At 37.1% G+C, this 72089-nt stretch overlaps 2 protein-coding genes and 1 non-coding gene across 4 annotated transcripts in view; 1 reads left to right on the top strand and 2 right to left on the bottom strand.

Annotated features, from left to right (window-relative positions):
- WDR7 (WD repeat domain 7) overlaps positions 1-270 on the bottom strand; it is a 345210-nt gene extending 344940 nt beyond the window's left edge. The window contains exon 1 of the mRNA XM_021686377.1: positions 239-270. The gene's annotated coding sequence lies outside the window, so the exon portion shown is untranslated. The remainder of the gene's footprint in view (positions 1-238) is intronic.
- An 11970-nt stretch (positions 271-12240) lies between these two features.
- On the top strand, positions 12241-47501 carry TXNL1 (thioredoxin like 1). Of its 2 annotated transcripts, XR_006541217.1 has the most exons (9): positions 12241-12558; positions 23152-23248; positions 25427-25600; positions 31379-31501; positions 33941-34010; positions 35731-35903; positions 39221-39325; positions 45830-45981; positions 46617-47501. XR_006541217.1 is itself a non-coding variant. In XM_021686376.2 (8 exons), the coding sequence occupies exons 1-8, from the start codon at positions 12461-12463 to the stop codon at positions 45857-45859; spliced, it is 870 nt and encodes a 289-aa protein (XP_021542051.1). In that variant the 5' UTR covers positions 12241-12460; the 3' UTR covers positions 45860-46716. The 2 variants fall into 2 exon arrangements, 1 of the variants encoding a protein (XP_021542051.1); XM_021686376.2 differs by having other exon boundaries at positions 45830-46716.
- On the bottom strand, positions 14969-15073 carry LOC123326657. The gene has a single exon (XR_006541232.1). It is a non-coding gene; the product is annotated as a U6 spliceosomal RNA (small nuclear RNA).
- Positions 47502-72089: the final 24588 nt, after the last annotated feature.

Consider the following 72089-nt stretch of genomic DNA (forward strand, 5'->3'; position numbering starts at 1 on the left):
ACCAGGCCAAGGAACCCCAAAGACCCCTGGCCGAATCCCCGCTCCAGGCAAAGCCGCCTAGCTGTGGGCCTGAACCTGCAGGCTCGGTCAAGAACAGAACTTCCATCAGCAGCGCTCGAACAGCTGGCACCGCCCCCGGCCAGAACGGACTGCGACCCTTGACCCCCGGCCCCTGACCTTCACGGCAAGCACGTCCCATGCTGGGGTTCCCCCTGGATTAGCTCGAAAGCCTCCTCACCTGTCACAGCTTCATCTCATGCCGCGATGTTGTCCGTCCCACCACCCATGGGCGCCCGTCAAAGGTGGACAAGGCGAGGACGTTATGTGAGGAAGATGTGGGGTGCTCAATCCGGGTAGGCAAACCACAACCCGAGCCCAGCCGGCGTCTCCCCAGCGAGGTTGCAAGCTGCCGTTGCCGCCGCTGCAGTAAATCAGCTGACACCCAACTGCCGTGACTTTCGCTGCAACTGTCGCAAAAATGAGGGGGAGGGAAATGATGATCATTTGCATACTTGCCTGGCCGAGGCTGGAGCCAGAGAAGCCGGCCACGTTACCAAGGAGACGGAACGGAGGCTAGGGTGTCGACTGTGGGCAAAGAGTGCACGGCCGCCATTTTTATTATGGGAAGTTTGGTCTAGGCTCTCGTCTCGCTTCCAATGCCCATCCTAGGAGGACCAAGATGGAGGGAAGAATGAAATGGCAAGTCTAGGTGTTCCCAGGATGTTGCAAGTTTACTCTTCTGCCCTGCGACTCTGTCCAGACACTTGGAAAGTGTTAGCTCTGGAATTCAGTTACTGTTTCCTTCTGACCTCGAACTTAAATGTTGCCCACGACAGAGAGAGCCAGAGGAGGAACTCTGCTTCTGGACTAAAGGAAGTCTGACCTTGTGCAACATTCCTGTAGAGAAGAGGGAATGAGGGTACACTCTCTGTGTGGGCGGTAGAGCCTGGTGTAGCGGGAGATCTGTTACTGTCATCTGGGGCATGATACTTCTCTTCATTGTCCTCAAGTCCCCATATAAAAAATAGGCATAATAACTTCATGGGTATCTAGGAGGCTAAACGAGCTCAATAAATGTTAATTACTTATTATGATTGCCCATCTGCCTCCCAAATATTTATTGAATGAATGAATAGTAGCCAAGGGAAAAACTGGTGCGATGCTGGTAGCCAATGAATGGTCAGTTTGTCCTTCATAATCTCACTAATGGATTTATAGGACAAGAATTCTATTGCAGTCCCCAAAAGTAAGTTCTGTAAACGAATCACCTGGGGAGGCTGTCAAAATGAAGTTTCTGATTCAGTAGGTCTAAAGTGGGTTTCTGAGAGCCTCCATTTCTAAGGAGTTCCCAGGTTCCCTTTGCTGCTGGTCCTTGGACTGAGTCCTGGGTAGCAAAATCCTATTGGATGGGTCTGAAGCAGGGGGTTGACTAGGGGATTAGAACGGGGCAGAAACAACTCCTTGAGACAGGATCATTTCCTGTCAAAAGAGACCTAAGTGTTGGTTTAGTCAAAAGGCTTCCTGTCAATTTATTATTCCTGCAAGTGACGAACTCTTTCCTCCCCTTCTTTCCAGCATAGACAGTCCTCCTTCCTGCAACACATTGCAGACCTATCAGTGTTCTGGGGGGCACAACCCCTTTTCCCTCACTAGGCCATTTAGCCTCCTTTATGTCTAAGGTGTTGTTTCCTATATGCTGTTTATTTGTAGAGACCAGCTCTGCTGCCATCTTGAGAAAAACTAAATCATAATGTTGACCAAGGAATCAATAGAACACTTGAAAATCAGCAATTCTGAAATTGTCTTATACTGCAAATTGGGATTCTACGATTTTCTTCAACTTTTGACTAACTGCCTTGCAATCACATGGGGGCAGAGGAAGAGCAGGGAAATTATGTTAAATAGAAGAAATTAATTCTTTGGACAGCTGGGTTCAATATACTCATTCACTCTGTTGTAATGATGAATACATTTAAACCATTAAGTTCATAATCCCCTTTACAATTTACAAGAACTTTTTGGAAATACAGGAAGCAGAGTGGTTACCAGGGGATAATCTTAGGCTTCATTAAAGCTTGTTTGGTTTGTAAAGGAAATCTATAAAATATCCCTCCTAGATAAAGTTGACTTTTATTCAACAAATATTAATTGAACTTACATGTTTCAAATACCTTCCCAGGAATACAAAGGTTAATAAGAAGATTAATGAGAAACCTTCAGACTACAAACACTCCGGCCCCTCTCTACCAAGTTTACAAAACGTATTGCCAAAGTCTATATATAAATGCGTGCAATCTCCTGAGCCACATGACTAAAATAAAGATTCAAATATTAATGAATAACATGCTTCTGTTTCAGAAAAATTCACACATTTTTATATGCACATATATATTTTACATGTGTAACCTTCCTGAAAATTAAGACTTGGACCTTCAGTAGTTGATCCTGAGTATATTTTTTGAGTAAATTATTTATTTATTCCTGTCATCTAGAGGAATTATACAAAAATCTTAAAAGATTTACACAACCAAAAATTCAGTTCAACATCTATTTATTGAACCTTAACTGAAAGCAAAGCCAAGAAAGGAAGAATTTGGCACATTCAGTTCTATATAAGCTTTGCTTCCCATCAAGGCTCACAAAATGAGGAATTCTCTAAACATTGGAAAGTGTTTGGGCAACTAAAAAGAATGGCAAATTTCCCCCAAGACGTATGGCTACAATATAGCACAGTATGAGAAATAAGGAGTACATAAGGAGTAGTGGAGAAGAGATGAGTTACTTCTAGGCTGAGATGAGGAAGGATAATCACATTAGATTTCATGGAGGTCTACAAAAATGAATTGGATTTGGAATAGGAAGAACTGGGAAAGGAAAACAATTTTGTTGCTAGTTTTGAAATGTCTACAAGTGTGTGTATACATATAACATATGAAATGTAAAACATGAATATATATAGACACATATATAATAAACAGAGAGTTAAATTGGAAGTGAAGTACAGGGGACATAAAGCAGATATAGGGGAAACTGTGGTATTAAGACTTAGTTATTTCTGCCCCATGAGGGACTCCTTCAATGGGCAATCTTTGCCCTGGAACTCTCTCTTTGGTTGATACAGTCTTTCTCAGACTGGGCCTAAGCCCAGTAATAAAAAAATAACAAGGGGAAAATAGAATAAGTTCAGATAAGGAGAGGCCTTGAATGCCCTTAGAAGCCTTCAGGACTTTATTCTAAAGGAAGTGAAAAGCCACTGAACACTTTGACCAATATATAGGGTGGTCCTTTTCCTAATAACATTACATTTGTTTTTATTGCTATATAACAAATTACCACAAGTTTAGTACTGCCTCGAAGTTTCCATGGGAAAGGAGTTCAGGCACAATTTAACTGGGTCCTCTGCTTGTGATCACACAAGGCGACAATTGAGATGTCAGTCAGACTGCAATCTCATCTGGAGGCTCAACTAGGGAAGAATCTGAATCTGATTCCTGTCCTTGTGGGTAAATGACTAAGGACCCTCATGTCCTACAGGACACCTACAGTTCCTTGTCACCTGAGCCTTACCAAAGACCTTTCATGTGGCAGCTTACTTTTTCAAGGCCAGCAAAGAGCATCTCTCTAGTGGGTGCAAGGAAAATGGAGTTATGTAGCTATAGATATAGATAAAGATAGATAAATCTGTAGATAGTAACTTAATGAAGGGAGTGACAGCCCATCACCGTTTGCCATATTCTACTGGTTAGAAGCAAGTGACAGGTATCATGTGCACTCAAGGAGGGAGGATTGGACAGAGTGTGGCTCACTGGGGAATCCCTGGAGGGTGTGTCAGCCACAAAAATCAGTCCAGCAGCAATGCATCATGTACACTAGGTGGAGGAGACAGAGAGGCATGGAGACAAAGGAGAAGTTGTCATCATTGTTTTAACCAATAATGTATAGTTGTTACCAGAAAAGAACCATAAACAGAACCCATGGGGTAAGGGTCAAAAATTTTAACATGCTATGGTTTAATGATATGGGCATTAAAAAAATAAAACTTTTTTTTGTTTTACTACAAGGGTTGTAGTTTGTCCTACTAATCTCTCTCTTCTTTCTCCTGTCAGGATGAGAGAACCACCAGAGCCCGAGGAGAGTTGTTCTTCAATCCCCTGCCAAGAAGAAGATCCATATGTCACAAAGTGGACCATGGAAGACACAGATTCTTTAGAATTTAGTAGCAATTACCCTACAATACACTAGTACTTCCTGGACTTTCTAAGTTCCAAGTTGATTCTCCAAAAGGCAAGGAGATTTGCTCCTGCATTTTACAAATTTCTGCCTGGTGATCCAACTAGCCTCATTATTACTGTCATTTCCAGATTGTTTCATGTGTGCTATTATTTTTTTCCTGTAGGTTGTAAATCTGTGATTTGGTGCTCCCCACAGGGCCTAATACTTTGCTAATTCTGTCCCTTCTTTAGTGGACCCATTCGCCTAGAAGTCATGTCACAGTTGGGAGCTTCATGTTAGTACTAGGGGTCTTCACACTTTATCATATTGCAGCAGAGTAGATTAGTAAGTGCTCTTTGCATGGTTTTGTGTAATTATAATTCTTTAAGAGCTTCCCTTTGTACTCTCTCACGTGACATGAAAGTCAACTGGTGAGACTTCTTTTTTCCTATCTCATGACTTCTGCTAAATCAAACAATTTCTTCTAAGTAACAGGATGTCTTTCTCTAGAAATATCTCTATTTGGTCCATACTTACACTTTCTAGGAAAGTGTGAAGGTGTTAAAGTTGGGAGTGCTTGAGCTCCTCACAAACAAGGGTTTGGGGTCCCTCATCAAGCTACCAAGATCAATGAGGGGAAATTAGGATAGTAAAGAAGGACTTGAGGGGTTCTGGGGTAGTGCAGTTGGTTGAACAGCTGACTCTTGGTTTTAGCTCAGGTTGTGATCTCAGGGTCCTGGGACTGAGCCCCACATCGGGCTCTGTGCTCAGCACAGAGTCTCTTGAAACTCTTTCTCCCTCTCACTCTGTGCCTCCCCCATGCTCTCTCTCTCTCTCAAATAAATAAATAAAATCTTAAAAAAAAAAAAAGAAGGGCATGATGCACTGTCATAGGCTGTAGCAACAAGGGTTGTAGTTTGTCCTACTAATCTCTCTCTTCTTTCTCCTGTCAGGATGAGAGAACCACCAGAGCCTGGGGAGAGTTGTTCTTCAATCCCCTGCCAAGTAGAGGATCCATGTGTCACAAAGTGGACCATGGAAGACACAAAGATGCACTGCCCAGATTTTCCTTCCAGGAAATTCCACTTTCCAGCCTCATGGAGAGGGTTTGCTTACTGCTCCTGCTACAAGCTTCTTCAGGGTCTCCTCAGCTTTCCAGCTGGGATTACCTATTCTTGGGGCAGCCCTGGCAAAAATCTGAGCACAGCAAAGTTAGTCATGAGCACACTCTTCTTGGGGAGTCCCCAGTGGCTAGCAAGAAAGTGCACCCTCCTTCTCACTGTGCCACCTTCCTCTCCCTCTTCCTCCACTTCTGCTACTGCTATTTCTGTTGCTGCTGCAACTTTTCTGTCCATTTGAATCATTTCAAATAAAAATTCAGAAAAAAGAAATAAAGTTTTAATAAAAACGGGATAAAACAGGGGCACCTGGGTGGCTCAGTCGGTTAAGTGTCTGCCTTTGGCTCAGGTCATAATCCCAGAGTCCCAGGATCGAGCCCCACATTGGGCTCCCTGCTCAGCAGGGAGTCTGCTTCATCCTCTGCCCCTCATGCAGCTCATTCTTTCTCTCTCTCAAAGAAATAAATAAAATCTTAAAAAAAAACAAAACCGAGATGAGACATATCAACCAATGCAATGTATATACCTTATTTTGATACTGATTCAAATAAGTCATAAAATAAATTAGGAGAAAATGGAGAATTCTAACATTAAGTGAATATTTGATATTAAGGAAGCATTGTCAACATTTTAGGTGTGATAATGGGATTTTGGTTATGAAGGTTATTTTTAAAGGAATCCTTATCTTCTAGACATGCAGGCTAAAATACTACAGATGAAATTATATGATGCTTGGCATTTGCTCCACAATAATCTGGGTTGGGTGGGGCCGGGGGCAGTGTCTATGAGTACTTTAACTTTATTTCTATTTTCATGAAACAGTACTTTCTTTTACTTTTCCTAAATATAATTTGGCAAGGTGGAAAGCATCATTTATTCAACATCCAGTGGTATTGGGTGCTACGCTGAGCTGGACATTCAGATAGTGCAAAAACCTGGTTCTGTGGTCAAATTGTTCATAGTCTAGCAGGGAGAGAGATACATCTACAATTAGTGCAAAGCAGTGTGAGAAGTGGTGTGCTTTGGTACTTTCTACCAGTTGGGTCTGATCCCCCTTATTTTCTTCTGATTCTAATATTCTGAATTTTGGTGGAAAATACTGTTTTTAACATTGTGTAAATAACCACTTCCTTACTGGATAGAAGCTAACATACATTTTATTTTTATTAAATGTCTGCAGTGCCTGGCCCTCAGAGGTACTAAGAGTATGCACATACTGCCCCTCAGGAATGGGCTGACTGATGAGGTTGTGTATGCTTGGTGTATGTGTTTGCTCAAGGGCATGCCTGAGAGAGGGTTCTGGACACAGCAAAAGTCTTTATTGGGAGGCATTTCTTCTCTAAGTGTACATTCTAATCAGACAATCTCTACTACACTACCTTAAGCCAAAAAATAACTCTCTTTACGAGTGATTAAGTGAAAACACAGTTATATGAAGGCATGTGTAGTTTTTCAGGTTCAAAGAGTTAATTCGAACTCCCAACACACTCTTTAAAAAATTAAAATATGGAGCCTTATCTCAAAGGCTGAAGTGATAGAAATATTTATCTATCTGGCCTTCTTAATAGCAACTCTAGGCAGCTTAATGACTTCTGAACCTCAGATATAAATTTCAGAATAAAAAAGCTGTTTTACATTCCTGGGAAACATCCAAAACTGACTCAGAATTGCTAGCAAGTTTCTTCAGTATGTTCTAGGACGATGAGATTTATGACGGTGATGGGTCACTCCATGATTTCGTAGAAAACTCTCTCCTCCAAGACCCTGCCTAGCATCCAAAACTAAGGAATATGGTGTTAGTGGGGCAAATGGTCCGTCTGGGGACTTGACAGCATTATTTAAAGAAGCATTTGTGGCGGGGGGTGGGAGGGATGGGGTGGCTGGGTGATAGACATTGGGGAGGGTATATGCTATGGTGAGCGCTCTGAATTGTGTAAGACTGTTGAATCACAGACCTGTACCTCTGAAACAAATAATACATTATATGTTAAAAAAAAAAAAAAAGATAGTAGGAAGGGAAAAATGAAGGGGGGGAGATCGGAGGGGAAGACGAACCATGAGAGACTATGGGCTCTGAGAAACAAACTGAGGGTTCTAGAAGGGAGGGGGGTGGGGGAATGGGTTAGCCTGCTGATGGGTATTAAAGAGGGCACGTATTGCATATTGCATGGAGCACTGGGTGTTATACACAAACAATGAATCATGGAACACTACATCAAAAACTAATGATGTAATGTATGGTGATTAACATAACATAATAAAATAAAATTAAAAAAAAAAGCATTTGATATCCAAGGGGAAATCATACCCCTTTGACTGAAAGACACTGCGCCACCTAGGGACAGCCATGAGAAATAGTATTCAATTTTCAAATTTAAAAGCCTACGACTAGAAAAGGTTTGGAAATTATGAAGCCGATGTCCTTTCACCTTAATACTTATATTACATAAATTACATATTTTTCCCTCAAGACTTTAAGAATAAATCAAAGTTTATCTAAAATTGTTTTTTAAATAAATTACCAGGTTGATTAAAGAATTAAACAGATATATGTTTTCTACTTCTTCAGGAATAAGGTAATAATAAGCTATTAAGCAGAAGTTATTTTCTTAAGATTTATTTATTTGAGAGAGAGAGCATGAGCAGGGGAGGGACAGAGGAGGAGATAGAAGGAGAGAAGCAGATTCCTCCCTGAGCCCAGAGCCCTGTACGGGGCTTGATCTCACAACCCTGAGACCATGACCTGAGCCGAAACCAAGAGTCAGACGCTTAATCGACCAAGCCACCCAGGCACCCCAGGCATTTTGGGGTAGTTGTAATTTTGATAAGTTAGTGGGGGGGATTTCATATGGTTTATGGAATTCATCAATAAATCTATGTACTTGGGCTTCTGCAAATACAAATTCAGTTATTTAAAGAGGTATATCTCAGAGGAATTTATGAAGACTTTTTTTGTAGAATAAAAGTTCTCTCTACATTATATTCTTGCAATCGCTCTTCAAAAAATCAGAAAGTGGCATTTCTTCCACTTTTTACAGGAGGACTACATTTAAAAAAAAACTCGTATCAGAGATTTTATGGTTATTGCATACTGCCTCCCCAACAAACACACAAATATATATGAAACTGTAAAATTGTGCCTTTCTTTCCTATCATGAGAATACTTTTAAATGATTAGAATCAAATTGGCTCAAAAAGGTGGATGGTGGATCAAATAAACTTAAAAGATGAAACTATAAAACTCTTGATGAAAACGAGGGAAAATCTTTATGGAGGGGAGAAGGGACGAAGTGAACACCCTGGAAGAAATGGCAGACTGGTGCATCTAGGCAGATGGGTCTACAGGCAGCTTCAAACAAAGGGTCCCAATCCCTGAGGTAGTCACATGAAGCAGAAAGATGGTGTGTAGAAAGAGACAGTGCTCCTAGACATCTACACTCCAAAGCCCCACTTCCACTCTAAATCCAGAAATTTGGTACAATTTCTGAAGCAGGCAGAGGAGGAGATAAGGTTGTTTTTGTTCTAGTTGACTACAGGAGGAGGGTGAGGATTCAGAGTCAAAGTGAAATTGAGTTATACATCAAAGTAATATTTCTTGTATCCCTGCATTTTGTGGACTGACAGTAATACTTATTATGCTTCCTAGCCATTCATTTATCCAACCAATACTTATTTTGTACCTACCATGGGCAAAGGGCTGTGGGAGAGATAAAGGCATGGATGATGTATCTCCGACATATCTATATGTAAAGTCAGCAAAGTGAACCCATGGCAGCTACAAGTCATGGTAGAAAAGCTTCCCCTAGTGACCGGCTGAGCTTGATAAAAATGGGTGAGTCTAAAGTGAACTATATTCTTGATGAGTTAAGAGGAAAGTCAGGAGTCATTTCTGTGAATGAAGAAGTTTATGCATTTCTTATTTTTATCCAGGCCTGAATATTAGAACATATTACTTCATGGGGCGCCTGGGTGGCTCAGTCGTTAAGCGTCTGCCTTCGGCTCAGGTTGTGATCCCTGGATCCTGGGATCGAGCCCCGCATTGGGCTCCCTGCTCGGCGGGAAGCCTTCTTCTCCTTCTCCCTCTCCCACTCCTCCTGCTTGTGTTCCTGCTCTCACTCTCTCTCTCTCTGTCAAATAAATAAATAAAATCTTAAAAAAAAAAAAAAAGAACATATTACTTCATAAAGCATTCTTTGCTCATTCCACCTGGAAATGTTCTCTTCTTTTTCTCAACCACTATGGTATGTTATCTATAGTTCTACTATGGCACTTACCACATTTTACCTTGTATTATTAGCTTTTGTAGAAGTGTCTTATCTCCCTTTTGATGTCCTTGGAAGAAAGGTGTTTCAAAGCATTATCACAGTACCTTGTACATATTAAATGCATTCTAAATGCTATGTGACAGTAGACAAGTAGGAGCAAATAATGGTTCTCAAAATATGGACTCCTTGCATCAGCTACTCTGGATGCCTGTTAAAATTCAGATTCTTGGGCCATGCATTAGGACTACTGAATCAGAATTTCTGGGTGTGACACCGGAAACCCACATTTTAATGAGCTCACTGCAGTTCGAGATCTATGGATTTCAGGACGTAACAGTTATAGTAAGACGTGAGATGGCAAATAGGTTTCATCCTGACTGCTGATTCTGGTAGTGGGTGGAGCTGAATAGAATTCCGAGGCTGAGGCTAAATAGACCCTGGGAAACCGTGTCCTCTAAGAGTGATGCCCACCAAGTGAGGGACGGGGTGGAGGGACTTAATGTGCAGTGTATTCTGCATTTCTGAATATGTTCATCTCAGGAATGGAGGAAGTGTATCATCCTTTTAAAAATAATCACAAGTCATCCTTGCAGAAGTTTAATGGTAAGTTTTTCTAAAATTTTCATGAAAATTCTAGTAAATGGGGTTTTCAGGGTGGTATAAACAAATTAAAAAAATAACATTTGGGGGGAAAATTTCATCTACCAAAAGCTTATTTTACTTAATGATATTAAACATTACCTAAATTTCATAGGAGACCAATTAACTGTGAATATTATTGTTTTAGTTACTACTAATAGGGTAAGGAAGAAACTTGGGCCTTTGTAGAATTTTTGTATAGCACTTTTCCCCCCAGCTGCACCTTCTTTCTTTCTTCTTATTATACATACTATTTATAATTATTGAAGAGATTTGTAAACTATAGAGGAAAAAACACTCAGTAGAGAATCACCTTGCAATAACACCTGCTAAAAATTTCTGTGCACATATATAAAGTCTGTTTCAATATAATGTTGGGTACAATGTTGAGGGCTAAGCAGCTGTACAATTGTATAACTGAATGAGTTACACACTTCTTGAAAGTGAGCCTCATCATCAGTAGAATGGGGACAACAATTGCCATGGGGCCTCCAAATTGTGTTCCTGGGCTTCAATTTTCACCCTTAAAACTAATGACTCTCAAATCTGCAACTTTAGCCTACTCCTTTTTCTTTTGTTCCAGACTCAACCTTCCTACTATCGCTATACTCCTTACCTAGATGTCCTACTGGCATTTTAACTCAGTACAAAAAGCCATGAGATTGAAATATTTCACTATCCTAGACTCCTTCATCTGTCATTGCTCTAAATTGGTCCAATTGGTCACTAAATCCTGTGATTTTTAGCTGCTAATTGTTTCTCAAATAATCATGTCCTCTTCATTTCCACTTCAGCTGCTCCCATAACTCACTTTCTGGATTACTACAGTAACCTAAACTTGTCTTATTGCCTTCCAGCCTCCTCACTGCTACCTCAGGGCTTTCTCTAAAGACACTTTCTTGTAATTAAAAAAAAAAAAAATTTGCCCTACAGTGATTACTCCATTGCATTCATGTTAAAATACAAATTTCTTAAGCTAGTCCTGATCAGACCTCTATCTTCCTCTTCAGTTTCATCACCCCAGCTAAATCCAAAAGCAAATCATTTGTCACATAGCCTGACTTTTTAAAAAGAACACACTGGTGTTAGACTACCTCAACTTGAGGTTGATTTCTTACTAGGTGTGTGAACTAGGGAAAATTCGTCTAACCGTGAAATAACAGGACCTACTTCACAGGGTTGTTGTGAGGATTGAACGAGCTAATATACACAAAGAGCATGTATCTTGTCTATCGCATAATTTATTAACTATTGTTATTATTATTATCATCAGCCCTCCCCAACCACGAATCGGTACTGCTGGTTCTTCTGCCTGTAATACTCCTGTCACCTCTCACCATTTGGCTCTCTTCTTCTGTCAAGATCCAGCTCAGGGGCCACAATTTCTAGCAAGTTTACCCTGCCCCATCCTCCTGTCTCATTTGTCTCCACCGTTTCCTTTGCATACTTGTTATTCTATTGCTGACGTCTATCACTAGACTGTGTTTCTTAAGAAGGATGGTGCTTTCATTTTTTTTTCAGGCACAACTTAAAAACAGGTGCATGATATTTTGTGGATGAATGCACAGATAGAGCACCCTTTTATCAAGAGATCCGTAAATCAATGTACCTAAAGTCTCTTTTTGTCTAGCGTGGCGATCTGCCCCGAATACGAAACAAAGTAATTCTTCCAGCACTGGGGTAAAAACCTTAGCCACAAGCCTCGGGGAAAAAGGGATCTCCTTTTTACTTTCCCACCCCAGAAAACTCGCTAGAAGCCGCGAATTTTGGAACGGCGGAGGAACACACGAACTTCTGAAACGCACTCACGCCTGAGCTTGTGACTGCTACTCTTCCGCGCCTGCGCCGCTCCAGCCTGAGTGGGGGGGCTCCTCAGTCGAGGGTGGAGCCAGGGGTCGCGTTTTAGGATTGGGTGGTGGGAGCCAAAACGGACGACGCGGAAATGACGCTAACGTGCGCAAGCGCTGGCGGCCCTGTCGCGCGGTGGCTGCTGGGTGCCGCACGCCTTTCCTTCCCTCGCCTCTCCCTTCCCCTCCCCCCTCCCGTCCCCACCCCCTCGGCCGCTCGGCTCCCTGGCGTGACTCGGCACTGAGAGTCCCGGAGAAGACGCTGCGGTCGGTACCTCCTGTGTTCAGGCCTTGGCCTTTCCGAGCCTCTCCCCTTCCTCTCCCGAGTCTTCTTCAGTTTTGAAGCCGGTGGCGTCGCGGCCGCCCTGCCGGGCTGAGAATGGTGGGAGTGAAGCCGGTCGGGAGCGACCCAGATTTCCAGCCAGAGCTGAGCGGCGCGGGCTCCAGACTCGCCGTGGTCAAGTTCACCATGCGAGGGTGAGGCCGGGCGCGAGCCCTGCGGGCGCTGTCTGTCCGTCTCTGCTTTCCCTTCACTTTTTCCGGGTCCCGACTCCCTTGGGATCTCTTGCTGCGGAATGTCCGGCACTGGCCGCAGCCCCAGGCCCCTGCCCAGTTAGGCCTCCGCTCTTGGGTGTGAGCCCCCGGTGGTGCACAAGGGAGTCTCTGGAGGGCACGAAGGCCTGGCCATCCGCGTTCCCTAGCCTAGGAGATCGCTTCCCGTCCCTTCTGCATCCTCGGACGAGCTCTGGACTTGGGGGTGGCCCACTTCTCTTCCTTCTAGTCTGTTGGAGTCTTCCTACAGGCGCCCCTGCTTTCACCCGCCCCATCGTTTCGGGGAGCCAGCTGTCACTTGCATTTTAGAAACCCTGAAATCTTAATTTACCGAACACTTTGGCTTTCTTCACCACCTGCATTTCTGTAAGACCTTTAGGAAATTCAGTTGGGACTATTCAACTAATCCACGTAGTGCTTAGTCCCGAGGCTCATTTAATGCATTTTAAATTAATGTTGGGTCCGAGTGCTTTTTAATTTTCTTAATGGTTTTGTTATTCGTTTGGTTAGTAACTTTGTAACTTAGGCTCCGTTATGTGTGCGACTGCATCTGGTCACAGAAATGAAGAGTGAGTATATATACAATATAGATATCCAAACATCTGGGTTTGGCCAAATAGACTCCATTTTTGACTTGATGGTTTAAGAGGACAGAGATCTTGAACGATGCTTAACTGACTTTGGTAAATCTCAACATAATTTATTGGTCGCAGAGCTGGTGGATTTTCTATTTTGAGTGTGCAGTGTACCTCTGTAAGAGTGACATGTTGGAACTAGGCCTTCAGAACCAAGATTTCAGCGACTGTGTGTATTTATTGACCTTCCCTTGTGTATGTCAGTATCTTCTAACTTAGAAGGATTAAAGGTCTCCATTTGATTTATCTTGACCCCCGGAGTTATTTACGTTTAAACTAACCTGGAGAAATCTACTACAGGTATCACTATTTATGTAACACATTTAATTGTCCAGGTAACTATATAAACATAAGGCAGTATTTTTAATCAGGGTAAAAAGTGATTAATGGCTCCTGAATGTGATTCAATAAATGTTGAGTGTATAAGTGGTGGCATTAGGATTAGATAGTTTTAGTGCTTGGGGGATGCAGATAAGATAAAAACAAGGACTTAATCCTGCACCAACCTCTTTTATACAGAATTGAAAAGGGACAGTATATTGGATTTTCTAGGGTGGCACAGAGTACCCATTTGACATGTGGACTTTCATATTTACTAAATTGAAGAAGATAAAAATTTCATTATAAGGATATGTCTAAAACGAATGTCAAAATTCTATAAATGTGCCCTCCCACATTTAGCAGTTTTGTGATGTCGATATTTTTAATATGGAGGGATACCTGTACATTTGTTAAGTACCTAGGCCAAAGTTGGAAAAGAGATGATTTTAACAATGAATCTCATTTTTAATTCACTTTTCTAATTCTAATTTGTAGGAGTGTATAGACTTTCATCCCCCAATAAAATACTCTTTTCCCTTACCATAGCAGCACAGATGACAGTGATAAATCATTTATTAATTGAAGTGAGAAAAGTAGGGAAGCTTTACTATTAAGGAAACACTTCCATTAACAATGAGGCAACATTTAACCATAAACAACTGCAGACATTGATTGGTAAAGCACTGTGTTGTTTACTTTTAAAAAGGTATTTTGATGCAATGAAAATTTAATTTTTTTTGGAAAAACAGCATAAAGAAAATGAATTTAGAGAACTTTTAAGTTCAAAAGTATATTTATAGCTAACATTTATTTCTATTATTATTTTTTTAAATTTATTTATTTGAGACAGAGAGATAGAGAGCACGAGAGGGAGGAGGGTCAGAGGGAGAAGCAGACTCCTCACCGAGCAGGGAGTCTGCTTCTCCCTCTGACCCTCCCCGCTCTCATGTGCTCTCTGTCTCTCTCATTCTCTCTGTCTCAAATAAATAAATAAATAAATAAAAAATCTTTAAAAAAAAATAAAAGATTATATTTACCTTGAAGTTCTTTAACATTTTGGCCGTTAGTATTCCTACACAAACTATGTCAGTGTGACCCCTCTGGGGTAACTGGGTATCAGCATTAGACCCTCAAACAACTATATCCAGAAGACCATGTAGGAAACCTCTTAGATCAAAGTTAATGTCCCATTTTAGGCCAAGAACATGATTTTCTCCGGCAGCTGTTTCCTTTCCAACCCTACTTTGAGTCTTACTCCTTTTTTTCCACTTCAATGTTATACCTAACCTGTCTATTAATTTTAATAAAATGTTATGCAGATTGTCACTGTTTAAGGATCTTCAGTGGCTCTCCAATATTTTCAGGTTTTTTTTTTCTTTTTAAATATGGAACGCTTCATGAATTTGCATGTCATCCTTGCACTGGGGCCATGCTCATCTCTGTATCGTTCCAATTTTAGTAATATGTGCTGCCAAAGCCAGCACTCAGTTTTTTAATTGTAGTAAAATATATGTAACATGAAATTTATCATTTTAGCCATTTTTAAATGTATAATTCAGTGGCATTAAGTATATTCACAACATCACCACCATTTCCTAGAATTTTTTCATTATCTCAGGTAAAAGCATTAACCAGTAACTACCCATTAAACAAGAACTCCCAGTACCCCCCAACCTCCCACCCCTGGTAACTTCTTTTTGTCTTTATGAATTAATTTGCCTAATCTTGGTACCTCATTTAAGTGGAATTATGTAATATTTGTCCTTTGGTTTCTGGCTTATTTCACTTAGCATAATGTTTTCAAGGTTCATCCATGTTGCAGCATGTGTCAGAATTTCCTTTTTCAAGCTAAATGATATTTCATTGTATGTATACACCATATATTGCTTATTCATCTGTTGATGGACATTTGAGTTGTTTCCACCTTTTAGCTATTTTGAGTAATACTGCTATCAGCATTGGTGTGCAAGGATTTCTTTGAGTCCCTGCTTTCAGTTCTTTCGGGTATATACCTGGGAGTGGAATGTGGTTGCACCATTTTGCATTCCCACTAGCAGTGCAGGAGAGTTCTAATTTTCCACATACCTGCCAACATTTTTTATATTTTAATAGCCATCCTAAATGGGTCTGAAGTGGTCTGGTGGTTTTGGTTTGCATTTCCTTAATGACTAATGAAGTTGGGCATATTTTCTTGTGCTTATTGGTCATTTATCTTCCTTGGAGAAATGTCTGTTCAAGTCCTTTGCTCATTTTGAATGACTTGTTTTTTGTTACTGAATTGTAGGAGTTCTTTATATATTTTGGGTATTCCTTATCTGATACATGATTTATATTTTCTCCCATTGGTTGCCTTTCACTTCCTCGATAGTGTTCTTTGATGCTCAAGTCTTTAAATTTTGGTGAAGTCCAATTTATCTTTTGTTGTTTGTGCTTTAAGTGTCATTTCCCAGAAATTGTTGTCAAATCCAGTGTCATGAAGAGTTAACCCCTATGTTTTCATCAAATAATTTTATAATTTTAACTTTCAAATTTAGGTCTTTTACCCATTTGAGTTAATTTTTGTATATGGTGTAAAGGTCCACCTTCATTCTTTTGTATGTTGATACCCAGTTTTCCCAGCACCATTTGTTGAAAAAACTGTCTTTTCCCCAGTGAATGGTCTTGGCACCCTTCTCTGGTATTTAATTTTTTTTAACAATTGAAACAGTCAACATTTACATATTACTTACTTTTGTAAGAGACTTGTTTAAATATTTATATTGACTTATTCAATCCTCAAAATAATCTTTGAAATTATCCCCATTTTACAAATGACGATGTTGAATCACAGGTTAAATAACTTAAGGTCCCATTGCTGAATGCAGTTTGGATTATAAAGTGCTGTTCTTGTTCTTCCCAGCCTAAGTAGAAAGGAAATGCAGGTTCATCTCTATATTGCATAGAGCCTGACATTTTTAAATAAGTATCTAACTAAAAAGTTAGTTAGAGCTGCTTGCAAACTAATCTTATAACTTAGGACAGTTCAGTTCACTCTCTGATATTCTTTTCTCTACCTGTAAAATGGAAATAGTAACATGTAACCTAACTATTGTTCAGAGAATGAAATTATATATGTGAATTATATACTGTGGTAACATGTTTTTGTAACTGTTATTTCCAAACTGTTACTCATTTTAAGTAAACTCAGATACATTTAGTGATTGATTAATAAGCAATGCCAGTTTTGTTGTTATCACTGGTGGGTACGCCCCAATGCTGAAAGAATATACATTTTCTTCCCCATAAAACTTAGTATGAATGATTGTTTTTTAATTGAAGTATACTTGGCATACAGTATTTTGTTACAGGGTACAACATAGTGATTTAAGTTATATAGTTTACGAAATGCTCAGCATAAGTGTAGTTACCATCTTTTACCATACACAGTTATTACAGTATTATTGACCATATTCCATATGCTGTACTTTTCATCCCCATGACTTTTTTTATAACTGGAAGTTTGTACCTCTTGATCCCTTCACCAATCCCCACCCCATCACCACCAGTTTGTTTTCTGTATTTATGAGTCTGTTTCTGGTTTTTTCATTTGTGCGTTTGTTTAGATTCCACATATAAGTGAAATTATATGGAGTATGATTTTTATCTTTAATTTGTGAATGTATCATTTTTATAGATGTATTTACCATATATTCAGTTTTGTTAAAGTAGGTCCTATTTGTAGTTGGTTAGGTGTTACCATCCGGGAAGAATGTTAGTGTATATTAGGATGTTGAGTTCTAATGGTTATAGTAGCTTGTTCAGATAACACATCATATATATATATATATATACACACATAAACACACATATGTATGTATGTATAAGTATATATACGTATATATGTGTACATATGTTATTAATTATATGATGCACCATTGCTGCAGACTGAATTACAGAGATAGCAGGCTCAGTAGTCCATAGGGACCAGGCAGATAATGAGAGAGGTAGGTAGTAGCTTTAAGATAACTAGCACATGGTGAGGCCTCAGAGAACATAGAGAATTTTTCTTAAAAGTATACTTTTTAATTGAAGTATGACATGCCTGTAGAAATGTAGACAAATCATTTGTGTATACATTGTTTTAACCAACATGTAGATCAAGATTTCCCCCCTTCCATCCCCTGCCACACTTTCTTCTCATTCTTGAATTCTAACACTACAGATTAGTTTTGCCTGAATTTGAACTTCACAAAATGGTATCTGTCTGGATTTTTTTAAAGAGCATATAAATAGTTTTAATCTTGGCAATTAATTTAGAAATAACAAAAAGCAGTGTGTAGGCCACTGTTTTGGGGTTTTGGGAATAGCTGTTAAGAGTTGGGTTTTGTGATCAAATTCTAGCACTGTACTTCATTGTTCTTGACTTTGAAATGAGGAATTGTAGGGCTTAAATGAATTTAAGGGTTTTGTAAATTGTATAACATACGGTAAATGCTCAATGAATGCTAGCCATTTTGTGTTATTAATAGGACCAATTATGATTATGCCTGCCCTAATTAAAATATAATTAATCTAGACATTACCTACTTTAAAGTTGTGCCCTATGGAAAAACAGACTTTTAAAATATCTCTTCAGAAAGCACATACATTTTCCTTACCATTTATCATCAATGTGTTTACACATCTTATTGCTCAAGGCAGAGCACTAAATACTTTAGCAAATAGTGAAGAGCGGCAAGTTCGTGAAGTAAAATGTATTTATATTATGACTGTAAACAAAAATCTTATGTATGAACCTAACTTGGTGCTTTCAAAGAACGCTTGGATTGGATTGGATTAGGATTAACTGTTCTGTTATGGTCCTGCCATTGACTAGAGTGCCTGATTTTGGGCAAGTCATTTAAGTTTTCTGGTCTTCAGTTCTTACTTATCCAATAATTGTGTTAGGTTAGGTCAGTTTTAAAGTTTTAGTTTTGTGGGTTTGATTCTTTATGTATTGCAGAAAGCTGGAGAGTTGTCTGCTGTGTTTTTCTCAAAAAGCATAAGTCAGAATCCTTCTTACATATCCATTTTACGTATTAGATTTAACAGGTAACCTTTCTGTCAAAGAGAGGTTCAGAGATAGAAAAAGAACTTTTTTTTCTTTTTTAAACCTCGGGACTAGATGATCTGTGGTCACTTTTACAAGTTCAGAGGCTCTGTGACTGTATATTATTTAAGGGCTGTGAATCAGGGGTTGCACAAGAGAAAAAAGTGTGATCCTGAAATTCAGGCATATTTGGGGCATATTTTAAAGATTTATTTATTTATTTATTTATTTGAGGAGCGGGGAGAGGGGCAGAGGGAGAGAGACTCAGGCAGACCCTGCGCTGAGCGTGGAGCCCAACACATGGCTCGATCGCATGACCATGAGATCAGGACCTGAGCTGAAATCAAGAGTTGGACTCTTTTTTTTTTTTTAAGATTTTATTTATTTATTTGACAGAGAGAGACAGTGAGAGAGGGAACCCAAGCAGGGGGAGAGAGAGAGGGAGAAGCAGGCTTCCCACTGAGCGGGGAGCCCAATGCGGGGCTTGATCCCAGGACCCTGGGATCATGACCTGAGCCGAAGGCAGACGCTTAACGACTGAGCCATCCAGGTGTCCCGGAGTTGGACTCTTAACCGACTGTGTCACCCAGATGTCCCTGGGGCATAATATTTTAGATATGAGAAAGGTGCTAGAGAATCTAGTTCCTTCTCATTTTGTATGGAGATATCAGGTGACTTGCTCATGAGCGCAGCTAATAATGGAAATTTAAATTTATTCTTAAATGCTAATGTTAAGCAGGCAAACATCTTAAAATAACTAATCAATTCATTTGAATGATTATAGTGTGAAAGTATGCTGCTGTATTTATTTCTGCTTCTTTGTTCTAGGACTTACTTTGATTTTTGACTAAAGTTACAACCTGTGATGGCTAACTAAAATTAAACAGAGGATCTAGATAAGGTTAAAGTTTGAAAGGGAACAGTTTAGTACAGTTATTTTAGCTACAAGAAATTTTTTTTTTTTAACACTGATTAGCACATACATGCCTGGTGAATAGAGTGATGATCTCAGTATGATGTGGAAGTTGTGTTGGTTCATATTCTGTTTTTCCTAGATAGTGAGGAACAGAAATAGAAATAGATCCTTTAGCAGGAAGAAGCAAACCCCTCAGTGATACAGGCAAGCTCCCTTCCGCGTTTGTTTTGAGAGAGTTACTCCAGTTTAACAGGAGCACTTGCTCCATAGAGGGCTTCATGGTTGGTACTGAACTTCCTCCCACAGCCCCGTGGCTCAGTTGTCATAGTACCTGAAAAGGCACTTCCATTGTTTTTATTCGTTTTAAATATTTGCTGAGGTAGCCTCTAGTCCGAGCCACCTGCCCAACTGTCCAAGTATTTCCTGAGTACGTTACTGTTTTGTCTTAGGGATGTTTTTACAAAGTTGTATAGGTTTAAATGGTTTGCCTCAGTCTGATTTTTCCTGTAAGTCTTATTTTGAATACATACTTCTGCAGAAGGGAGATTTTTTTCAGGAGTGAATGTGTTGTGGTGTAGCATAAATAGCTGTGCTTCATTTGGGACACCCGTTTAAATGCAGTTAATGTTAAATTCTCTAGTCTCAAGTTATTTAATATTTTAAAATAAAGGCACCTGTTCATCCTAAAAAAAAAAAAAACAAAGGATACAGAAGTATGAATAATTTAAAAGTCTTCCCTAAACTCTCTTCCTTTTCCAGTCCTACTTTACAGAAGTAATTAACTGATTATTGTGTGACACACCTAACGTGTGTATATACCCACACCTTTATAATGTAGTAATAGAGAATTTTATTATGAGACTTAGTTTTCTTTTAAACAGTACAAATTTACAAATTATCCTTATCCCCTGGTATGAGTGTGTCATAACATTTTAAACTATTTTTCTGTTGCTGCCATTTAGATTGTTTCTAGTTTTTTACCGTTAGAAACATTGAATTGAACTTTGTTATATGTATTGTGAAAATGAGTGTTAGGTAGGATAGATGTATGCAAATGAGATTGTTGAATCTTGGGTTGTGTTCATTTAAAATTGACAGATCATGATTAATGGCCCTTCAGAAAGGATATAACAGTTGGTACTCCCATCCATAATGTTTAAGACTTACTGATAACTCGAAGTATTTTGCCAAACTAAACATAGGTTTAGTGACTCTAAATGTTTGTTTCAAATTGGTCTCAGGACTTTTGAGGATTGTTAGATCCAAAAATCTACTTTCAGAAGCACCAAGTTTAATATTAAAGAACTTAATTGCTTATTTTCTTAGCTTTTTTGGTGTGAGGCTTAAGGATGGCATGGGATGAATATACTGATTAATCAGTATATTCAGTCGCAGCTTGAGGATGAACATTTGTGAGTTTGAACATCTCGTACTTCAGAACTTGCTTTTCCTTGTGCTCCTCTCTGCTATTGCCAAGGTTTTTCTCTAAATTTTTATTGAGATACAACATAATACACAATTATAAATGTATAGCTTAATTAATTTTCATAAACTGAACACACATGCCCATGTAATGAGCTTCTGGACAAATAGAACATAACTAGCTTTTTGATACCTCTCATGACCCTATCCTGTCTTTAACTCTCAGAAAGGTAACCTTTGTCTATAGTACCATTGATTTGTTTTGCCTGTATTTGAGCTGTGCATAGATGGAATCATATAATGTACTACTTTTCTCAGTATTATTTGTGAGGTTAATCAATGTTTTTGCATGATGTTTGACATCAGTCATTTTCATTGTTGTATAGTATTCCACAGTAGGAGTAACTGCAATTAATTTACTCATTCTGTGTTGATAGAATTTGAGTAGTCTCCACTTTTGGTTCTTAGAAATATTACTACTACCAATATTTTTTCAAGTGCCCTAAGGCAAACCTATGTAGACATTTCTGTTGTTTATATACTTCAGACATGCTCATGAGGTAGGCATAGGTCTTTGTGTAGCAGATACTGCCAGTTTCTTTCCTTTACCCCTACAGTGGTTATATTCCTAAAGCTTGCACAGTCACTAACAATTCAGTTGCTCCACATTCTTGGTAATACTTTGTTCTTTTTTATTTTAGCTATTTTGGTGGGAGTAGTTTTTTGTTTTTTTTTTTTTAAAGATTTTGTTTATTTATTTGACAGAGAGAGACACAGCGAGAGAGGGAACACAAGCAAGGGGAGTGGGAGAGGGAGAAGCAGGCTTCCCACCGAGCAGGGAGCCCAATGTGGGGCTTGATCCCAGGACCCCGGGATCACGACCCAAGCCGAAGGCAGACGCCTAACAACTGAGCCACCCAGGTGCCCCTGGTGGGAGTAGTTTTAATTTGCATTTCCCTGGCTTCTCTAGTGACTAATGAAGTGTGAGGTATCTTTTCATATTTATTGACTGTTAGGATAACCTCATTTGTCATGTACTGGTTTAAGAGTTTACCCATTTTCCTTTTGGGTGTCAGTCTTGTTCTTACTGATTTGTAGGAATTCTTTACATATTAGCAATGTAAGCCTTTCGATATGTTTTACAGATATATATATATTTTTTGCCACTCTGGGGTCTTTTCACTCTCTAAATGGTATCTCGATGAACAAAAGGTCTCAATATTTTCCAGTTTATCAAGTATATTCCAGTGTATCAATTATTTCCTCTTTTCTTTGGTGTTTTTTGTGTTTTAAGAAATCTTTGCTTACTCAAAGTTTTGAAAGTATCCTTTGTATTTTTTCTTAAAGCTGTTACTGTTTCACCTTTAGATTGAGATATGTAATCCATGTGGAATTGGTTTTGTGTATGGTGTGAGGTATAGGGGCCAAGACTCGCATCTTCCCATGTGAGTATCCTGTTGACACTGCACTGCTTATTGAAAAGACCACCCTTTCCCCACTGCACTGCTGTGTCAAATGCTTGGTAAATCAGGTTACTCTGTGTAGGATAGGTTTGTTTCTGGACCTGTTCTTTTATCTTGGTCAGTTTGTTTGTCCTTGTACCAATACTGTACACTCTTAATTTATAAAGCTTTGTGATTGTTCTTAATATTCAGTAATTAATTTTCTCAGCTTTGAACCTCAAAATGGCTTGGGTTATCTTTGGTATTTCCCTATAAACTTTAGAATTTAAACTTGTTAACTTCTGCAAGAAAACCTACTGGGATTTTACATTTACTCTGAAGATCAAATTTAGGAGAATTGACATCTTGACCCTGTTGAGTTTTCCAGTTTATAAGCATAGTGTATTCCTCCTTTTATTTCCATCTTTAATTTTTCTCAGTGAGAACAAAGCCAGAAGACTTAACATTATTAGACTTTAAAACTTAATATAAATCTGTAGTCATTAAGACAATGTGGTATTGATGCAAGTATATCTAAATAATCTAGTGGAAAAGACTAGAAAGACTGAAGCTAGGATGATCAGATTTTGTTTAATTTCATATTTTAATTAACAAATTCTTTAGAGTATAAATTAATACAGTTTTTGGTGGGGTTTTTTTTTTCTTTTTTTTTTTTTTTTTTTTTACCAAGCATGTATTTTACCTTTCTCACAGGTGTGGACCGTGTTTAAGGATTGCCCCAGCATTCAGTTCTATGAGTAATAAGTATCCACAGGCAGTTTTCTTGGAAGTTGATGTACATCAGTGTCAGGTAAGGGAAAGGAGTCCTTTAAAAAAAAATTTACATTGGTTTGAAATTCAACACTGTTATCATCCTTCGTTTGTTTCTCTCTTTATGCACATAGTACTTCTTTGAAGATGGGGAAATGTTATATGGACCTGAATTTTACTACAAATGTCATTGTGGCCGCATTAGTTAAAAAGGGTAGTTCAATATTAATTGCTTCTGGGTTTGTTGATATTCATATCTTTCTGATGTAAAACTGATAAGCTGTTCAACTAAATCAGTCACCTGGAAGTCCTTTTTTTTACATTTTTTTTGTTTATCTTCTGCAAATCGAGAATATTATCTTTTACTGCTGAGGCATTGTTTGATTTGAAAGCCATGGCAGAGAATTCTTGGTTATAGTTTGATTTGAATTGATCAATTTGTAATATTAGCTTCAAAGCTGCACACTCAGCAGAAACCTGAAAGTGTTAATTACTGTCGATTGAGCCACAGTGTTGTGGGGAGATTGCCCTGATTACTTAGTAGGAATGACTCTGTGACAATTCTGTGTTTGCATATGTGGAAATATGGAGGAGGAGTTAATGGGAAAAATTTTTGAAGGTTCCTTCCAACACTAAAAATGTAGTCTTTAGTTCTGATTAAGGAATAGCTGTGTACCTCCTCTTTTTGGTGAAGTTTTGTCTTCGATATATTCTGAGTGTGAAAAGAATTTTTTTTTTTTTTTTAAAGATTTTATTTATTTATTTGAGACAGAGAGAATGAGAGAGAGAGAGCACATGAGAGGGGGGAGGGTCAGAGGGAGAAGCAGACTCCCCGCCGAGCAGGGAGCCCGATGCGGGACTCGATCCCGGGACTCCAGGATCATGACCTGAGCCGAAGGCAGTCGCCCAACCAACTGAGCCACCCAGGCGCCCTGTGAAAAGAATTTTTAAATGTTATAATAGTTTGTAGTGAGTAGTTTGGGGTTTGGTTTAGTATATGTGCTGCCGAAGCGAGCACTGGGGTTTGGTTTAAACCCTATAATATTGCTTAGTACTTCTGTCACATACTACTGGGCTCCCATCACTGGCCCTTATTTTAGTATTCCTGTCTCTACTCAGGAGCTTTGTTCTGGAGCTTTGTTGTCCAGTATGGTAGGCACTAGCAGCATGTGGTTATTGCACACTTGAAATGTGGCAAATCCAAATTGAGGAGTGCTGTAAGTGTAGAATACACATAGGATTTTGAAGGCTTAGTATGAAAAAAAAAATGTAAAATATGTCATTGATGTTCTACACTGACTGTTGAAAGTGCAAATATTGGATTCACTAAAATATAGCATTAAAATTGACTTCAGTTGTTCCTCTGTACTTTTTTATTGTGGATACTGGCAACTAAAGATTATATATATACACCACATTTATGTCTTATATTTCTTTTGGACAGTACTGTTCTAAAACGTCAGTCATGTTTTTTGTTTTTTGTTTTTTAATTTTTGAGGTTTAGAGAAGACATCTGTGTGTAAACTTGATGGTTATTTTTCTTTAAACAGTGTAGTGGTACCTTTTTATAGCATTTGAATATGCAAGATGACACGTTTGCTTTAACTCTTTCCTTTATACTTATGAAAAGTTTAAGTCATGAGTCAGTGGTTAAGTAGCTAATTTCCACTCAGTACTTAGTTTTATAATATTGTGGAGTGGAGCAGAATTTTAAAAGGTAAATGTTGCAGTGTGTTTGATGGGAGGCCAGAAGTCATTTCTATGAGTAAAGTTGAGTGAGGTTGTTACTTCATTTTCATGGAGAGATGGGCTACTGTTTTTCAGATCTGTACTTTTTCCTAGTAGCAGTGGTTTGTGATGATGTATTAACACCTTTTTGGGCTTCCCCATTTAAAAAACAGCATGTACTTATGAAAGCGCTAGCTGGTGGTATAAAGCATAATTTCTGTATTGGAAGCTAATTGTTCTACTGGTGGGTGAAGTGTTTAACACTAAAATTGATAAAAATGCATGTTCTTCATTGGGAATTTAGAGATAATGTAGTTGTGCCCTCAGTAATAGGCCTGCTTTTTCTTAAATAACAATTGGGAATGAGTTATTTTATGTGGTTTTTGTTCATGCTTGTGATATTTAACTTCTACAGAGAGGTAGAATGAATATTCAGAGTGGTTTAAGGTAAATTTTAATTCATTAACGGCATCTAACTTGCCAATTCTAGGGAACAGCTGCCACCAACAATATATCAGCAACACCTACATTTCTGTTTTTTCGAAACAAAGTGAGAATTGATCAATATCAAGGAGCAGATGCTGTTGGATTAGAAGAAAAAATCAAGCAGCACTTAGAAAATGACCCTGGAAGCAATGAGGACACAGATATTCCAAAAGGCTATGTAGGTAGACTTAAGAGTGAAATCACGATATATCTTTTCTCATTATTTCGTTAAAATGAAATTGACTGTTGTCTTTTGCTAGTTAAGAATACTTTCAAATAAGATCTTTAAAAGTAATTTCATTAGCTGATTATTGGGTTTTTGCTTCTGTTTGTATGTATTATAATCTTAAGCCCTCATCAAAAACAATTTTTCCTAAATAATTCTTTTTGCCACTTGTTTTTTTTAAACCTGATTTCTGAATTGTCTTAATAGCCAGTTTTAAACATTTAATCATTTTTAATGTATATATATTTTTATATATACATTTAATTTTCATTTTATTACATATAATGAATGTTTTATTTATATGTAATCTTAAAATTATATACTTTCCCCCCAAAATGTGAATAAACATATATTGGAAAAATTTTTCAGGTTTTGACAATTGTGTAAAATGACATGTAAATTTTAATGTGTGATCTTTATATGCTGGACTCCCTTTCCTGCCACTTCCTATAGTTTTCTCTCTCCTTTTTAATGTATTCCCTCTTTTCTGGCACCTCTTTTTTTCTGCTAAAAAAAAAAATTTATTTATTTTGTTTTAGGGTCATATGTGACTTTGCTATTGGATATGTTTTTCTGAGTTTTAAGAGTAAGTTATTATTCAAATAATAACTTGAAGACTTAGGAACTTAAAAGTGAGAATTACATAATACAAATAATTATAATTCAGTATCTTTATCATTTAAGAGCTGTTCAGGAAGGACCAAAATTCAGAAGTAGCACTTCATGGTAACTGACTCATTTATGCAAATTGGTTAATCCTGCATACCAAAACATATATTTGTATATATCTTTCCCAATTTTTTTGTTATAAAGTTAATGGTAATTGCAGATCAAAAATGAACTTTTTAAAAAATAATTGTTACCTTAAGTTAAAGCTAGTATATGAAAGAATATATATCAACTATAGTAAAGCAGATTGATGTCATGGGCTACACGTTCTTTCTGTAAAGTCCCTTAAATTCATGCTGAATAAGGAGACTTTCTAGTCAGATAAATATGAGAGATTCTTTTTGTGTGTGTGTGGGGGGGGGTTGAGTGTTGCATCTTCAAAAAGTGTCTTTAACATGTGGTACTAGTGTTAATTAATTTAGGGAGGCACAATTAATATCTATTTAAAACAGGACTGTTATGTAATAATTTGAAATGGTAATATCCAGTTAGAAAGTATGAACATGTTGTATAAGTCAGGGTTGTGACACCTTTTGGAAAATTTTGGAAATTATTTGACTTGTAAACTGTTGTGTTTACATCTTTGTATTTTTTTTTCCTTTATTTACTAAGTGTTTTTGCATGAAAAGTTCTTACGAGCACAACAGTCCTGCTGCTTAGCTAGAGGGATACTTCTTTACACATCAGCTAAGTGTGATTATCAGTGTTTTGTCCTCAGGTAGGAAATAAGCAGGAAAAAATTTTTAGGAAATAAAAATAATTTAGTTTTCATGCAAATGTTATGAATACAGTGTGAAAGGTTATTAAAAACATTTTCATTTTTTCCATCAGGTGTCAATCAAGACATTAAAAGTTTTGAACTATATGTCTGCAAGGTTCTTAAATATTTAAGAATTGGTAATGTGTTTCTAAGAATGTCATCATTCTCACAACACAAATAGAAACTTAACGGGAATAAGTGAATGAATGAAAGCCTGTATCTTAAATAGATTTAAGTATTAGCATTGCAGAAATGTATTGACAATTTTAAAACAAAATTTTGGTTTTAAAGACTTTGTTATGTTTTAACACTAAGAGGCTATACAGTTACTGATTTTATACATCCTCGTTTTGGAACTCCTAATTTGATTGAAGCCAGAGTAAGAGAGATACACATACCTCTTTTAGAGGGGTTTGAAATATTGCAATAAATGTAGATGTGATACTCAAAACATTAAGAATCATAATAATTCTTATTCAGAAGTAAGACAGTGTTTTTGTGACTATAATGACTTTTAGTTTTTAAAGTGTTGATTGAAACATTGGGAAAGTTTAAAACATTCTTTTTTTCTCTCCTATATTTGCTAAGAGTACCTAGTATGGCTTTCAGTGGCAATGAGAGGGCCATCAATATCAAGTCTTCTTCTCCCCCAGAAGTTTGAGTTCTGGGCACTCTGGAATTGAAGTTGGATTTGCATATGTTCTAAATCTTGAGGCCTATATATATATTTTAGTATTCTGCCCTCTGAACTGTAGATTTTGGTCTACAAATTTTGTCATCATTCATCAAAATGAAATGAAACTTTAAGTGACCCTAATTTGTGTAGTAAGATCTTTTGTTAACCCAAACTAGAAGCGTGGAAAGGTTTTCCTAACTTGCTGTGTGTCTTGTTTTAGATTTTCCACCTCTAAAAAAGAAAGGTGAAATTTATTAAACAAAACACAGTTGACAGAGTAGTAGTATAGCAAACACATATACCATTCACCTGTGTTCATCAGCTGTGAATATTTTGCTGTTTTTGCTTTCTTGATATATATTTATCCACTTTTACCTCCTACAGAATCATTTAAAAGTAAACTGTAGACATTATGATGGTTCATCTCTAAATATTTTATTAGCCTGTAGCTTCTAGGAGTAAGGACATTGATTTACATAACCACGATACCATTATCACGCCTAAGAAATTTAACGATGGTACAATATCTCTAATACTTAAAGACTACATTCACATTTTCTTAATTATCTCCAGAATATTTTTTTTTTTTAAGATTTTATTTATTTGGGAGAGAGAGAGCACAAGCTGAGGGAGGGGCAGAGGGAGAAGCAGACTCCTGGCTGAGCAGGGAGCCTGATGTGGGGCTCCATCCCAGGACCCCGGGCGCATGACCTGAGCTTAACCGACTGAGCCACCCAAGCACCCCTCCAGAATACTCTTTATAGCTATTTTTCCCCCATCTAGGATCAAGTCAAGGATCATGCATTACATTTAAGTTGTTTCTCTTTGGTGTTCTGGAAACTTCTGTTTTTTTGTTGTTGTTATTGTTGTTTTTTTAATTCATTACTGCCTTTTTTTGGAAGCTTAAACTGGCACCAGTCTAATATAGTAGCCACTAGGTACATGTGGCTATTAGGCATGTGTTACATGACTAGTGCAACTGAGGAACTGAATTTTAAATTTCATCTACTTTTAATTAATTTTAAATTGCCACATGTGGCTAATGGCTATCTTATTGTACAGCGCAGGTTGAGACCATCTGTCTTATAGACTGTCCCACAATCTGGATTTGTCTGATTGTTTTCTCATTATTCTTTTGTCATTATTGGCAAGTTGATTACATAGGTAGTGATATTTATTTCCAATTGCATGTTTCCAGAATATGTCAGTTTGTAGTTAGGTCAGATATAATGCCAATTTGTCCCCAGACAGTGTTGTATAACAAAGCACTTTAATGAAACTGTTAGTGATACTTGTTTTGTGTGCCCCACAATAAATAAATATTAAAACAACTTTAAGTCACCTATTTAGTTTATTTTTCATCATTAAGATATTACAAGTATGACTGCAATGTTGTCTTCATGCCTGGGTCTTAATCCTTGATATAATATTGAAGAGGCATCTTGGTAGGATGGAAGACGTAAGTGTTTAAAAGATTTTGTCAAAACTACCCTTTCAAGGCAAATGTTCTTCAAGTTTAGAGTAATTCTATAATAGTAGAACTTAGCTTTATAGTGCCCCTACACCTCTCTACCCCTCAGGCCCCCCCCCTTCCTGCTGTTTTTAAATTGGCTACAGTGTGTTACCCTGAGTAATATTTAGTGCAATGTAACATTTAATATAATTCGAAATAACATTTTGGCTTTGAAAGCATTTAGGCCACTCCATGAATAATTAAGGGACTATTCTAATGGATTATCATCATATTGATGATAATGATTTGACATGTAATTATTTGACATTAAAGTTTTCTTTAGAATGATGTACTCTTTCAGAATGATATACACATGTATTAGCCTCTGTATAAATATATATAATACTCTTTGTGATAGGTGAATATACAACTGATAATCTATAGTACTTGGTAAACTTAAAAATAGTCCTTGTTTAGTAGATGAAATGGATACTTTTCTAGAGAAAGAGTTTATCAGAATCAACTCCATTATAAGCAGAACTCCAGAATAGACCAGTCACCATAGAGAAAATAGTTAGAGACCTCTACCATAAGGGTTAAGATGACTTTGTAGGGAAATTCTACCAAATCTTTAAAGATCAGGTAGTCTGGTGTTACTCCAAATGCTTAACACCATATACAAAGATGGAAAACTTCTGAATTTTTTTTTGAAGTAAATATGACATTGAACCCAGAATCTGGCAAAGTTTGCACCAAAAAAAAAAAAGCTACCGACCAGTTCCAATTAGGAATAATTGTTGTAAAGCTCATAAAATATTAGTAAACAAAATCCAGCGATCTAGAGGAGAAAGATTATGATCTCCTAATATGCAGAAAAGGCATTTAACAGAATTCAATGCCCATTTATTCCTAAAGCAATCAATAAAATCTTAATGGGGGAATACCAGAGGTACTCTTATCACTAAAGTCAGAAACAACATAGGGATGACCACTGTCACAGCTCTGGCATTGTGTTGGATTATTAACACATACATGGGAGACAGGCAAATAAATGTTAAATGACAACCACAGGGAAGCAATCAGCAAAATCTAGAATATTAGAAGTCTCTGGATGCTAAATGACCATAATAGATTAAAGGAGATTTAAGAGACATTAACCAATTATAGTGTATGTTGTTTGGATTCTTATTCTAACAGTTCCACACTAAAACATTTATGAGACAGCTGAAGAAATTTGAACATGGATATTTGCTAATAATAAAGTATTACTCATTATTTCAGTTGTGATAATAATATTGAGGATTTGGTTTTTTTTAAGATTTTATTTATTTGTTAGGGGGGGGGGAGAGAGAGAGAGAGCACAAGCAGGGGGAGTGGCAGGCAGAGACAGAGGGAAAAGCAGGCTCCCCGCTGAGCAAGGAGCCCGATGTGGGGCTCGGTCCCAGGACCCTGGGATCACGACCTGAGCTGAAAACAGATGTTTAACCAACTGAGCCACCCAGGCATACCAGAGGATTTTTTTTTTAAGATTCCTTATCTCTTAGAAATGTTCATGAACACACTGAAATGTTCATGAATGAAATGAAGACATGCCTAAGATTTATTTGAAAACGGGAGGGGTAGGAACTGCTTGCAGGGTAAAGATGAAACGAGAGTGGCCATGAGTTGATTATTGTAACTGGGAAGTGAGGACGTGAGGTTCATTGTATTATTTATATATGCTTGAAATTTTCCATAATAACAAATGTTTTAATCCTTATTTGTTATTCATCTTAAATGTAAACTCTTTATGGATATAGATTTGAAGAGTACATGACCGCTAGAAGAAGGAGGTTGGCTTTCTTTGGATCTTATGGATATTTTAATTTGCATATTTTGCCCTGCAAAACACTGGTAATAAAAAAGTACAAGTCAACCTTTATAATCTTTGTGTTAAAGACTTGGTTTTTGATACTTTATCCAGTGGGCTAAGCCTAGACTTGGCTTTAATCGTGGTAGATCTCAGTCAGAAATTCAAATGAAAGGATTATTGTAGAAGTTTTAGTAACTGTTTAAAAAGAGAAGTTTTCTTTAAAATTGCCTAATCTAGAGAGAATCACATATTTACATTTGTTAAATTGTTACACCAAATCCAAATGCTTTGCCTAAAGTCTTGATTTAATTTTTTTTCAGATGGATTTAATGCCTTTTATTAACAAAGCTGGTTGTGAATGTCTTAATGAAAGTGATGAGCATGGATTTGACAACTGTTTGAGAAAAGATATGACCTTCTTGGAATCTGATTGTGATGAACAGGTAATTGATACTTAAGTTAAAGCTTCTAGGGATCATCAATATTTATGCGCACTCTGGGTTCTTTATCATGTTTCCATCTCGTTTTATGTTTCTCCTTCCCGGGTGACCACTTCCTTTCCTTTTTGTAAGTTTCAGTTTCTTTGGTGGTGCAGACCTACCTCCTTTCTCTGTTCAGTGCAAACTGCCAGGTGCATTACACAGAATCTCAGAATTTTGGATTGGCTCCACTACTGAGTTGAGCCTTCACCACTCTTAAGTCCTTATATTCATTCTTGACCTGTCTTCCATATTTTTTACTCAACTGAGTTTTTACCTGAGAAGTAGAGACTAACTAGATGAGCACCCTTATGTGTGTGTTCCTCACTCCCAGATGTAAACCTGTATTGTACTTCCCTGTACTACTCTGTGTTGTTGTCACAGATGAGGTAATGTAGTACTGCCTTGATCAAGCCATCATTATCTTCATCTTGACTCTGACTTTCCTTAATATACTTTCTAATCCACTGTCTCTGTTCATCTTCCACATGTTCACAAAAGTTATTCTTCTTTCTTTTTTTTTGAAAGATTTTATTTATTTATTTGACAGAGGGAGACACAGTGAGAGAGGGAACACAAGCAGGGGGAGTGGGAGAGGGAGAGCAGGCCTCCCGCGGAGCAGGGAGCCCGACGTGGGGCTCGATCCCAGGACCCTGGGATCATGACCTGAGCTGAAGGCAGCCACTTGATAACTGAGCCACCCAGGCGCCCCAAAAGTTATTCTTCTAAAACATAGGCCTGGGGGTGCCTGGGTGGCTCAGATGGTTAAGCCTCTGCCTTTGGCTCAGGTCATGATCCCGGGGTCCTGGGATCGAGCCCCGCATCGTGCTCCCTGCTCCGTGGGAAGCCTGCTTCTCCCCCTCCTTCCTGCTCGAGCTCTCTCTCACTATCTCTGTCTCTCTCAAATAAATAAATAAAATATTTTAAAAAATAAAAAATAAAACATAGGTCTGGGGGCCTCTGGGTGTCTCCTCACTCAGTTAAGCATCTGCCTTCAGCCCAGGTCATGATCCCAGGGTCCTGGGATCCATCCCCACAGCAGGCCCCCTGCTCATTGGGGAGTCTGCTTCTCCTTTCCCTCTACCCTTCCCCCCCCACTTGTGTGCACTTGCTCTCTCTCAAATAAATAAAATCTTTAAAAAAAAAGAAAACATAAATCTGATCATGCTTCTTTTTCTTAAAGGAGTTAAATGATTCTTCTTCACAGACTTCAGGAAGAGGGTATCATATTCTTGCTGACTTGATCTGTTTCTAGCTTTCCATTCTTGTCACCTGTGGTTCAAGTTTCTATAAACATGTCATGCTTATTATTTTTTGACACATTATTACAGGTCAAGTATAAAAAGTAATTATATAACCAAAGGAAATAGTCTGGGTATTTTCTTAGGCAAACAGACCACAGTGATCCTGAAATCATAAATCCAAATTTCATCTTTGCTCCAACCATAGCTACTTTACTGAACAGCTTTAAGAATATTGTTCATAGTTGTGTTCCTTGTAAATGGTGCCCTGAATATAATGTGATGTTGAGTATCAGCACAACTGACCACAGCCTCCCTGAAATCTTCCTGCCAGGGAAGTCTTCCTTCTAGGGTAGAAGCATAGATAAGTACATCAGACACAATTTCAACTGGAAAGAATATTGAGCAAATGACTTACGGTTTCTGAGAGAGAAGCATCTGACAGTATTTTGTATTCCAGTTCCCTTATGTGGCCCTTCTAAATTCAGTTAAGTCCAATTAAGTTTAGGATGGAGGTTTGGAGGTTACTACAGAGCTATTAAAAGTCTTATTCTCTTGAGTTTTGGACCGAATAGAGTGCAGTTGAGGGCTAGTTTCTTCATATAATCTGTGCGTTGTTTCCAAATTGTCAAATCTACCCACGTAGATGCTTGACAGACCATTCTATAAAATGTTAAGCTTATATGCTAAAATATATAGTTTGAATTTTAATTTGGATTGTGTTTGATTTTTTGGAAGACAAATTGCTTGTCAGTTTACAGGTCACAAGACATTAGGTTCATATATGCATCCCCTCCCCCCACCATTTTTTAGTAGGCTCTGTGCCCAATGATGGGTTCGAACTCACAGCCTCTATATAAAAAAGTGTCGCATGCTGTACTGACTAAGCCAGCCAGGTGCCCCCCCTTATGCCTATTTTTAATTTAATTTAATTTATTAAATTTTGTTGTCATTCCCTTATGTGAATAATAGATTATTGTATTTCTCAAATGTCAGTCTAATCAAGTTACTTTCAACTTACTGATTTTTTATATTACATTGGTTTTATGAATTGAATTAAATATTTTCTGCCTTTGAATTAATAATTTTAAGTCTACATAGCTGTCGTGTGTATCAAGGTGTTCAAGAGCCCTTTTAAAATGAAACTTTATTTTCTTCACAGCTGCTTATTACTGTGGCATTTAATCAACCTGTTAAGCTTTATTCAATGAAATTTCAAGGGCCAGATAATGGTGAGTAATGGACAGCTTTTCTTTAACTGTCTGCTCTGTGGATCTGTTAGCACATATGTAAAACTTTTTATTAAATAATAGAGGTAGGTATTTCTTGTTTTGGAAAGAGTGAAATTGTTTCTGGAACAAAGCAAGGAGATAAATGAATGCAAATAATGTGATATTATTAGGACCTAAAAGGAAAATTTTATCTTATTTCTAAAAGTTTAATCTCTTAATCTAAAAACAAACTCTTTCTTCCAACTATTATTCTAAAACTTCAGGTTTGAAGTAGCCATTTTTCAGGATCAGAACTGGAAGAGATTTATTTCATACTCTTCCTATTAATAGATGAAAAATAAGGTTCTAGATCTTCCTATTTGTGCACTATTAGTAGTTTCATCTTCTTTATATATATTATGATGCTGTAAACAGGATTGTACAGGCTTGGTATTTCTCTTTCTATTAAATAAAGAATTTTCCTTATTCATCTCCCTCCTTTTTTCCTGTCCCTGTTGATTTTTTTTTTTTTTTTTGGTTGTGTGTTGGCAGGTAGTGGGGACTAGGATTTTTCTTATTTTCTTTATAATTGGGAGAAACAGCAAGCACCCTATTTATCAGATAGCCTTCCTTCTTTGTTTTAAATTTTTATGTATTAATATTGTTCATTAATAAAATTGTATCTTCTGAAAATACCAAGTATTTGTAAAAGCAGTTGCTATAGAGATGAGTAAGCAATATGAATATCTTAAGATTCCTTAATTAGTCACTAAATATGGGTTTTGGATTGTACCCTGAAGTTAAAGGGACTAAGACATTCTCTAAATGTGATCTAACCACTTAGCACATTTTAATCCCTAAGATGAAATTTGGCAACTATATAATCTTTTAAAAAATTTTTATTTATTTATTTATTTAGTTAGTTAGTTATGAATGAGACAGTGAGTGAGCCAGAGAGAGAGCACAAGGAGGGGGAGGCAGAGGGTGAGGGAGAAGCAGGCTCCCCATGAGCTGAAGGCTTAACCGACTGAGCCACCCAGGCGCCCCGGCAATTTGTATGATTAGTTTTCTGTTAGCTAAATGTTGTCACTGGTAATGCTTTTCTCCTAAATAACAAATGTATCAGTTGTTGGCAGCTGCAAGACCCAGCTCAAATGTTAACCTGCATACATTGTCAGACTGTATTGCCCTCTTCCCTGTACTTCCTCGCTAGTAGTAGTACATTTTCATAGTGTGACTTTTATAGTTGAGGGCAAGAAGTCTGTGTATGTATATGTGTTTGCATATGTACATATGTGTTTCAATCTAGTATTCCTAGGACTTAGTATACTGCTAGCAGGCATTAAAAAAATGTGTATAAAAAAAAAAGAATGGCTATGAAAATACTCCGAATTTCTTAAAGTTCCTAAAGATTTAGGTAGGTATATGCATGAAAATACTCAAAATTTCTTCCGATATCAGACGAGATCGGGCGTGCTCAGGGTGGGATGGCCGTAGACAATCCTCGGAATTTCTTAAAGTTCCTAAAGATTTAGGTAGGTATATGAAATATTATGTATTAATATTGTTCATTAATAAAATTGTATCTTCTGAAAATACGAAGTATTTGTAAAAAGCAGTTGCTGTAGAGATGAGTAAGTATTTGGATGTGTGACTGGTTGTATAGCGTGAATGTAATGGTGAAGGAAGGAAAGTATTGCAGGTTTGGTTTAACATTTAATTTCATTCTACCATTTTATAGGTCAGGGTCCTAAATATGTAAAAATTTTTATCAATCTACCCCGATCTATGGATTTTGAAGAAGCAGAAAGAAGTGAACCAACTCAAGCTCTGGAACTAACAGAGGATGATATTAAAGAAGATGGCATTGTCCCACTTCGTTATGTTAAGTTTCAGAATGTTAACAGTGTAACTGTAAGTAGTATTTCAACTATATTTAATGAGTTTGTGGGTGACAGTTCATGCTGTTACCTTCAGTACCCTAGGTGATTCTAAATGATCCTTTAGGTTTTGTCCACCTCATTTAGAATGAGTAAAAATGTATAATGAACTAATTAAATTTTCTTCTTTTTAATTTATGTGCACTAAAGAGAAAGGACAGGTTGATTTTTTAAAAGTTTTTGAATTTGTCAGTTTACTTTATACATATTTGGCAGCTTATGTTAAAAGTTTATTCTAGAATATTTATAGTTAAACTGAAGGTATTTGTACATTATCCTTCATACCTGGTGATGAGTGATGTTACAATTGTAAAATCGAATTTACTTTTCTAGAATGTATGGTTTTTAATAGTGTTGTGGTCATGATCTCAGTAAAAATGACTTTTTAAAAGATACTTTTATATTATCTTAATTTACATTAAGAAGTTGGCTGCTTCTTAGCAGTTATTAATTGCTTTTGTAAATTTTAATAATGAAACCCAGCATATGCTTTCCAAACCACCCCCTCCTCCCATCCACCCCTCCCAACCCAGTCCTTCAGAGGAGGGAGTAGGAGGATTAGAATAGAATAGTGGAATACCTAGGGAAAAAAGTGGGAACGCGCACAGAGTCACTGAAAACAAGTCATGCTAAACTAATGATTTCCTTGTTATTTATTTATTAAAGATTTTATTTATTTTATTTGAGAGAGAGAGCGAGCAAGTGAGCGTGGGCAAGAGACAAGCAGGGGGAGTGGCAGAGGGAGAGGGATAAGCAGGCTCCCCACTGAGCGGCGAGCTCCATTCAGGGCTGGATCCCTGACCTGAGCCAAAGGCAGCCGCTCAACTGACTGAGCCACTCAGGCCTCCCATGATTTCCTTGTTTTAATGAAATGATTCTGGTTTTTATAAATTAGAGAATGCTATAATGTATTCATTTTAGGAGGTTTTTTTTTTTTTTTTTTTTTAACATATTTGGTTTTTTTTTTTTTTAAGATTTTATTTATTTATTTGAGACAGAATGAGAGAGAGAGAGAGTACATGAGAGGGGGGAGGGTCAGAGGGAGAAGCAGACTCCCTGCCGAGCAGGGAGCCCGATGCGGGACTCGATCCAGGGACTCCAGGATCATGACCTGAGCTGAAAGCAGTCGCTTAACCAACTGAGCCACCCAGGCGCCCCATTTTAGGAGGTTTTTACTGGAGTTTCACAGGATATACTTAGTAATAAGATGAAGGATTATAATTGAGATTTCAGTATTTGAAATATTCTACCCAAATAAAATGGACAAAAATGGTTATATTAAACTAGAATACTAGTTATCAGATATTTTCCTGACTTATATTTGTACCATATCCTCAATTAATGCCAGTTGCTTTATTTAGTGATGGAAGCAAGGTATTTATTGGAAAAAGCCCTTTCAACCCAAACATCTTGATATAATCTCCTCTGTCATTGAGATTCACTGTACCCAGTTATCTTGTGATAGGCTCAAGTCTGTGTATGTGCTGTGTCCTATCGCAATCAAACTTTTAGTCAGTGGCTTAAGTCACAGAAAGCATGTCTGTCAGTTTTTTGGTGATAAAATTGAAATCATAATGACAGTTTTGATCAGAAAGTCTAGTCAAAGTAAGTAGATGAATTTTAAAAGCCATAAATATAAACTGTTGTGCTAATTATCAAAGAGCATTACAAATGAATGGAGACTGGCTTAATAGTCTACCTATTATAGACTTGGAAGTTTTTGGTTTTTTTTTTAAAGATGTTATTTATTTGTCAGAGAGAGGGAGAGGGAGAGAAAGAGCACAAGCAGGGGGAGCAGCAGGCCGAGGGAGAAGCAGGCTCCCGCTGAGCAAGGATCCCAATGTGGGACTTAGGACCTGGGATTATGACCTGAGCCGAAGGCAGATGCTTAACCGATGGAGCCACCCAGGCATCCCCAGACTTGGAAGATTTAAGTGATAAGCTCAGTTTGAGATGAATCTGTGCTTGCCTATAAAAACAACAAAAAACGATTAATGCCATCAGAGAATGAAAGAAGTATATTGTCTAAATCAAGAGAGGCAATATTCTTAAGTAGACAGCATCTAGAGTATTGTGTTTTGTTTTTTTAAAAAAAGCATATAGGGCGCCTGGGTGGCTCAGATGGTTGAGCATCTGCCTTCGGCTCGGGTCATGATCCCGGGGTCCTGGGATCGAATCCCACATCGGGCTCCCGGCTCGGCGGGGAGCCTGCTTCTCCCTCTGACCCTCTCCCCTCTCATGCTGTTTCTCTCTCGCTCGCTCTCTAAAAAATAAATAAAATCTTTAAAAAAATAAAAATAAATTTAAAAAGCATATAAAAATCCAATATATTGGAAAAGAATCTGAGTAAAGCTGCTGTCTAGTAACGTGCTGAGGGGAGTTTTTACATAGAAAGTATAAAGAGTCTAGCTTAAAAAAATGCAGGCTATAGTATAGTATAGTTTTAGGAGCTGATTTCCAATATTGTTTTTTTTTTTTAATATTTTAGGAAATTGAATGAATGAGTATCAGAAAGAAATAACTGCAGAGACTTTCCTCAGTCAAAAACCAATTTTTTTTTTTTTTTTCAGTAGAAAGGAATTTATTTTAAAAATACTGCATAATCCGCAGCAACACTTAACGGTGTTCAGGGGCTATGAAGCCAGGAACGATGGCCACATTCACACCCCAGAACTGATGGTGAAAGGGCTTCACTGTGGCTGCCATGGAACATTAGTGTTGAGCCTATAGCACTGTTGCACAATATTGTCCCAGGAACTAATAAGCGATGAGACTCCCAACGCTACCAACAAGGATGCACATGCTGTATCCCTAGCTCCAAATTTGAAGTCTAGAGTGAGAGCCTCTCCTTGGCAGAACCTAAGTCATGCTGACATCTTTTTTTTTTTATTCTTATGTTAATCCCCATACATTACATCAGTCAAAAACCAATTTTAATAAAATTTCAGCAGTGGTTTGCCCACTGTAATAATTTCATACTCTTTCAACATTCTCGGTAAAGAATTTAGTTGTGACCCCTCCAACACCCTCACACTGAATTATCCGGAACTTTTGTATGCGAGTGTCTTGCCATGAATATCCTGGAAAGGGTGAGGATAGCAGGGCAAACAGTGGAATTAATAGTCCTGTGGGACCACTAGTCTAAATGTAGTTTGGGTTAATCCTTACAAAGAATGGAAGGTATTTTTATTAATAATCTAACAAAATCAGTTAAACTTAAGCATGTTTATGAAAAAAGGATACAATTATTAATGTAAAAATTCTTTTTTTCCTTTTGGTGGGGGGGTATAGATATTTGTTCAGTCCAATCAAGGTGAAGAAGAAACAACAAGAATTTCGTATTTTACTTTTATTGGTACTCCAGTCCAGGCAACAAATATGAATGACTTCAAACGAGTAAGTTTGTTTTAAATGGTATTTAGGGGAAGTAAAAATATAATTTTAAAGAAGTAATTTCATAAAGATCAAAATCATACCATGTCATGAAATTTTAGGTTAAACTAGGAAAGTGGGTTCTCCTAATCACATTTTTAGATCTCCAACTAAAAGATAATTTCTAATAAAAATAAATCCTGATATAGTGTCTGTTAATCAATGGTATCCAAATAATGGTATCTATAAATAAATGGTATCCAGTGGATAATGGTATCCATTAATAATGATGTCCAAATGGTATTCAAATAAGTGAGCATAGCATAAAATGTACAGAATTGTTGAATCACTACGTTGTACACCTAAAACTAATATAACATTGTATGTCAGCCATACTTCAATTAAAAAAAAGTCCTTACCTATAATGAAGTAAACGGTAAATAACAGGGAAGTAATTTAAATTAACTAAATAATTGTTTGGTTATAGAAAGTAGTTAGGAATAATGTCAAAATAGGAGTAAGTTAAAATCGTTATTATTAGTGAATTTTTAAGAATTGTGCTGATATTAAGATTTTGATTATTGTTTCCAATGAAAACATATAAAATCACTTGAATAATTTTAATCAAAAAGAATGGGCTCAGTTTTACTACACTGAGATGCCTTTAAACCACGTCTGTGTGCTGAAAGACCACTTGCACAAGCAAAGAAATTACCAGTGAACAGGCAAATTACATATGTATGTATATGTACGTTTTTGTTTTGTTTTGTGGACACAGTCGTAAGGTTTGCAGAGGATTTATAAGATATACGAGACCCTTAGGAATGAGAACATTTTGTCCATTCATGGAACAACTGCTACTTGGTCCCAGTTCCTTAGGGAGACTCTTAAGTATTACAACCACAGATCATGGAAGTGCTACGAGGAACTTTCTCAGTACACAACCCAGTTGCTGTACACAGATTAAATGTGCAGCAGCATGGGAAAGGTAGGTGTGGCCATGTTTCTATGGCTGCCTTTGATAGTCTAGAACTGGAGGTGATTAGAAAGAGGTGATTATATGGGAGAAAGTTTCCCCAGGGCTGCCAGTGCCCTGGAGGAAGAGGCACCCAGCTGAACAATTCAGACCCCTGTTTGGTGGGGAGGTGAAGCCATGAAGCATCCTGAAAACTCTTATTCTTTTTGGTGGTATCTACAGATCTCATTTTAATACAGTTACAGAAAAATTTGTAAAATTGCATAACAGTGGATAAGCTTATAAAATTGTATGCTGGTTTTTACAAAATTGATAATCTTGACCATAGATATTTTAACTGGTCATTTTTCAATTACTACATTTTCCTGTCTCATGATTAACTTTTGGGAACTGTAGGACAATTCTGTACTTAGATCTGTCATGTCAAGTGTTTGCCATATGTATAATGACAGATCAGAAGGTCAGAAGTAGCAGAGATTAAACCATCTACATTTTTATGATATGAGATATGCTGTACTGGGAAAATGTGTGAGCACCAAAGACATTTTGGCCGCCTGCTTTGTTATATTGCTTGTTTGAATTAATTGCCATTGGATTTGGCTTTAACTGCCTTGCATAGTTTGTTTTTAGCTTAATTCCTTCATAAGATCTCCTATAAATAAGCCTTATACCATTAATTCAGCTTAAGTTCCTTGCTTCTCACCTCTGCTCATGCTGTTTGATTTCCATTTTTTTCTTTAAGTAACCACTGCTCCATCTTGACCATCTTCTTACCAGCCTGCCATTCAGTCAGTTTTTCTAATGTGTATTAATAATCGTCCATCTAAGAATTTGTCTCCACCTCTTTGGTTTTAATATCCTCCCTCTCCTATGCCTTCTGGCCTTGCTCCTCTCTCTCTCTTTTGACTTACCAAACTGATTTTTCTGGACTGTCTTTAGGATAGCAAAGATGTTAGACTTTTCTTGCTTGGGAGTATTTGTGTATGTTTTGTAATTGCTATGTATTCATTTAACTAAATACTTTTTTATCTTAACATTATTGTAGAGCAATAGTTCTCAAAGTTTTTGGTCTCAGGACCCTTTTACACTATTAAATATTATTGAGGACCAAAAAGAACTTTTGTTAATGTGGGATATATTTATCTAATATTTACCCTTCAAGAAATTGAAGCCAAAAAATTTAAAAATTATTTATAAATAATAAATTCATTATATGTTAACACAAATAATATTTTTAAATTAAAATACATATTTTCCAAATTAGAACCAATTTAACAAGATCATTTTTTTTACGCTTTACAAATTGTTTTACTGTCTAGCTTAATAGAACCTTCTCATTCTCATGCCTGCTTCTACATTCAGTCAGGTTTGCTATCACAGGTCATGTAGCCTCTGGAAAACTCCATTGTACACCTGTGAGACAATGAGATTAAGAAGGCAAATAATGATTTGGTATTATTATGAAAATAGTTTTGAATGCTCCCTGAAAGGGTCTCAGGGACCCCCAGCCTAGACCACACTGAGAACTGCTTTGAGAATAATTTAATACTATCATGGACTCCTTTCTTGGTGTTAGTCCCTTGCTTTTAATGTTTGATAAATTTTAATTGGCTGAATGATTTTCTTATGTATGTTAATATTACATTGCATTTCCTTTTAATAGTTTCTGAATGAGACTTGTGTCATTCATTGAATTGTTCCTCAAAAGCAAGCTAATATTTCAGTGCTTTTTGCATTCTGCTAAGTTAACATTAGTGTAGGAAAATTGCAATAAAAAATTATTTATTGTTTAACTGAAATTGGCCAGTTTAGATTATGTATAGATAGTCACTTATTGAAAATTATAAATGAGCTTGGTTTCTAGAAAAGGAAATAATAAATACATGGAATGGTACTTGTTGTCCCTGTAGTACTATGCTAGGTGTAATCACAATCCCTCTGTATAGCAAGTTTATCTTAAAGGATAACATATAAACATTTGGAAAGTTGATCAAAATTAATCAAAGCTTAGTTCAAGTCTCTTCCTCTACAGAGTATGCTCATACTTTCCTAGCTCAGTGATACCTCCTTTTTCCTAAGAATGGCTGGGAGAGGACAAGAATGTTTTGTGGAGGAGGGAGGGTCTTGAACTAAACTTTGGGAGTAGAAATGGATAGCAGTGGAGGAAAAGATAGCAGGGGGCACTCCAGGTAGAATGGAAAATAGGAACTTGGGCATGAAAATGGGAAGGTGCAGGACTTCAGTCAGTCTGAATTTCAAAGGAATTACACATAGTCATTAGAATTTAAAATTTCAAAATAGATTTGGCATGAATTTTATCAGCACAAAGAGGAACGCTTTGATACCTCTTTGTGTAATGAAGAAAGCTATAAAAATGGTTTAAAGAATGATAAAATAGAATTGTTTTGCATTTTCAGTTCACATTTTTATATTGTGTGAGTTGTTTCTAGATAATTTTAGTTTTCAGAGTGTCATTGATCTTCTCCTTATGTCACTAAGATGACAGAAGCTAAGGTAATGCTAATGAATCTTGGATGTGGATAGAAATCTTAGACCTCCTTGCATGCTATTACAACTTTAAAGGTTATACTTTTAAGATTTGGTAGACTAGAACACACCTCCCACTTGTCTGTTTTTGGCTATTATAGGCATTGTGCACAGATTATAATATACACTTAGGCTATTTGTTGTTGTAAATGAATTCTTTGTGTTGCAGCATGAAAAGCTTGCCATCTTAATTAGAAGTTAGATATTTTCTTTGCTAAAATATGCTCTATACATGGATTGCTTTATTTTAATACAAAAGTAATAACATATAAGTGTACAAAAATGAGCAAAATTGAAAGGGCTTCTGCTTCTTAGGGAATGAGGTGCATGTGAAAAGCAGAGCAGATTTTCTATCACTGTAATAAAAATAGACTTTTCTAAACTGGCCATTCACCGTATCAGCTATTTTTGTAACATTTCTGTCTGTTTATTTTTCAGCTTTTTTAATGCAACTCAAATGAACTAAAAACAGAAGATTTTTAAAAATGAAGTAATATAAAGATTGACCTTATCTCACTCTACTCCCCTCCTTGCTTCTCTGCTCATCTAGCACCTGTCTGCTCTCACCCTTCCCATGTTCTCGCCATTGTTGGTGCAAGATGTCTCCAGCTTCTATCATCTGGATCAGCCTTGTAACCTAGATTTCCTCAACCATCTCTTTCTTCAGATCTTATTCTAGCCATGTGTCTTAGTTGGCCTTTTGTTGGTTTGCTTTTTATTTTGGGCTTGCAACTAGGTGCTTTAATTTCATTATCATACTGTGTTGCTCCCCTGACTTTTATTTTTTTTACTTTCTCATCTTTCATTTTTGTACTACATTTTGAGAAATCATATTGCAATAAAATGTTGTAAATGCTTTCAGACTTAACTAGTTGTTGGATGTTTTAATCCAATCTAAAGTTTAAATTTTATTTTTTGGGAACTATAGAATCATTTTAGAAATCGAATATGAACAGTTTCATCAACTTCTTTTATACTACAAGTAGTATAATATATTGATTAGTCTGTAGTTAAGAGACGTGGATTTTCTTTTCTCAACGGAACTGCAGCCCCAAAGTCTTTTTGTTGATTAATTATGGGCACATCCTCTGCTTTGTCTACCCAAGTGAGCTCAAGGCGTTGAAAGACGGACTGAATGTTAGGCTGGTTTAAACTCTTAACGTAGAGGATCAATGGACTCTTTACTGAATAAATATTTTTGACACCTAATTTTGATGTACCTAGACTATTTGAGGTGTAATAGAAACACTTAAAAAATGAATAAAATACTTTATGTTTGGGATGAGAAAATCCATATTGGAATGCTGAATTTCTTCTTTTTTACAGAGAATACACATTGGCAAGTTGAGAGTTATCAACCTGTGAAACAGTATGCAGATTTGTGTCTTCTGTATCACATCTGCTAAAATTTTAATTTTTAATATTGTTTTGTTTTCTTTTGCTTAATCTAATAGCTGTTTTGTGTGTTCCCAAGTGATAATAATGATCAATAATGCTGTCAGTGTTTTATCTGCTTAAATTTATTTGTGATACAAATATTGCCAACTTCCCTTCTTTCTTAAGAAGCCTTCCCGCCCCTCACCCCCCAGCTCTTAAACCCTGAATTTTTTACTCTTATCCACATACTTTTATGAGACTATCTCTTTAGTATCTTTCTGGCTTTTTGGGCTTTCTAACATACAGTTTTCGTAGATCAGAGAGGAGATCTTTTAAAGTAATAAAACTGGTTTTCCTCAAGGCCGGGAAAATGGCATGTCTGACATCATATGATTGGGAATTAAGTGGAAGGCATTTTAAATCTTCTCTCATGAATGGCATTGACCCAGCCACATTCTATTTTAGACCAGACATGTACTGAAGACCTTTATGAGTTTTGCTTAAGACTACCATTTGGAACAGAATCAGTTAAAATATGAAAATTACATTACAATTAAATGTACATAGAAATCTTTTTTTTTTTTTAAGACTTTATTTATTTGACAGAATGAGAGAAAGAGCGCGTGTGTGCATGCAGCAGCAGGCGGAGGGAGAGGGACAAAGAAGCAGGCTCCCCACTGAGCAGGGAGCCCGATGCGGGGCTCGATCCCAGGATCCTGGGATCATGACCTGAGCCAAAGGCAGATGCTCGACTGACTGAGCCTTCCACCCCATAGAAATCGTTTTGTATACAAATATATCTTCAATAGCTTGCAAGTAGATTTCTTTAGAGGCATTTCTGCTGTGAGAATATATTAACTAATGATAAACTTCAGCTTTTAAGTAAATTATTTACTTGAAACATAATTGTAGAACCTTCCCACAGAGGATTTATTTTCTAGCACTGTTAGTAGAAACCAAGTTTATTCTTACATTTTTATGCTGCCACATTTATAGCAACTAGGACATTTTTGAAGCCCTCCGATGGAGACTTTTTCTAATCATCGACAGAAACAAGATTTATTCTTTGTTTTTTATAGTACATTTGTAACAACCGGGGTTTTTTAAAAATAGAAACTAGGCAAAATTAGTCATTTTTAATCTCTTTTCATTGCATATCTACATATTGAGAGAAAAATCTAGAAACCTGTCATCTTGGCTATTTAGACATAAGTTTAGCATACTCTTTTAATTCTAGAGTATTTTGTGATCGACATTTGATTTCTAATTGCCTAAAAATAGTTTGCCAAATGTATTTCACTCATATAGCATCATCCTTTTATTAACTTCTCTAAACTGTCAACCTTGTTTTGAAAAATTGCACTACTTTTCCTTTAAACAGTGTGGGAAACCAAAAATAGCCTGCATGTGTTTTATTTTTAATTCTTGAGGCTGGGAGGAAAGGGAAGGTCACAGTTTGCTTCAACAGTGAAAATACACTGCATGCCAAAAAAAAAAAAAAAAAATACAGGGATAAAAAGTTAATACCAGGTTTTAAAGATGATTACCAATTAGTAATATTATTTTAAAAATAACACATATTTCTAAATCAATAAGATGTACATGTAAAGTTATTTTTTGTTTTCTAGGTAGTTGGCAAAAAAGGAGAAAGCCACTAAGGTACAAAAGACACTGGAAGACCATATTGCAATCAGATCTACAGCTCCTGGATAATTGCTTGATTCTCATCAGAGACTGTCAATATTCCATTCATTGCCATTACCAATAAATCATTGCTTTTGTTTGGATGGTATCACTAGTGTTTTTGTTGTAATCTTGATACATGCAATTGTAAATAAAAGTCACTACTTTTGCCAAGCTTAATTTTTGTCATTCTAAATAAGTATTTTCTCTTTTCATTTATCTGAAAATTGGCCCACTTCTGATTTTTGAAGAGACTTATGTGTCTGGTAGCATATTGATTGAAAGCCAGTTTTTCTCTTTAGGGGAGCAAGACTGTTTTAGGGAATTAAGGAGTGCATGTGCTATGCTCATGTACATACACAGAGCAAGTGATTTTGATAAATGGACTTGGAACAGTTAAGTATGTTAAAATGAGTACTAACTCACGTTTATTAAACATTTGGGTATCTGGGCTATAGAAATTACTCAAATTATAACCTACCAGAAATAAACAAGTTTAATGAGATTTAACTGTTTACACTTAAAACTGTTAACGGGACCACAGATTTTAATCCCTTCCGGATGACCTTTAAAAATTTGAGTCAGCCGTTTTCTTTACTGTTGAAACTGACCATGGGGGAAAAGACACTACTGTGAATTCATACAGCAACAGGACTTAATATTTTTAATCAAGTATTTATTATCTTAGCTACCAAAAGATGCAGTGTTAATACACAGAGAACATGATTTAAGGTTAAAAATGAATTGGCCAAATAGTATGTTTGAAAGGTGTTTCGCAAAAGGCTAGCAAAACAAAACATCTGTTCCTTACTACTATTTTTAATCTTAAAACTAATCTAGAAAGTATTAGTAAATTTAATTTTTTAATTTCTCTATTTTTAAAATTAAAATTTAACTTTAATTTCTCTGAATATTAAAAATTCAGTGTTTGAAAAGAGTACTTAGACTATTAATTTTGATTTAGTTAATACCTTTGAGGGCATTTTTGTCTAGGAATATGGTTGAGATAGCATTTTTGCCTGTGGGAGACTAATGTATTTATACGCATTTATGGAAAAGATTATGCATAAGTTTTGTGTTAAAATAGTCATTTTCTAAAATGCCCAGTGTTTTTACATGGTGTTTAGTTCTTCTCTATGTAAGCACACTAACTGGTCTGTGATGATGTCTATATACTTATGTATTTCATAGTTACTTGCCTTGGGTCAACTGGAGGGGGAAGGGCAAGAAATAAAAGTTCGTAACATTCCTTAATATAGACCATCTCAGATTAATTACGTCTGAAATTAGGGGTACGATTAATACCATGAGTTTTGTTTTACACTTTTGTACACTTAACCTTTTTTGGGTAATTGTCAAAGTGCCTCATCTTAAGTATTGCTGACCTCATCCTATTTATACTTGACAGTTTGAAAACCCATTGAAAGTAATTTCGTATGTGTAAAGGATTGGGCATCAGATTTATATTGTTTATGTGACTTTTCTATAACTCAACTGGTTGCATTATACAAACATTCCATGATTACTCAAATTGTAAATAGTGAAAAATGAATGTTTGTAGGTAACTATAACATGTTTCACTATGGGAAATTTTACAAATAAACATATGTAGTTGATACTACTTAAATCACCAAGCTGAAATGCTGTTTTCTCCTAAAACAGTATATGTGTGTGTGTGTGTATGTGTATATATACATACACATGTGTGTATATATATATATATACACACTGAATTTTCCAGATAAAAAGCATCTGAAAAATGTAACCCTAGTTATTTTAACCAAAACCATCCCTGATATTAATATTAATTTTAATATTTGTTTTGTCAGACATAGCAGAAAAAGAAACACTCTACAAAACTTTTCCCTTGATTTGCATGTTTTGTTATATTTCATAGCAGGATGATTATCTGATTTGAAACAATAATGAAATAACCCATAGTAGAAACAAAAGTATTTTGAGTACAGAGTCTTGCAGATGAGGTCAAGAGTAGCACATGCTCTTGTGCCCCTGGCAGACCTTTATGATCTCTTTTGGCCAAATTACCCTCAATCTCATATTGAAAGTAGCTACGTCATCCATTGGAGTTGTCATGTGAGTTGAAACCTGTCTACCACTTGGAGATGGATACTCTTGTTTTTTGCAGCGTTCTCAGGGTGGTGTGGGTATTGCGCATTTGGCCTCACTATTTTATTTAGGGCCGCTATTAATTCACCTGAAAAAAATGAAAAGAAAAAAACCTACACCAGGTTTGGAGGGTTGGGGGGCTTTTTACCTAAAGTAGTTCAGATCTTCCCGTGTTCCCCTTAATTCTAAAGTAAATCTTCAATTCTGAAATAAAAAGAAAGCATTGGAATTGAATTAGGCAGCTTAAGCCCTCTCCTTTGTAAACATTAGAGAACAAAAGAACTTTAGGTCTTCCATGTTGCTCGTATTAATATTCGTACTTCAAATTGGTAGATTGGTTTTGTGTGTAGGATATATATGGAATTGGTCTTTTCTAACCTTAGATAATTTTTTTTTGAAAGAAAAGTAACTTTGAATAAGAAATCCATTCACTGATCACTGAAGGGAAACCTTGAAGGAACATTGCATTCACTTAGCTTAACACCATTAATAGAGGTTTATTCTGCATTTTTTGAAGTTTTCCAAACACATGTATGTTCTATAACATATAGCATGTTTGTTAGGCAAAGGAGTTTTAAAATACTGAATCTTTTACCACCCAGTGAAGCCTATATTGCTTAAGAATAGTGATGTCATTTTAAACATTTTCACTTTGTTTTATTTTTAGATCAATAGTTCATTTTTTACATGCCCAGCACTATAAGTGGGCAGAATGCACATTTTACAGGTTAATAAGATTACTTTTAGACCTTGTGGCCCATGCAGAATTACTAATTGGGAGAATGTGTAAATAAATTTGTCCATAAAATAACTTTAGAATTTGGATATACTACTAAAATTGTAGACAGCCTGGAACAATATTAAAATCTTACCATATGTAACCCTAAACCTGCTGGAGTCTGTTTCCTTCCTCTACATTTGATATGCTTCTCTATGGGAAGAGGAAGTTTATCCAGGAATTAATTCTGGTAAGTAGAACAGGCCAGAATTAGTTGTAAATACATGATTTGTTGATTTATACTTGGACATGCATTTGAGATATTGGCACATTATGCTACTTTGGAGCACGATCTTTGAAGTTTGAATCTCTGCTCCTACTTGTAAACTGTGTCATCTTGAGCAAGTAACATACTAGGAGTTTGAGTCCTCTTGTGTAAAAATAGGAACATCACCTCTTAGCCTTATTATGAAGATTAAATGTGTTACTTTGTATCTGCAGCAAGCATAAGTTTCTTCTGTACCCTGCTGTCCCATCTCACTGCCACTGCTTTTTAAAGGCTATCATTTCTTGCAAGGCATAATGCAGTAGCCTCCAAATTGTCTCCTGGCCTCTGTAATGTGCCCTCCTTATGGCTGCTAGTTATCTTGCCTTTTTGAGGTCTTCATAATGTGATTCCCTCCAGCCTTATACCTTACCCTTCATTTCTGGCACTAGCAGTTCCCAGAATGTACCTTGATATCTAACTTCCTCTGACCTAACTGGCCCACCTGATGAATTCCTACTTATCTAGGAGGCCCAGTCTAAGCAAAACTGATAGTGGTAACACACAATGATTGTATGCCTCCTTTGCTACCATAGCACCCTGTGGTTATTTCATCCTGGTACTTAGCAAAAATACTGTAATTATATGTAGTTTTATTTGCTCTACTAGCTTATGAACAGTAATGCAAGGATTTTCCCCTAGTACCAAACTGTTACTTTGATCTCTATCATCAATAAACACAATGTGAAACAAATTCTCAGGTTCCAAGAAGAGAGATGCTTGAGGTCTGAGAGACTGTAGAATTCGCAATTTAGTTAGGTAAGAGAATTTAGCAGTTGTAAAGGAAAAGTGCATGTTGTATGCATAGAATGACATTTAAATAAAAGATTTCTTAGGGAGGTGAAGGAGGAGATGAAGCTGGAAGAGCAAGTAGAAACCATGAATGGAAGCTCCTATTGCCATGTGAAAGAGATCAGACAATTCTTACTAGTTTATGGGAGGAGGAAGGTAGTAGAGAGAGGAGCCCACACTGACTCACAAGTGTGTCATTTTTACAGTTGGTTGTAGAAATCTTGGTTCCAAGGAAAAGCAGCAAGTCGGAAGGGGACAATGAATATGGCTTTCCCTTGAGCAGTATATCTGAAATGCTTTTTTGGCTTTCTGGTGGAGATGTGTCATAGGTACATAAGAATGGGGTTTTAGAACCTAGGGCTAGAAATAGGGAACTAGGAGTCAGGTGATGAAAATAGGTACATGAATGGGAGTATCTAGAGGGAATATAAAGGGGAAGAAGGAAACTAAGGAACAAATGCTAGGGAATATGAATAAATACTAAGGAATCAGCAGAAGAGGAGCCTGAAAAGCAGAATATTCATCAGGAATGTAGAAGGGAAAACAGGAGAACTTGGTATAGTGAATGTTAAATAAATTCAAGAGAGAGTAGTCATCATTATCATGTGTGGAAATATTGAAATCAGTAGACATATCCAATTGCCAATCCATTAAGTTGTGGAAACAATTTTATAGTGCTTAATTATTAGAATCATTGATTATATTAATAATCCTATGGTTGAAGGGGGCGTCAGCAGACAGAATGATTCTGAAACCGTTCTGGCAAAGAAATCTAGAAGCTTTCATAGTCTACCATTGAACACAGTTTTACATGACAATTAGCAAGGCGTGGAGATTGATGGCAACATTCCATAAGAGAATATGAAACACTGCTCTGAAGTTGTCATTAAAGGCTTTAGTACTTCCTTATAATCAGGTGCCTTTTTCCTGTTTTGTTTGTAATTATAAATTTTGTCCCATCTGTCGAACATTCTTTCATGACTGCTTTTATTCTCTTAAAAGTTCCTTATTTCACAAAGATAATTCCTCTGTCAGAGTCTGGATGGGTCATTTAGGTTCCTTGATAATTAAGATTTGTAATTTTATAGGGTAGTATTGAATGCACAAGTTGTTAGTATCACTGTTCAGAGTTTTTGAGTAATACACAATTTCTTCACTAGATCCCTGTAGTCTTCCTGTGACCAAGGATAGTAAAAACAGTGTCGCAGTTTCATTTCCCTAGCCACATAATTCTCTCAAAGGAATCAGCACACTGACAGCATTAGGAATGCTTCTGCATTGGTTCAGCTTTAACTGCAGAGGACATTTTCAGTTTAAAGATGGGTATTAACTTCAAAAAGGACAATGGCAGGGAGCCTGGGCATAAGTGGATAGGCCAACTCAAACCACTGGAATAGGCTTGTACAGAAGTAAATAGGTGTGACTTCATCTGATTCTTTAACTGAATCTAGCAACTGCAAGGGGAAGATATTTGGGTGCTCACATTTTGGTTTACTTAAAATTTTTTTCTGGAAGTTAAAACTTTTTTTTTTTTTAAGATTTTATTTATTTATTTGACAGAGAGAGAAATAGCGAGAGCAGGAACACAAGCAGGGGGAGTGGGAGAGGGAGAAGCAGGCTTCCTGCTGAGCAGGGAGCCCGATGTGGGACTCGATCCCAGGACCCTGGGATTATGACCTGAGCCGAAGGCAGATGCTTAACGACTGAGCCACCCAGGTGCCCTGGAAGTTAAAACTTCTTAATCCACAGTTTATGTAAGAGGAAGCATTGTTGCTTTGTTGCTTACTCATCAAAATATGGAATCCATTGAATTTGGGAAATGGTAAACTCTTTGGTTGAACATACTTGGTTTAAGAGTATCCTAATACAATTGTTATTGGGACTCTAATATATGTATGCCATTTCAGGAATTAGCTGTTTCTATGAACAAAACTCTATCATTCTTGTTGAAAATAACCTATTTCTGGGCTCTCCATTCTATTCCATAGATCTGTTTGTCTACTATTATATGAATAGCATTGTCTTGATTACTTGAGCTTTGTAGTATGTCTTGAAGTCAGGTAGTATAATTTCTCCAACTTTCTTAAGATTTTTTGTTGTTATTCTGGATCCTTTGCAGTTTCACTTTAGAATCAGCTCATCAATTTCTTAAAAAAATAGCTTTATGGTTGGATTGCCTAGAATATAACACCTTAACAATATCGAGTATATGTGTGTGTATATATATATGTATATATATATACACACACACACACAAACATAATCTCCATTTATTTAGATCTTTAATTTCTCAAGCCAATGCTTTATAGTTCCATATAGAGGCCCTTCTTTCATTAGATTTACTCTCAGCTATTTAATGTTTGTGGACATTATTGCAAATGAAATTTTAAACATTTAATTTTCCTGGGTGTTCAGAATGATATGATATTTATCTAGCTGGCTTTGAGGGACAAGGCAAGCTTAGGGTCCCCCTATTCCTCTGCCCTCTTAACCCCTCCTCCTAAACATTTTATTTTCCAATTGTTTGTTACTAGTGTATAGTAAAACAGTTAATTTTTGTATATTGACCCTGTAGTCTTGGCACTTTCATGAACTCTTTATCAGTTTTAGTAATTTTTAATTTTTAATGGATTTCTTACGACTTTCTTTGTAAATAATTGCCATATGCAAATAGAGTCCGTTTCAACTATCCTTTCCAGATTTTATATCTTTCATTTCTTTTTTTTTGCCTTATTGCACAGCCTAGGGATTTTAGTACAATGTTGAACAGAGGTAGTGAGAGTAAATATCCTTGCTTAGTTCTTGGTCCTAAGGAGACAGCATTTAGTGTTCACTATTAATATTAGTTGTAGATTTTTGAATGGTGTCCATTATTAAATTGATGAAGTTGCTTTCTATTTCTAATTTGCTTGAACTTAAAAAAAAAAAGGGTGATAAATCTTGCCAAATACTTTTTCTGCATCTATTGAGATGATTATGTGTGTTTCCTTCTTTATTCTGTTAATATGGTGAATAATATAAATAGATTTTCAAATGTTAAACCAACCTTGTTTTCCTTGGATTAACTGCACTTGGTCTTGATGTATTATCATTTTCATATGTTGCTGAATTAAATTAGCTAAATTAGTTTGCTGAGGATTTTTTTGTGTCTATACTTATGGAGGCTTTTATTCTATACTCTTCTTATGTTGTAATTTCTTTATCAGGTTTTAATATCAGGATTATGCTGGTTATTGTTTAAATGTGTGATAGAATGCACCACTTTTTTTGGTGGAATATTCCTTTTTTTTTTTTTAAGATTATTTATTTATTTGAGAGAGAGTGCAAATGCACAAGTTGGGGGGAAGAGCAAAAGGGAGAGAGAGAAGCAGACTCCTGGCTGAGCAGGGACCCCCCACCCCGCCCCGAATGAGGGCTTAATCCCAGGACCCGGAGATCATGACCTGAGCCGAAGGCAGATGCTTAACCAACTGAGCCACCCAGGCGCCCCTTGGTGGAATATTCTTAAATATGTATTTGATAGATAGTAGAGTTACTGAGATTTTCTGCATCACTCTGCGTCCACTTTAGTAAATTTTATTCCAAGGAATTTGCCTTTCATTTAGTAGCATAAAGTTTTTCATAATACCCCCTTATTACTCTTTAATGCCTGAAAGATTTGTCTAGCCCTTTTTCATTTCCATTATTGGTATTTTTTTTTCTTTTTTGTAAATCAATGTCGCATAGGGGTTATAAATTTTATTAATCTTTTTTTTAATAAATTTTATTAATCTTATCAAGAACGAACTTCTGGCTTTTTAAAAATTTTATTAATGTATACATTTCTCTTTATTTTCTTGTTTCTACTTAATTTGTGTTGAATTTGCTCTTCTTATTCTACCTTATTAATATAAAAACTTTGATCATAAATAGGAATCTTCATTTTTTTCTAATATAAGTATTTATAATTGTAAACTTCCTGCTGAGCTATGCTTCAGGTAAATACCAAAATTTTTTATATATTTTTTTATTGTCATTCAATTCAAAATATTGTCATTCAATTAAAAAATATTTTTTATTGTCATTCAAGTCAGAAAACATATTCTTATAATTTATTATTTGATTCACTTAGGGTAATTTAGAAATTTATTTCTTAATTTCCAAATATTTGGGGATTTTCTAAATATCTTTTAAAAAATTTTTAATTCAATTTTTATAAGAGAACATACTATAAGATTTCAATCATTTGGAATTTTTTGAGACCTGTTTTCTGTCCCAGCATAATATCTTGATGAATATTCCATTCCATGTACACTTAAAAATATATATATTCTGCAGTTGTGAGTTTGGTATTTTTTATAAATATCAGTGAAGTCAAGATGGTTGGTAATATTGCTCATCTATATCCTTATTAATTTTATTGTTATTCTATTAATTACTGAGGGAGTAGTGTTACAAACTCCAACTATGATTGTATGTTTGACTTAAGCACATATATATTATGTCTTCCTGATGAATTGACCCTTTAATCATAAATGTTTCTTTATATCTCTGATAATACACACTGACTTGAGGTTTATTTATTTTGCCTGAAGTTATAGTCACTCCAGTTTTCTTCTGATTGTTTGAATAGCATAGCTTTTTAACTTTCAATGTATCTGTGTCTGTTTTTAAAATATGTTTCTTGTAGAAAGCATTTAGTTGGGTCTTTTAAAATCCAGTCTGACAACCTCTGCCTTTTAATTGGAATTATTCTATTTACATTTAGATTAATGATTGATATGACCTATTTAGGTCTACCATTTTGTTATTTGTTTTCTAGTTGTCCCATCTGTGTTTAGTTCTTTTTTATGTGTTAATCAAAAATTTCATAATTCAATTAAAATTTTTCTTTCTTTAGTGGCTACTCTAGGGAATGCTTTATGAATCCTTAATACATCACTTAGATTTAATGTACTATTTCATGAAATATAGCAAAGTTGAAGCATTCTAGTTCTCTTTAGCTTCCATTATTTGTGGTAGTGTTATCACATTTATATTTACAAATTATAAACCCCATAATATGATACTATAACTTCTAGCTGATGTCTTTTAACAGTTGTAAATATTATTTGCCATTATCTCTTCAAATATTGCTTTTGTTCCATTTTCTCTCCCCTGTCCTTCTTGAATTCCAGTTGTATGCATACCAGTCCTTTTCACTATGTCTTGCCATTTCTTCTGTATTCATCTTTTTACTTTCTGCATTGCAGTCTACATATTTTCTACTGATTACCTCTTCTAGTTTTCTTATCCTTTCTGCTGGTATCCTGAGCTTACATTAAACCTATCAAGTTTTTAATTTCAGTATGTATATTTTTCTTGGATTTTTCTCAAAAGATGCTAAATCACTGGTGATTTTCTCTATTTTTTCCCATGTCATTAAAAACATTTTCATTTTTTCCCTCTAACATAGAAATTGTATTTATTTTAAAGTCCTTTTCTGCTAACCCCAATATCTGAATCATTTTGTCAGTTTGTTTCTATTGCTTATCTTTTTTCTCTTGGATTTCAGTCATTTGGTCCTATCTCTTGACAGACCTGATCCACTATTTTATTAATATTTATTTAACACCTATTGCATCCTAGACATTGTGTATGAACACTTAGTAAAGCCGCTGGATGATACTGTCATCCTTCAGAGTGAGTTTACAATTTCCTCTGCTAGGTAGACACAGTGGGGCAGATTACTTTATCCATGGGCTTATCCAATAAGCTGAGTGCAGGCAGCCCAATGTGTTCACTGAGACCTCTCCCCTTGGAAGATTTGAACCTTAATTCTTACCTCAACACTGTGAGGCTAATGAGCACTCTGCTTTCAGAAATTCTCCAACTTCTTATCTCTAGTTCCATGTAGCTTCATAATTTGGCTTAAGTCTTGAGGGAAATATCAGCTGTATGTCAAGATTTGTTTTCTGTTCCTCCCTTCTCAATGGGATCCTGGGTCCTCAAATCTCCAGTTTTTGTCTGTCCCGTTCTGGGAGATGGCCAAAAGCTTCTGTCTGGCCTCTGCTTCCCAGCAAGAGTCTTTGCCTGTAACCTGTCCAGACTTGTAGCCTCATGCAGCAATTAAAAAAGTGACTATAGGATGTTGACACTTCTTTCAGTAGTTCCTCCCTCTGTGACCTTAGCCCCTCAAGTCTTGGTTGCCTCAAGGGCTCTCCCATGTGGATGCAATCACATTTTATCTGGTTTTCTAGTTGTTTTCATGGGAGCATTCGTTTACTACAAATTATTCCACAATAGAACTGGAGTCTGTAGATAATAAGAAGTGTAAATAGAGCTATTTTTTAAAAAAACTTTTCTTTGACAGAGAGCACAAGCATGGGGAACAGCAGGGAGCCCCACTGAGCAGGGAGCCCCACATGGGGCTCGATCCCAGGACCCTGAGATCATGACCTGAGCCAAAGGCAGACACTTAACTGACTGAGCCACCCACGTGCCACAGTAGAGTTATTTTAAAGTTTGTGTCTGATGATTCAATTATTTGGAGTCCTTGTGAGTCTGTTTCTGTGGACTGCTGTTTCTTTTCGTTTTTATTCATGTGTTTGTTTTTTTAATGGTCTTTTAAATAACTTTAGGTATAATTGACACAGTAAATATACATAATGTACAGTCTGATATGTTTTAGCATGTGTATACACCTGTGAAACCATAACCACAATGAAGAGAGTGAACATATTCATCACACCCAACATTTTCTTTGTGCCCTTTATAACCCCTGTTACCCTCCCCCTCAACCATCCACCAGTCAATTTTCTGACACAATGGATGAGTTTGCATTTTTTAGAATTTCATGTCAATAAAATTATACAGTATGACCTCCTTTTTTTTATTTTTCTGACTTTCTGTCTTTTCTGTTTATTCGTTTGGCTTATCAGGAACAGAAATGTATTTCTTACACTTATGGAGCTCTGGAAGCCCAAGATCAAGGTGTCTGCCAATTCAGTGTCTGGTAAGAGTCTGTTTCTTGTTTGCAGAAGGCCTGACTTCTTTCATTCAACCTATTGTTAGATTCATTCATGTTATGTATACTTACAGTATATTCTGTTTTTTAATGCTGAATAGTATTCTACTGTATATATCAAAATTTATGTATTCATTCACCTGTTGATCACAATTTGGGTTTTCTTAGTCTATCTAAAGATTTCTCAATTTTATTAGATGTGTTAATGAAATAACTCTGGTTTTGTTGAATCTCTGTATTTTGCATGTTTTTTTTCTGATTCATTTATATTTTTATCTTTATTGTTTCCTTTGTTACAGATTTCTTTACATTTGTTCTACCGTTTTTTCCTACTCTTCGTAGTGGAGATTTACCTCCTTAATTTTCAGCTTTATTTATTTATTTTTTATTTATTTAGAGCAAGTGAGTGAGCGAGCGGGTGTTGGGAGAGGGAGAGAGAGAATCTTAAGCAACTCCATGCCCAGTGTGGAGCCCAAGGTGGGGCCTGATTTCATGACCCTTGGATCATGACCTGAGCAGAAACCAAGAGTCAGATGCCTAACTGACTTGAGTCACCCAGAAACCCCTTCAGCTTTATTTTTAAAATATATGCTTTAAAGCTATGTATTTCTAAGAACTGGTTTAACTGTATTCCACAAGATCTATTGTCTAGGCCAAAATGTTTTCTGTTTTTCTCTTTGACCTATGAACTGTTTAGAATATCTATTAATTTCCAAACAAATGGGAGGTTTTCTAGATGTTTGTTTTAGATGTTTGTCTAGCTTAATTACATTGAAGTCAGAAAACATATTCTATATGATTTAGTTATTGAAATCTGTTGAAACTTGATTTGTAGCCCTATATATGTACTATAATACATATGATAATTACATATATTTTAATAGTTATTTAACATAATTTGTATTAATTAATGTAATATAATTAATGATGATAATACATTTTTGGTAAATGATTTATAAATGTGTTTTTTGGATAACTAGGGTAGGTTTATTTCTATTTCATGCCCTCTTTCCCTTTCTTCCCCAAGGACCATGTCTTTTGTGGTTGCTGCTCAGATCTTCGGATGGTTTCTTGTAGTTCTTTTTTTTTTTAATTATTATTTTTTATTGTTATGTTAATCCCCATACATTACATCATTAGTTTTAGATGTAGTGTTCCATGATTCATTGTTTGTGCATAACACCCAGTGCTCCATGCAGAACGTGCCCTCCTCAATACCCATCACCAGGCTAACCCATCCTCCCACCCCCCTCCCCTCTAGAACCCTCAGTTTGTTTTTCAGAGTCCATCATCTCTCATGGTTCGTCTACCCCTCCGATTTCCCCCCCTTCATTCTTCCCCTCCTGCTATCTTCTTCTTCTTCTTTTTTTTTTTTTCTTAACATATATTGCATTATTTGTTTCAGAGGTACAGATCTGAGATTCAACAGTCTTGCACAATTCACAGCACTTACTAGAGCACATACCCTTCCCAGTGTCTATCACCCAGTCACCCCATCCCTCCCACCCCACCCCCCACTCCAGCAACCCTCAGTTTGTTTCCTGAGATTAAGAATTCCTCATATCAGTGAGGTCATATGATACATGTCTTTCTCTGTTTGACTTATTTCACTCAGCATAATACCCTCCAGTTCCATCCACGTCGTTGCAAATGGCAAGATCTCATTCCTTTTGATGGCTGCATAATATTCCATTGTATATATATACCACCTCTTCTTTATCCATTCATCTGTCGATGGACATCTTGGCTCTTTCCACAGTTTGGCTATTGTGGACACTGCTGCTATAAACGTCAGGGTGCACGTACCCTTTCGGATCCCTACTTTTGTATCTTTGGGGTTAATACCCAGTAGTGCAATTGCTGGATCATATGGTAGCTCTATTTTCAACTTTTTGAGGAACCTCCATACTGTTTTCCAGAGTGGCTGCACCAGCTTGCATTCCCACCAACAGTGTAGGAGGGTTCCCCTTTCTCCGCATCCCCGCCAACATCTGTCATTCCTGACTTGTTAATTTTAGCCATTCTGACTGGTGTGAGGTGGTATCTCATTGAGGTTTTGATTTGGATTTCCCTGATGCCGAGCGATATTGAGCTCTTTTTCATGTGTCTGTTGGCCATTTGGATGTCTTCTTTGGAAAAATGTCTGTTCATGTCTTCTGCCCATTTCTTGATTGGATTCTTTGTTCTTTGGGTGTTGAGTTTGATAAATTCTTTATAGATTTTGGATACTAGCCCTTTATCTGCTATGTCATTTGCAAATATCTTCTCCCATTCTGTCGGTTGTCTTTTGGTTTTGTTGACTGTTTCCTTTGCTTTGCAAAAGCTTTTTATCTTGATGAAGTCCCAATAGTTCATTTTTGCCCTTGCTTCCCTTGCCTTTGGCGATGTTTCTAGGAAGAAGTTGCTGCGGCTGAGGTCGAAGAGGTTGCTGCCTGTGTTCTTCTTTAGGATTTTGATGGACTCCTGTCTCACATTGAGGTCTTTCAACCATTTGGAGTCTATTTTTGTGTGTGGTGTAAGGAAATGGTCCAGTTTCATTCTTCTGCATGTGGCTATCCAATTTTCCCAACACCATTTGTTGAAGAGACTGTCTTTTTTCCATTGGACATTCTTTCCTGCTTTGTCAAAGATGAGTTGACCGTAGAGTTGAGGGTCCATTTCTGGGCTCTCTATTCTGTTCCATTAATCTATGTGTCTGTTTTTGTGCCAGTACCATACTGTCTTGATGATGACAGCTTTGTAATAGAGCTGGAAGTCCAGAATTGTGATGCCGCTAGCTTTGCTTTTCTTTTTCAACATTCCTCTGGCTATTCGGGGTCTTTTCTGGTTCCATACAAATTTTAGGATTATTTGTTCCATTTCTTTGAAAAAAGTGGATGGTATTTTGATGGGGATTGCATTGAATGTGTAGATTGCTCTAGGTAGCATTGACATCTTCACAATATTTGTTCTTCCAATCCATGAGCATGGAACCTTTTTCCATTTCTTTTTGTCTTCCTCAGTTTCTTTCATGAGTATTTTATAGTTTTCTGAGTACAGATCCTTTGCCTCTTTGGTTAGATTTATGCCTAGGTATCTTATGGTTTTGGGTGTGATTGTAAATGGGATCAACTCCTTAATTTCTCTTTCTTCTGTCTTGTTGTTGGTGTATAGGAATGCCACTGACTTCTGTGCATTGATTTTATATCCTGCCACTTTACTGAATTCCTGTATGAGTTCTAGCAGTTTTGGGGTGGAGTCTTTGGGGTTTTCCACATAAAGTGTCATATCATCTGCAAAGAGTGAGAGTTTGACTTCTTCTTTGCCAATTTGGATGCCTTTGATTTCTTTTTGTTGTCTGATTGCTGTGGCTAGGACTTCCAATACTATGTTGAATAGCAGTGGTGATAGTGGACATCCCTGCCGCGTTCCTGACCTTAGGGGGAAAGCTCTCAGTTTTTCCCCATTGAGAAGGATATTCGCTGTAGGTTTTTCATAGATGGCTTTTATGATATTGAGGTATGTACCCTCTATGCCTATATTCTGAAGAGTTTTGATCAAGAAAGGATGCTGTACTTTGTCAAGTGCTTTTTCTGCATCTATTGAGAGGATCATATGATTCTTGTTCTTTCTTTTGTTAATGTATTGTATCACGTTGATTGATTTGCGGAGGTTGAACTAACCTTGCAGCCCAGGGATAAATCCCACTTGGTCGTGGTGAATAATCCTTTTAATGTACTGTTGGATCCTATTGGCTAGTATTTTGGTGAGAATTTTTGCATCCATGTTCATTAGGGATATTGGTCTGTAGTTCTCCTTTTTGATGGGGTCTTTGTCTGGTTTTGGGATCAAGGTAATGCTGGCCTCATAAAATGAGTTTGGAAGTTTTCCTTCCATTTCTATTTTTTGGAACAGTTTCAGAAGAATAGGTATTAATTCTTCTTTAAGTGTTTGGTAGAATTCCCCTGGAAGCCATCTGGCCCTGGGCTTTTGTTTGTTGGGAGATTTTTGATGACTGCTTCCATTTCCTTAGTGGTTATAGGTCTGTTCAGGTTTTCTATTTCTTCCTGCTTCAGTTTTGGTAGTTGATACATCTCTAGGAATGCATCCATTTCTTCCAGGTTACCGAATTTGCTGGCATAGAGTTGCTCATAATATGTTCTTATAATTGTTTGTATTTCTTTGGTGTTGGTTGTGATCTCTCCTCTTTCATTCATGATTTTGTTGATTTGGGTCATTTCCCTTTTCTTTTTGATAAGTCTGGCCAGGGGTTTCTCAATCTTGTTAATTCTTTCAAAGAACCAGCTCCTAGTTTCGTTGATCTGTTCTACTGTTCTTTTGGTTTCTATTTCATTGATTTCTGCTCTGATCTTTATTATTTCTCTTCTCCTGCTGGGTTTAGGCTTTATTTGCTGTTCTTTCTCCAGCTCCTTTAGGTGTAGGGTTAGGTTGTGTACTTGAGACCTTTCTTGTTTCTTGAGAAAGGCTTGTATTGCTATATACTTTCCTCTTAGGACTGCCTTTGCTGCATCCCAAAGATTTTGAATAGTTGTGTTTTCATTTTCATTGGTTTCCATGAATTTTTTAAATTCTTCTTTAATTTCCTGGTTGACCCATTCATTCCTTAGTAGGATGCTCTTTAGCCTCCATGTATTTGAGTTCTTTCCAACTTTCCTCTTGTGATTGAGTTCTAGTTTCAAAGCATTGTGGTCTGAAAATATGCGGGGAATGATCCCAATCTTTGGTACCATTTGAGAACTGATTTGTGACCTAGGATGTGATCTATTCTGGAGAATGTTCCATGGGCACTAGAGAAGAATGTGTATTCTGTTGCTTTGGGATGGAATGTTCTGAATATATCTGTGAATTCCATTTGGTCCAGTGTGTCATTTAAAGTCTTTATTTCCTTGTTGATCTTTTGCTTAGACGATCTGTCCATTTCAGTGAGGGGGGTGTTAAAGTCCCCCACTATTATTGTATTGTTGTCAATGTGTTTCTTTGCTTTTGTTATTAATTGCCTAATATAATTGGCTGCTCCCATGTTAGGGGCATAGATATTTACAATTGGTAGATCTTCTTGTTGGATAGACCCTGTAAGTAGGATATAGTGTCCTTCCTCATCTCTTATTAAAGTCTTTGGTTTAAAATCTAATTTGTCTGATATAAGGATTGCCACCCCAGCTTTCTTTTGGTGTCCATTAGCATGGTAAATGGTTTTCCACCCCCTCACTTTCAATCTGGGGGTGTCTTTGGGTCTAAAATGATTCTCTTGCAGACAGCATATCGATGGGTCCTGTTTTTTAATCCAATCTGATAGCCTGTGTCTTTTGATTGGGGCATTTAGCCCATTTACATTCAGGGTAACTATGGAAAGATAGGAATTTAGTGCCATTGTATTGCCTGTAAGGTGACTGTTACTGTATATTGTCTGTGTTCCTTTCTCGTCTATGTTGCTTTTAGGCTCTCTCTTTGCTTAGAGGACCCCTTTCAAGATTTCTTGTAGGGCTGGTTTCGTGTTTGCAAATTCCTTTAGTTTTTGTTTGTCCTGGAAGCTTTTTTTCTCTCCTTCTACTTTCAATGACAGCCTAGCTGGATATAGTATTCTTGGCTGCATATTTTTCTCATTTAGTGCTCTGAATATATCCTGCCAGTCCTTTCTGGCCTGCCAGGTCTCCGTGGATAGGTCTGTTGCCAATCTAATGTTTCTACCATTGTAGGTTACATATCTCTTCTCCCGAGCTGCTTTCAGGATTTTCTCTTTGTCTATGAGACTCATAAGTTTTCCTATTAGATGTCAGGGTGTTGACCTATTTTTATTGATTTTGAGAGGGGTTCTCTGTGCTTCCTGGATTTTGATGCCTGTTTCCTTCCCCAAATTAGGGAAGTTCTCTGCTATAATTTGCTCCAATATACCTTCTGCCCCTTTCTCTCTTTCTTCTTCTTCTGGGATCCCAATTATTCTAATGTTGTTTCGTCTTATGGTATCGCTTATCTCTTGAATTCTGCCCTCATGATCCAGTAGTTGTTTATCTCTCTTTTTCTCAGCTTCTTTATTTTCCATCATTTGGTCTTCTATATCACTGATTCTCTCTTCTGCCTCATTTATCCTAGCAGTTAGCGCCCCCATATTTGATTGCACCTCATTAATAGCCTTTTTGATTTCTACTTGGTTAGATTTTAGTTCTTTTACTTCTCCAGAAAGGGTTTCTCTAATAACTTCCATGCTTTTTTCAAGCCCAGCTAGTATCTTTAAAGTGATGATTCTGAACTCTAGATCTGACATCATACTAATGTCTGTATTGAGTAAGTCCCTGGCAGTCGGTACTACCTATTGTTCTTTTTGTTGAGGTGATTTTTTCCGTCTTGTCATTTTGCCCAGAGGAGAATAGATTAATGAGAGAACAAAATGCTAACAGGGTAACAACGTTCCCAGAAAATATACTCTAAACAAATCAGAAAAGACCTGAAGCAGTGGGAAAAGAAAGGGAAAGAGAGAAAAAAGAAAAAGAAAAAAAGAAAAAAAAAAGGAAAAGAAAAAGATAAAGATAAAAACAAACAAAAACAGAACAAAACAAAAAAAAAACCAGAATGTGATCAAATATGATCAGGCTGGTATATAGATTAGTGCCACACACTAGATTTGGGTGTATTTGGTCTGTTAGAAGAAAATGCCTCCCAAAATTTTAAAGAAAGAAAAACTTATATATGTACAAAAATAAGGGTTGGTATGATGAAGGGATGGAATATGACTGTAAAGATGGAAATTATAAAAAATTTTATAAAAGGAATTGATAAGAAGTTGTTCAAAAAAAGAAAGAAGAGGATTTAAAAAAAAGAGAGAGGAAAAAAGAGGGAGAGAATGTGATCAGGCAGGGGGGTAGAAAAAAACCATACAATAGAGATTTAGGGTATATTTTGATCTGTTAGAAGAAATGATCTCAAAATTTTAAAGAGAGAACAACTTATATATATATGCCAAAAATACGGTAACTACTATGAAGGGATAGAATATGACTCTAAAAATGAAGAATAAAAATGAAAAATAAAAATGTTTTTTTTTTTTAAAAGGGATTGATAAGATGTTGGTTGAAAAAGGGAAAAAGAAAAATTCAAAAAAAAAAAAAAGACAGTTAAAAAAAATTTAACTTTGAAAGACTAAAGAATCATGGTAAAAAAGCCATGAATTCTATGTGCAGTATTCCCCTAGCACTGGAGTTCTGCCGTTCTCATTGATTGGTAAACTTGGTCTTGGCTGGCTGTTCTTGCTGATCTTCTGGGGGAGGGGCCTGTTGCTGTGGTTCCCAAATGTCTTTGCTGGAGGCGGAATTGCCCCGCCCTTGCCCGGTCCGGACTAAGTAATCTGCTCCGGTTTGCTCTCCGGAGCTTTTGTTCCCTTCAAGCTTTCGGTACAGCTTTGGAGGCCGAGAGTGATAATGGCGGCCTCCCAATCTCCGCCCCAGAGGAGCCGAGAACTCGGGGCCCCACTCCTCAGTGAGCCCCCAGAGAAAAGCCGCCAGTCACTCCCGTCTACTCGGTCTCCGGCCACACTCCGTGCTCACCTGGCCTGTGACCGCGCGTTTCTATCTCTGGCACCTGACCCTGTGTGGAGTCTCCAAACCCGGCAGATTCCTGCGGTGTGCTCCCGCACCTCTCCTTCCAGGGGAAGAAGGTGAGTCTCCCTGGATCTGCCGCTTGTTGGGTCCTTGCTGGAGGAGCAGTGGCCCGACTGTGCCACGGATCATGGTTTATGGCAACCCCGAGCTGAGCGCCCGCGCCTGGGCTCCGTCTCTGCAGCTGGCTTCCCTGCTCCGATAGCTGGGAGCTCTGCCACACTCAGGCACCCTGGTCTTTCTGTGACCCCGAGGGTCCTGAGACCACACTGTCCCACGAGGGTTCCACCCCCTGCTTAGCCACCGGAGTGACGTCCCTCAGCGGAGCAGACTTTTAAAAGTTCCAATTTTGTGCTCCGCGGCTCTATCGCTTGCCAGAAGCGGCCGACGGAGGCCCCTCCCCCGCCATCTATCCTCCCGAATATCGCCTCCGATTCACTTCTCCGCACGTCCTACCTTCCAGAAAGTGATTGCTTTTCTGTTCAGAGAGTTGTTGCTCTTCTTTTCTTCGATCTCCTGTTGAGTTTGTAGGTGGTCAGGTTGGTTGATCCCTATCCAGCTGACTTCCTGAGAGGAGCCGAAATCCAGGTCTCCTACTCCTCCACCATCTTGCTCCGCCCTGGTTTCTTACGGTTCTTATCCCTGATATGCGCCAAGCTTCATAGTTACTTCCCCAGAAGGGTGCAAAAATGCAACTCAGTTACATAGCTTCTTCCCCAGGATTGACAAATGCCATCAGGAAAAAATTAGCCTTGTTGATTTTGGCTAAGCTCTTGGATGTTTTCAAGAAGATTCTAAACATTTTGTCTAGCATATTTAGTCATCACCAGTGGATGGCTAATCTGAATCACCTATGGTGTCATTACAAGAAGTACAAGTTTCAAATGAATGCAATTTTATTTATAGACTGTTCCTGGGATTGTTTAATCCATAGTAAAGAATAATTTTGAATTTAAAGTCAGGTCCCTCTATAATAGCTATATTTTAGCCATCATTTAGATTGATAAAAGTGTATGTTCATGAAAAATAAGGTTTTAAAAATATTACAGGAGTGTCTGAGTGGCTCAGTCGGTTAAGTGGCCAAATCTTGATTTCAGCTCAGTCATGATCTCAGGGTCTTGGGATCAAGCCTCACATTGGCTCCATGCTCAGCAGGGAATCTGCTTCAGGACTCTCTCTCTTCCTCTGCCCCCCTCCCACATAAATAAATAAATCTTTATAAACTATTATAAGAAAATATAAATATTCAAATAAGAAAGATAGATATTACTTAGTGATAGAATGGATTAGGATAGGAGACACTTTTAAAGATCACCCCATTCCCTTTAGCTATCAACCTCCTATCCCTCCATTACCCCCACTCCTACGTAACTACTAATTTACTTTCTGCCTCTGTAGGTTTTTCTATTGTGGATATTTCATATAAACGGAATCACATGATATGTGGTCTTTGTGACTGGCTTCTTTCACTTAACATCTTTTCAAGATGCATCCATATGTATCAGTACTTTTTTAACATTCTTTTTTAATTTTTAATTTTAATTTTATTTTTTTCATCATGATAAGTATACTCTTTAATCCCAATTACCTATTTCATCCATCCTCCTACCCACCTCCCCTCTGGTAACCTTCAGCTTGTTCTCTAGAGTTAAGAATCTGTTTCTTGGGCGCCTGGGTGGCTCAGTCGTTAAGCGTCTGCCTCAGGTCATGATCCCAGGCTCCTGGGATCGAGTCCCACATCGGGCTCCTTGCTCGGCAGGAAGCCTGCTTCTCCCTCTCCCACTCCCCCGCTTGTGTTCCTGCTCTCGCTATCTCTCTCTCTGTCAAATAAAAAAAAAAAAAAAAAAAAAGAATCTGTTTCTTGGTTTATCTCTTTCTCTCTTTTTTCCCCTTTGCTCATTTGTTTTGTTTTTAAGTTCATACATGTGAGTGAGGTAATATAGTATTTTCTTTCTCTGACTGCTTAGCATTATACTCTCTAGCTCTATGTTGTTGCAAATTTTTGATTTCATTCTTTTTTACAGCTGAAAAATATTCCATTATACACACACACACACACCCCCCACATCTTCTTTATCCATTCATCTATTGATGAACACTTGGGCTGCTTCCATAGTTAGGCTGTTGTAAATAATGCTGCAATAAACATAGGGGTGCATGTATCCTTTTGAATTAGTATTTTTGTATTTTTAGGGTAAATACCCAGTAGTGTGATTACTGGATCATATGGTATTTCTATTATTAACTTTTGAGGAACCTCCATCCTGTCTTCAACAGTGGCTGTACCAGCTTGCATTCCCACCAGCTGTGTATGGGGTTTCCTTTTTCTCTACATCCTCACTAACACTTGTTGTTTCTTGTGTGTTTTTATTTTTTTTTTATTTTAGCCATTCTAACAGGCGGGAGGTGATATCTCATTGTAGTTTTGATTTGCATTTCCCTGATAATGAGTGATGTTGAGCATCTTTTCATGTGTCTGTTGGCCATCTGTATGTCTTCTTTGGAGAGATGGCTGTTCATGTCTTCTGCCCTTTTTTTTTTTTTAAGATTTTATTTATTTATTTGAAAGAGAGAGAATGAGAGAGAGAGAGAGAGAGCACACACATGAGAGGGGGGAGGGTCAGAGGGAGAAGCAGACTCCCTGCTGAGCAGGGAGCCTGATGTGGGACTCGATCCTGGGACTCCAGGATCATGACCTGAGCCGAAGGCAGTCACTTAACCAACTGAGCCACCCAGGAGCCCTTCTGCCCAGTTTTTAATTGGGTTGTTTATTTTTTGGGTATTGAGTTGTAGTAGTTCTTTTTATATTTTGGATACTAACCCTTTATTTGATAAGTCATTTGCAAATATCTTCTCCCATTTAGTAGGTTACCTTTTAGTTTTGTTGATTGTTTTCTTTGCTGTGCAGATACTTTTTATTTTGATATAGCCTCAATAGTTTATTTTTGCTTTTATTTCCCTAGAAAAATGTTGCTATAGCCAATGTCAGAGAAATTACTGTCTGTAATCTCTTCAAACATTTTTATGATTTCAGGTCTCACATTGAGGTCTTTAATCCATTTAGAGTTTATTTTTGTGTATGGTGAAAGTCTGAAGTCTGAAGTTGTGATACCTCCAGTTTTGCTTTTTTTTTTTTTTTCCCCAAGATTGCTTTGGCTATTTGAGGTCTTTTGTGGTTCCATACAAATTTTAGGATTGTTTATTCTAGTTCTGTGAAAAATGTTGATATTTTGATGGGATTTCATTAAATATGTAGATTGCTTTGGATAGTATAGACATTTTAACAATATTTGTTCTTCCAACTCATGAGCATGGAGTATTTTTCCATTTATTTTTGTTGTCTTGAATTTTTTTCCTCAGTGTTTTATAGTTTTCAGAGTATAGGTCTTTCACTCCTTGGTTAAGTTTATTCCTAGATATTTTATTGTTTTTGGTGCAATTGCAAATGGGATTGTTTTTTTAATTTCACTTTCTGCTGCTTCATTATTAGTGTATAGGAATGCCACAGATTTCTGTACATTGATTTTGTATCCAAAACTTTAGGCTAGGATTTTCAGTACTATGTTGAATGAAAGTCATAAGAGTGGACACCCTTGTCTTGTTCCTGACCTTAGGGGAAAAGCTCTCAGTTTTTCATCTTTGAGTATGATGTTGAATGTGGATTTTCATATAAGGCCTTTATTATGTTGAGGTATGTTCTCTTTAGACCTACTTTACAGAGCATTTTTATCATGAATGGATGCTGTACTTTTCAGATGCTTTTTCTGCATCTATTGAAATGATCATACGGTTTTTATCCTTTCTCTTATTGATGTGACATATCATATTGATTGTTTAGCGAATATTGACCCACACTTGCATCCCGGGAATAAATCCCACTTGATTGTGGTATATGATTTTTTAAAATGTGTTATTGAATCTGGTTTGCTAATACTTTGTTGAGGATTTTTACTTCTATATTTATGAGAGATATTGGCTTGTAGTTCTCTTTTTTTTTTTGAGGTGTCTTTATCTTGTTTTGGTATCAGGGTGATACTTGCCTCATAGAATGAATTTGGAAGTTTTCCTCCTATTTTTTGGAATAATTGAGAAGTTGGTATTAACTCTTCTTTAAATGGTTGGTAGAATTTTCCTGTGAAGCCATCTTGTTCTACACTTTCTTTTTTGGGAGTTTTTTGATTACTGATTCAATTTCATTGCTGGTAATGGGTCTATTCAAACTTTCTATTTCTTCCTGCTTTAGCTTTGGTAGGTTATATGTTTCTAGGAATTCATCCATTTCTTCTAAGTTGTCCAGTTTGTTGGCATATAGGTTTTCATCTTATTCTGTCATAATTGCTTGAATTTCTGTGGTGTTGGTTGTTATTTCTCCTCTTTCATGAGTGATTTTGTTAATTTGGGTCCTTCTTCTCTCTCTCTCTTTTATTTACTTATTTATTTTGATGAGTCTGGTTAGAGGTTTAGCAATTTTGTTCATTTTTTTAAAGAACCAGCTCCTGGGGCGCCTGGGTGGCTCAGTCGGTTAAATGTCCAACTCTTGATTTTGACTCAAGTCATGATCTCAGGGTCATGAGATCAAGCCCCAAGTCAGGCACAGCATCTGCCTGAGATTCTCCCTCACCCTCTCCCTCCGCCCCTCCCCCCACTCATGCTTTCTTTCAATCTCTCTCTCTCCTTAAATTAATTAAAAAAAAATCTTTAAAGAACCAGTTCCTGGTTTCATTGATCTATTCTATTTTTTTTAAGTTTCTATTTCATTTATCTCTGCTCTTATCTTTATTATTCCTTCCTTTTGATGGGTTTGGGTTTTACTTGTTCTTTTTTCTAGCTCCTATAGGTATAAGTTTAAGTTGTTTATCTGAGACTTTTCTTGCTTTTTGAGGTAGGCCTATATTGCTATATACTTCCCTCTTAGAACCAATTTTGCTGCATCCCAAAGATTTTGGACCATTGTGCTTTCATTTTCATTTGTTTCCATGTAATTTTTTATTTCTTCTTTGATTTCTAGGTTGACAGTCATTGCTTAGTAGTGTGTTACTTAACGTCCATGTATTTGTGTTCTTTCCAGATTTTTTCTTATAGTTGATTTCTAGTTTCATAGAGTTGTGGTCAAAAAAGATGCATGGTATGACTTCAGTTTTTTAAATTTGTTGAAACTTGTTTTGTGGCCTCATATGTGATCTATTCTGGAGAGTATTCTGTATGCACTTGAAAAAAATGTATATTCTGCTCTTTTAGGATGAAATGTTCTGAATGTGTCTGTTAAGTCCAGCTGGCCCAGCGTGTCATTCAAAGCCACTGTTTGCTTGTTGATTTTCTGTTTGGATGATCTGCCCATCAGTGTAAGTGGGGTATTAAAGTCCCCTATTCTTTTATATGGCTGAATAATACTCTATTGTATGAATGTACCACATTCATTTATGTATTCATTAGCTGATGGACATTTGGGTTGTTTCCATTTTTGGCTGTTATAAACATGCTGCTATAAATATTCATATATAAGTTTTAGGGTTTTTTGTTTTAATTCATATATAAGTTTTATATACACACATATTTTCATTTCTCTTGGGTATATACCTAGGAGTGGAATCACTGGTTCTTATGATATTTCTGTTTAACTATTTGAGGAACTCCAGACTCTTTTCCTAAGTGGCTACCTCATTTTACATCGCCACAATTAGTGTATGAGGGTTCTTGTTTCTCCATATCCTCATCAAAACTTGTTTTTAGATGACTTTGATTCTAATAATCCTAGTAGGTATGAAGTGATATCTCATTGTGGTTTTGATTTGCATTTCTTTGATGACTAATGAGGTGTAGCATCTTTTTATGTGCTTATTAGCCAGTTCACTGATATAATGTCTTTAGTTTAAGATCCTTTGCCCATTTAAAAAATTAGGTTATTTGTATTTTTATTATTGAGTTTAAGTGTTCTTTATTATTCATTTATTTATTTATTTATTTATTTTTAAACATTTATTTATTTGAGAGAGAGAGAATGAGAGAGCACATGGGAGGGGGGAGGGTCAGAGGGAGAAGCAGACTCCCTGCCGAGCAGGGAGCCCGATGCGGGACTCGATCCAGGGACTCCAGGATCATGACCTGAGCTGAAGGCAGTCGCTTAACCAACTGAGCCACCCAGGCACCCTTAAGTGTTCTTTAAAGGAGCTAGAGTGACATGAGCAAAATGATGGCATAAGAATTCCCAGTGCTCATCATTCCCCAGAAATGTCAATCGGAACAAATATCCACATTAAAAAATACCTTCACAAGAGCCAGGGATTCCAGGTGAGGGATTATAGCACCTGCGTGACGTACACACATAAGAGAAGATGCACTGAGGAGTGTAGGAAAAATTGACGCTACCCTCATCCTGCCTCCCTCAAGCCCGGGCAGCCCAGCGTGGAGAGAGACACCCTCCTTGTGGGAGAAGGAGAATGAAGTGAGCATGTGAACCCCAGACCTGGCATGCCCCAGCACCAGGCCCACTCTGGTGACTCACATTCCCAGCCCACCCTGGTACCAATCTGGTCCCATGGACCCAAGCTATAGACCTATTGTTCCAGCACCAGGCCAGCACCCATGAACCCAGGCTCCTGGGCCAGGCCAGTGCCAAAACAGCCCATGCAGACCCAAATCTTCTGAGGCCCCAGGTTATTTGGCCAATGCCCATAGCCCCAGGCTCCAGAGTTATCCTAGCACTAGGCTGGCCCCTGTGGCCCCAGCTTGCAGCACTGCTTGAGTGAAACCAGGGTCTAGGTCCATTCCAGTATCAGGAACATAGATGGTGGCCTATCCCAATGGCCCCCAGTGCCTGGTTGGCTCCTATGGGCCCAGTATTCAAGTCTACCCCCATATACCCAGCTCTCAGGTTCTTCTTCGGAGGCTCAAGCACCAGGCCTGACCCAGTGAACCCAGGCTCTAGGCCTGCCCTGTGGACCCAGGCACCAAACCTTCCACCTGCTGACCCAGGCACCAGCCCCGTCTACCCAAGAGCTCTAGCAACAACCCCCTAAGAGAACAATTATAGACAGCACACCCTGAATGTCTGGAAGAGCTGACTGGTGAAAGGCTTTGTCATTGAATTAAATACACTGAATTAAAAAATATATTAAATATATATTTAAATTCAACAGAAACTAGAATAAATAAATCCTCTTTGATTCTGAGGTAGTGATTAGACATATCTTTTCATGATTACTCTTCTGTTTACCAGAACCAAGAAGTGAGTAGAGTCAGTTGGCATTTTGCCTTTATTACTGGGGTAAGAATATATTTCCGCCTCACAAGGGGTATTGTAGGTAGAGGGCCACGGTTCTGGCACTGGTGGTGTTCATGTCAAAGCCTCAGTCGGCCAGTGTGTCCTCGCTGGCACAACCCGTCCCCCACGCCCGGGAAGCCGGTGCTGAGCGGGGATTAGAATGCCAGCATCTGATGCACAGGGTCGCTTCCTGCTCCCCCTTGGAGTCCTGAAAAGAAATGACCTTGTTCAATCCTGCTGAGCTTCCTAGATTTACTGGGCTTACAGCAACACATGGGAAGGAGATTATGTTTATTTTTAAAACTCAAAAAAATGCAACCTTCCCAAGGCCTTTGTAGTGTCTGTGTGCAACAATACACACACACACACACACACACAAAATGTATGTATAATCACTTCTAATTAACT

This window comes from Neomonachus schauinslandi, chromosome 14 (genome assembly GCF_002201575.2).
Source record: "Neomonachus schauinslandi chromosome 14, ASM220157v2, whole genome shotgun sequence".
Taxonomy (NCBI): Eukaryota; Metazoa; Chordata; class Mammalia; order Carnivora; family Phocidae; genus Neomonachus; species Neomonachus schauinslandi.

Coding starts and splice junctions, on each gene's coding strand:
- TXNL1 (XM_021686376.2), top strand. CDS start 12,461: ATGGTGGGAGTGAAGCCGGTCGGGAGCGACCCAGATTTCCAGCCAGAG. Junction 12,559..23,151: donor GTCAAGTTCACCATGCGAGG/GTGAGGCCGGGC, acceptor CCTTTCTCACAG/GTGTGGACCGTGTTTAAGGA. Junction 23,249..25,426: donor TTGATGTACATCAGTGTCAG/GTAAGGGAAAGG, acceptor TGCCAATTCTAG/GGAACAGCTGCCACCAACAA.